The sequence below is a fragment of the Lolium perenne genome, chromosome 3 (assembly GCF_019359855.2).
Source record: "Lolium perenne isolate Kyuss_39 chromosome 3, Kyuss_2.0, whole genome shotgun sequence".
Lineage (NCBI taxonomy): Eukaryota > Viridiplantae > Streptophyta > Magnoliopsida > Poales > Poaceae > Lolium > Lolium perenne.
Genome location: NC_067246.2, coordinates 29,841,691 through 29,913,779, shown reverse-complemented (window position 1 = coordinate 29,913,779; position 72,089 = coordinate 29,841,691). Strand labels below are relative to the sequence as shown.

At 46.8% G+C, this 72,089-nt stretch overlaps 2 protein-coding genes and 1 pseudogene across 2 annotated transcripts; all 3 read right to left on the bottom strand.

Moving 5' to 3' along the window:
* Positions 1–46,184: 46,184 nt before the first annotated feature.
* Positions 46,185–48,080, bottom strand: LOC127339124 (putative serpin-Z8; annotated as a pseudogene).
* Positions 48,081–49,257: 1,177 nt separating this feature from the next.
* LOC127340870 (uncharacterized) lies at positions 49,258–54,957 on the bottom strand. The gene is made up of 9 exons (XM_051366623.2): positions 54,685–54,957; positions 53,136–53,332; positions 52,250–52,422; positions 51,274–51,558; positions 50,978–51,036; positions 50,831–50,867; positions 50,671–50,742; positions 50,029–50,332; positions 49,258–49,889 (listed from the first exon to the last, which is right to left on the bottom strand). The coding sequence occupies exons 1-9, from the start codon at positions 54,830–54,832 to the stop codon at positions 49,518–49,520; spliced, it is 1,647 nt and encodes a 548-aa protein (XP_051222583.1). The 5' UTR covers positions 54,833–54,957; the 3' UTR covers positions 49,258–49,517.
* A 4,682-nt stretch (positions 54,958–59,639) lies between these two features.
* Positions 59,640–62,242, bottom strand: LOC127340871 (uncharacterized). The gene is made up of 3 exons (XM_051366624.2): positions 60,778–62,242; positions 60,356–60,656; positions 59,640–60,239 (listed from the first exon to the last, which is right to left on the bottom strand). The coding sequence occupies exons 1-3, from the start codon at positions 61,660–61,662 to the stop codon at positions 59,986–59,988; spliced, it is 1,440 nt and encodes a 479-aa protein (XP_051222584.1). The 5' UTR covers positions 61,663–62,242; the 3' UTR covers positions 59,640–59,985.
* Positions 62,243–72,089: the final 9,847 nt, after the last annotated feature.

The window sequence follows — 72,089 nt, the reverse complement described above, 5'->3', positions numbered from 1 at the left end:
CTATTTCCATGCCCCACCAAGCTCCTTCTTGAATAATTGCTCACATGCCTGCCTTTTGCCACCGTAATGAAAATTATTATTCTCAGATCGGCGTGAAAAGACAATTTTTCCAACATCAAATTTTCTCCCTCCCAACAGTGTTTAGAACTAGGTTGTTGAATGTACTTATGCTCCTTCTCCCTCTAATGATCTTCATATTTTAGGTTATCCTTAAATGGAAATAACATCAAGAGAAACATTAGTGTATACTGCCTTTAGCTTAAAAAAATTAGGTTCTCTTAATAGATCACTGTGTGCAATAAACAGCCGGGTGGATTTTGGGAAATAAAGACAATTAAGTAGTTCGCTATATTATTGTGAGTAACTACATCAATCTATATATTCATGTCATTTTCTATCTGAAACTGTTTCGACAACGCTATTAATTTCTTGGCTTGATGTTCCTATTTAATCTCGCATCTAGGTAGACCAGGGTTTCGTGCTACCTTTTATGGGTTTGCTGCAAGGTACAAGTCTAATACTTATCTTAATGATGTTTTACCTCGGTTTTCTTGATTTCCGTATGTGTATATGCTTTCCTATTTATTGTAAGATGTTTAATTGTAACAATGTATAACTTCTCTGCCAAGGATTCTTCTGCTATTCTTCTATAGATACGGATGCTTGGAAGTGCACAATTCTTTTTGATTTATGTCACTGTTGTACCCAGTTTATTGCTTCACTGTGATATAGCCTCATAGGTCTAATTTCAGCCTTGATATTACTCATCTTTAATCTCAAATAAGAAACCTCAAATCCTTTTAAGAGTACATCAGACAGCTTCACAGTTTACATGGATCTTAACAGACATATTTGGTGGGCTGGGATAGAACTGTAGAACCAGGGTCCTTGTGGATGTTAGACATGTATATGCATGTATGTCCTCCTACATCTACTTACCGCATTATATTTTATCTCAGTCAGTATACTAAAAGGGAGTCTACAAAATATTACTGTCGGCTGAAGCAGCCAACAATTATCAAATTTCGGGTTCAAGAGAATAGAAAACCCAATTGCCAACATTATATTTCATGTCTACGTATAAATAGACTTTTTTGACAATACTAGATTTAACAGGTCCGGATGAACGGTTGCTTAAGTACCATGTATATCTATCCTGTCCGAGTGTGGTAACAGTAGATTCGTCATCTATACAACATTTAGGCTCAATTCTAGATGATGTAAATTCGAACTTTTTAACTGTAATTTCGTTAGTGCCTTTTCTGAATAAGCGCAGCCTCACAATTATTTTCTTCGAAAATAAATCATAGATTTTTGTTTCCATGAGTATACAAAATCAATTTTCTCAAGTTAGCTTCGCTCCCTTGCAACTTCAAATCTCTTTTATGTTTGTGTGGAACTATATAGTAGCAACATCAGTTACCTTGATGGGTTTTTTTTCTCATTGAAGCTCAACTGAGTTTATAAATTAAGTCATTTCTGCTCCTCTGGTTCTTGAACATTGATGCATCCTCCATCAATGCAAAGTATTTTAAAATTTGCTCAATACAACAGTAAGATTATGCTTCCCACATTAAGTTTCTACTTCACAAGTACTTTATAACCTGACAAATTGAAAATAAGTAACATGTGATCCCTACCTACCAGATGTGTATTTGCTTTTACTGTTTTTTTCTCCTTTTCCCAGCTAAGTTTTGTTGTATACCTAGCAAAACACAATTAGTGGCGCTCCTCTCTTCCTCATTCCATTTTTTTTCTCTGATCCTTTTTTCATTAGAAAAATTACCACATAAACGTTCGTTCCCAAAGAATATGTTGCAGTTCTGGTATTTGAGTTTGATTATACTTTTCGCTCATATTAAATAGGTTATCATTCACTTTTAAACTAATTTTTTCCTTACCAGAAGTAAGCAAGGTTATCAGTCTTTTTGGATCAACAATCACCGGAGTGAATTAATTTTTCCAACAACAATTGACAACTTATGTACAAATGTTGCTTGGTTGGTTCATGCTGAATGTGATGCATGATGCTGCCTCTACATACAAGCGTGAGGGTGTCGATGCAAGCAACATGGATGCTGATGTGAGCTAACAGGGTGGAGATTAGGCACAAGAGCTTTCTGGTGAATCTAAGATCACGAGCAGGTAGTGCACCACGGTGGAGGCTATTCGACAAATACCGGCACAGGAACACTACTCTTGCTGCTGGCATCACCACTGCATCCATCTCTACATAGGATTGTAGTAGGTTCCAGGGGCCAGAGCACCTTTGCACCAATTAGGTTCAAATTCATTTTGACTGTTTATGTAAATAACTTTTCTCTCCATCTCAAATATCACTTACATTTTATAAATTTCTTGCTCATACTGTTGTAAGAGGTGAAGAAGCACTATGTTGAATTGTGGCTTCAGAAAATGTATATGCCAGCAAGGTTGACAGAGGTCGTGTGTGTGGCTGCAACAACCACATCTCCGTTATATGCTATTCCTTTTGCATGCATCCTTTTATGTCTGCTACTGGTGTGATTTCTTCCTTGTGAAGTTTTTTCATACTATGCAACCATAATCTGAAAATAATTAGGCATATGGTGATTTGGATCATATTTGTTTCACTTGCAGGAATCACGTGCAATCGGTAGTCTGTCCTAGAGTCTTTTGTCATGAAACGCTTTGTTTGTACAAATGCCGTTATATAATTATCGTGTGCCCCCTTATCAAGAAACCTAAACTTCATTCAAGTAAGGATTCTTCACAAGTTAAAGAAAATGGTAGCGACTTGCAAGGCTATTTAACAGATTATGCACTTTAATTAGATGGGGCATGATGGTAGGAAAATCACTCAACTTCAATTCTTTTACTGTAGTTTGAAGTCTCTAATTATCCTAGAACAATGTTGGACTACAACTAAGAAATTAAACTCCAAAACATATTTTGACCATTGAACCTTTAATAGCTGTCAACTACGGAGAAGCATTCCTAGGAGAGAAAAATTGAAGTGATGTTTGCCTCGGCACTAACTGAAAATTTCAGTTGTTCAGCCTGAAGATTAACCTGAACTACATGCAAGTGCATTCATGGTATCCATCTTCAGTTTGAGGCACTCACCAAAAATATGGGTCAATGAAGTTGTTCATCCTGGAGATTAACCTGAACTACATGCAAGTGCATTCATGGTATCCATCTTCAGTTTGAGGCACTCACCAAAAACATGGGTCAACGAAGTTGCTTGATGCATTGAGATCACCAGAGAGGAAGACAACAAGCAGCAGTGCCTAGGGGAGCAAGGCTTGGGCACGCCAAGATGCTAGATCTTCAGCTTGGCTTGAAGGCAACAAGGATGGTGGCCTGGTCCCACTTCGTCGCCAACGGCGGTTCTGCACGATCACTTAGCAGCCTCAACAGAGTTGGGAAAGAAGAATCCTGATCTCCCTAAAGAGCTGCGTGAAAATCGAATCGATCGCATAGGAGGATCAGGAGCAGAAGGTCAAATGGTACACCGCTGTCTGGAAAGGATGAACTCACTAGATGGCTGTCGACGACGTAGAAGACGACGTTGATCACATAAGCAGCAGAACGACCCAAAGGTTGTGCATGTTAAAATTTCTTGGATGGAATGAGTGCACATGAGACAGTGAAATCTGTGGTATAACATGCAGAGCTTTATGATTTGTCTTGGATTGGATTTGGAGGTAGAAGACAATGGGGTTTGCTCTAGCCCGGGAGGGGAATGAAAAAAAGCCCTCCAGAGTGGGTCGCCTCTGACTGGTAATGGAAAACAAGAGGATGAGTTTGCTGAAAGGTAATCAGTATGTACAGACCTAAGGCTTAAGCTACAGAGAAACAAGAAAAATCCGTTCCAGAATTAGATCAACTGAACATGCTTCCAAAAGCGATATTTTAGATAGGCAAAAGTTCACAGAAGTCACCAAGTGAAGTTATAAACTGTTAATTTTTTTTAGATCAGTACATTTTGCAAGTTTACTATTTGTGTACATACTGGGCGCCATCCGCGAGTTAAAGAAAACTTTACGAGCCACACTCATCAAAATTTTCGATGGAAAGTAAGAGGGTCTTCAGTTTAGAATGTTGGCTTAACACGGGCGTTGCCAGTGACCCAATATTGATGCCGTTCAGCACACCTATGTACAATTGAGGTCAGCACAAATAAAAAGAGCGGAAATCTAATACCATTTGCTACTATCCACGATCATCACCATGACCTGCAGCCACTACTATGTCATTATCACCATTTTAACCTCCTATGCAAAAAGCAACCGATATAATCTATGTGTCTCCGTCGATTGTGCGTTCTTTTCTCTCTCTGCCTAATAAAAATGAATCCGCCACACACAATCTCTCATTTTTCTGATTTATCTATCAGTACATTTTCGATCTACCGTTGTAGATGAATAAAATTTGTCAGCCCACCTAAAAAATATCACCAGAGAGGAAGCAAAAATTACAAATCTAAGTCCAAAAGACCATTTACCAGCAGCAGAGTCACAAAGCATTCTAATTTGTGACTCCTCTAAAACATCTATGACAGCCAGCTAACTGCATACCTAGCTATGGAAGCTGGGCCAGAGAGTCTATCTTGGTAGCCACACAGATACGTCACTCTATTTTTCTCTTCAGGTGATACTTTTTCTCCACTTCTTCTGCATAGACGATGCATGTATGTTTTCATGTTCTTCACCGGTTCAAACCTGCCACCTTCTATTTTTCCCTCCTTCTCTGATTGACAACTAATTCACGCGCTATATGACAACACGTTTTGTCGCTCCCACCTAGGCTGTAGGTTACTCTTAAGTCTTAAGAGCATCTCCACTCGTCCCCCCGACGAGGCCCCCGAGCGACGTTTTTTTCATCCGGACGGCGAAATTCGGCCCAGTCGCGCCCCCGGTTCCTCGTTTTCGTCCGGATTTGGCCCTTCATCCATCCGGCGAGCCCACGCCATCCCCGGCCCCCCGGGGCGCGCTCGGGGACTCCGGACGAAAGATTTTGGCGCGAAACGTCGTGTGGACCCGCGTAGTCGGCGACTGGAAAACCAAATCCTGTCGATTTTCCCTCCAATTTGCTTGCATATCCCCATTCTCTCCCGCCGAAATTCCCCAATCTCCTCGTCTTCCAGCTCCAGTTCCCGGCGGCGTCTTCTCGTCCACCACCACTCTCCTCCTCGTCTTCTCGTCCACCACAATGCCGCCGAAGGCGCCGGCGAGGAAGATGCGGGCGAAGAAGACGAAGCCGCCGGGCATGTCGAACGCCGAGTGGGCGGCGGACGAGAAACGGCGCGAGGTGGAAACAAGCGGCAGGGCGGAGAGGGTGAAAAGAGCCGCCGCCAAGAGGGCGGCGGCGGCCCAGGACGAACAAGCGAGGATGATCAGCATGGCCATGAGCGGCGGCAGCATGTTCCCCGGCCAATGGCCGACGCAAGGTACAACCAGTTCCCCGTCGTCCTTCTCCCCTTCGCTGTACTCGCCGTCGCCGACTGCCGTGTTCCAAGAGGGCGCCTACGTCCAACCGTCCAGGTCCACGCCGTCGCCGCCCGAGCTTGACGTCGGCGGCGACCAGTTCGAGGGCACCTCGCCGGCCATGCGACGAGGGCCGCTCGCGTTCGGTGCGATGGCGGCGCCGAACGAAGAGGAGATCCACGAGATGATCACCTCCGGCTCCGCCACCGCCGCTGCGAGCCCGGGGTTTTTCATGGCCGCCGCCGCTGCGTGCCCGGGGTTCTTCACACAAGAGGAGACGAGGGCGACGGCCGCTGTGGCGGCGCGCAACGAGCATCGGGAGGATGTTGCCGACGGAAGCCAAGCCGTCGAAGAAGAAGACGAGGAAGAAGAAGAGCCAACACAAGCCGCCGCCAACCTGTCGAAGGGGAAGAAGAAGAGGAAGAAGGACTCGCCGCCTGCCGAACCGCATATCAAATGGACGCCGAAGGAAGAGGAGTGCCTCGCCGAAGCTTGGAAGACCGTGTCCACGAACGGCATAATCGGGGACAATCAGTCGTTCGACACATACTGGCTTCGAGTGAAGCAGGCGTACGAGGAGCGCAAACTCGTCGATCCCTACTTCAACAAGACGAACATGAACGTGTACCGGGGAGACAAGGCAATGGCCACCCATTGGGGGATCATGCAGACGGCGTGCAACAAATGGCACGGCATACAGGAGGAGTGCGAGAAACGGCCGATCAGCGGCCACGACTTGGAGCAAAAGGTATGCTCCGTCGACCCTGCATCGCCGAGGTACATCGTCGTTAGCTGACCCGTATCGCCGTGCTCTTTTTTCCCCAGCTGCGCCGAGCTTTGGACATGTACACGGACGACACCGGCCTGCAGTTCAAGTTCCTCAACGTCTACGCCCGCCTCGAGAACTGCGAGAAGTGGAAGGAAGTCCGCACGACCCTCTGGAAGAGCAAGACCGAGCAGTACAACCCCGACGCTCCGGCGGCTTCCGCGGCGGAAGGGCGCCCTGAACTCGGCCAGAAGAAGCTCAAAGAGCTCAAAAAGACGGGCAATCCCGCCGACAGGATGCAGGCGTCGATCGACAAGTGCTGGGCCGACTTGAGGTCGCACGCCGACGGGAGGAACGACAAGTTCGACGGCAGGTGGCGGGAGATGCTCGCCAACCAAGGCGTCCGGATCGCCCTGCTGAAGACGACGGCGGCGGCGAAGAAGAGGAACACAGACTTGGCGTTCCTCATGGGCGGCGGCGACATGGAACTGATGGACGAGGAGACGAGGAATTGGTACCAGGGCCACCGCAGCGACATCCTCCGAGCCACTCCGGCCAGTCCTTCGTCGTCTCCGCCGGCTCCTACCTCGTCTACCTCACCATCTACCTCGTCGACTGCGGCTGCTTCGACGTCCACTGCCGCTGCTTCATCGTCGGCTGCCGCAGCCGCTTTGGCCACGGCGTGTGAGGAAACTGGTCCGTCGGACACCGCCGTGCCGGCCGGGACTGCCGACGAGCCTGTCTCCGTGTAATTTCCCTCCGATCGCCGATCTGTGGCTGATCCTTTTGCTCCTTTTGCCGATCAACTGGCCGTACTTGTAGCGCGGGACGGCGATTTGTTTGAATTTAAACTCTATCCACCGAACTCCGGGTGGACGACTGGAAATACGGTACTCCTCACGACTTAATTTCGTCCAATCTGGCGGTTGTTTCGTCCGGATTTGGGCGTGGGGAGCGCCAACGAGTGGGGATGCTCTAACCTTGGATCAGGTCCCTCATACTTGAGTGTGCTTATCCAGAACAGCTTTACCTAGCTCCACGACAAATACAGGAGTGTATTTTCCGTTTTCAGAAGGGCCATTACCAAAAAAAAGCTGAACTACAGAGCACGTACGCAGACAATCTGCTCTACAACAAGCCCACCCATACAGAGTGTAGGATAACGTTGCATAGAAAACAAAAAAATTCCTACCGCGAACACGCAATCCAAGCCAAGATGCAATCTAGAAGACGGTAGCAACGAGGGGGTATCGAGTCTCACCCTTGAAGAGATTCCAAAGCCTACAAGATGAGGCTCTTGTTGCTGTGGTAGACGTTCACTTGCCGCTTGCAAAAGCGCGTAGAAGATCTTGATCACGATCGGTTCCGGCGCCACGAACGGGCAGCACCTCCGTACTCGGTCACACGTTCGGTTGTTGATGAAGACGACGTCCACCTCCCCGTTCCAGCGGGCAGCGGAAGTAGTAGCTCCTCTTGAATCCGACAGCACGACGGCGTGGTGTCGGTGGCGGTGGAGAACTCCGGCGGAGCTTCGCTAAAGCTACGCGGGAGATATGGAGGAGAGGGGGGCGGCTAGGGTTTGGGAGGGGGTGGCCGGCCTCAAGGGGGTGCGGCCAACTTGTGGCTTTGTGGTGGCCGGCCCCCTCTCCTATGCCCCTCATTATATAGGTGGAACCCCAAGTGTTGGTATCCAAGTCTTCGAATAAGACCCGAACCAGAAACCTTCCATATGGAGGGGAAACCTAGCCAAGCTAGGACTCCCACTAGAGGTGGGAGTTCCACCTCCCATATGGGGGGGTGGCCGGCCCCCTAAGGGGGAGTCCACTTGGGACTCCTCCCCCACTAGGGTTGGCCGGCCATGGAGGTGGAGTCCCATGTGGACTCCACCTTCCTTGGTGGTTTCTTCCGGACTTTTCTAGAACCTTCTAGAACCTTCCATAGAACCTTCCGCGACATTTTAATTCACATAAAATGACATCCTATATATGAATCTTATTCTCCGGACCATTCCGGAACTCCTCGTGATGTCCGGGATCTCATCCGGGACTCCGAACAAATATTCGAACTCCATTCCATATTCAAGTACTACCATTTCAACATCCAACTTTAAGTGTGTCACCCTACGGTTCGTGAACTATGCGGACATGGTTGAGTACTCACTCCGACCAATAACCAATAGCGGGATCTGGAGATCCATAATGGCTCCCACATATTCAACGATGACTTTAGTGATCGAATGAACCATTCACATACAATACCAATTCCCTTTGTCACGCGATATTTTACTTGTCCGAGGTTTGATCTTCGGTATCACTCTATACCTTGTTCAACCTCGTATCCTGACAAGTACTTTTTACTCGTACCGTGGTATGTGGTCTCTTATGAACTCATTCATATGCTTGCAAGACATTAGACGACATTCCACCGAGAGGGCCCAGAGTATATCTATCAGTCATCGGGATGGACAAATCCCACTGTTGATCCATATGCCTCAACTCATACTTTCCGGATACTTAATCCCACCTTTATAGCCACCCATTTACGCAGTGGTGTTTGGTGTAATCAAAGTACCTTTCCGGTATAAGTGATTTACATAATCTCATGGTCATAAGGACTAAGTAACTATGTATCGAAAGCTTATAGCAAATAACTTAATGACGAGATCTTATGCTAGGCTTAATTGGGTGTGTCCATTACATCATTCATATAATGATATAACCTTGTTATTAATAACATCCAATGTTCATGATTATGAAACTAATCATCCATTAATCAACAAGCTAGTTTAAGAGGCATACTAGGGACTTCTTGTTGTCTACATGTCACACATGTACTAATGTTTCGGTTAATACAATTATAGCATGATATATAAACATTTATCATAAACATAAAGATATAAATAATAACCACTTTATTATTGCCTCTAGGGCATATCTCCTTCAGTCTCCCACTTGCACTAGAGTCAATAATCTAGATTACATTGTAATATACCTAACACCCATGGCATTCTGGTGTTGGTCATGCTTTTCCCTAGGGAGAGCTTTAGTCAACGGATCTGCTACATTCAGATCAGTGTGTATTTTGCAAATCTTTACTTCTCCATCTTCGATGTACTCGCGAATCGAGTGGTAACGCAGCTTGATATGCTTCAGCCTCTTGTGTGACCTTGGCTCTTGTGCATTGGCGATGGCACCCATGTTATCACAGTAAATGATTAATGGGTCCAATGCACTAGGAACCACACCGAGCTCTACAATGAACCTCTTCATCCATACCGCTTCTGATGAAGCCTCTGAAGCCGCTATGTACTCTGATTCTGTTGAAGACTTCGCCACCGTGCACTGCTTCGAGCTTGCCCAGCTTACTACAGCACCATTCAATATAAACACGTACCCAGATTGTGATTTAGAGTCATCAGGATCAGTGTTCCAACTTGCATCGGTGTAACCACTTACAACGAGCTTTTGGTCACCTCCATAACAAAGAAACATATCCTTAGTTCTTTTCAAGTACTTCAGGATATTCTTGACCGCTGTCCAGTGTTCCATTCCTGGATCACTTTGATATCTGCTAGTCAAACTAACAGCATGTGCTATATCCGGTCTAGTACATAGCATGGCATACATGATAGAACCTACTGCCGAGGCATAGGTGATTTTACTCATCCTTTCTCTTTCTTCTGCCTTAGCCGGTCCTTGAGTCTTACTCAAGACTTTGCCTGGTAACATAGGTAAGAACCCTTTCTTACTTTCGTCCATTCTAAACTTCTTTAGAATCTTGTCCAGATATGTGCTCTGTGATAGCCCTATTAGGCGTCTTGATCTATCTCTATAAATCTTGATGCCTAATATATACGATGCTTCACCAAGGTCTTTCATTGAAAAACTATTATTCAAATAACCTTTAACACTGCTTAATAGTTCTATATCATTCCCGATCAATAATATGTCATCTACATATAATATCAGGAATGCTACAGAGCTCCCACTCACTTTCTTGTAAATACAGGCCTCTCCATGACACTGTATAAACCCGAAGTCTTTGATCACCTTATCAAAGCGTCGGTTCCAACTTCTTGATGCTTGCTTCAGTCCATAGATTGAACGCTGAAGTTTGCATACTTTGTCAGCATTTTTAGGATCGACAAAACCTTTGGGTTGTACCATATACAACTCTTCCTCAATGTCTCCATTAAGGAACGCCGTTTTGACATCCATCTGCCAAATCTCATAATCGAAAAATGCAGCTATTGCTAACAAAATCCTCACAGATTTTAGCTTCGCTACAGGTGAGAAAGTCTCATCGTAGTCAACTCCTTGAATTTGTCGGAAACCCTTTGCGACAAGTCGAGCTTTATAGACAGTAATATTACCATCTGCATCTGTTTTTCTCTTGAAGATCCATTTATTCTCGACAGCCTTTCGGCTATCAGGTAAGTCTACCAAAGTCCATACTTTGTTATCATACATGGATCCCATTTCGGATTTCATGGCTTCTTGCCATTTGTTGGAATCTGGGCTCATCATTGCTTCTTCATACGTCGCAGGGTCCTCATCATTGTTATCCACAATCATGACATTTAGACAAGGATCATACCAATCAGGAGTGGTACGTTCCCTTGTTGATCTGCGAGGTTCAGTAGTTTCCTCGTTTGAAGTTTCATGATCATTATCATTAGCTTCCTCTGTTGCCGGTGTAGGCGGTACTGGTACAACTTCCGGTACTGCGCTACTCTGATCAACGAGTATAGATTCATCAATCTCATCGAGTTCTACTTTTCTTCCAGTCACTTCTTTAGTGAGAAATTCTTTCTCAAGAAAGGTTCCGTTCTTAGCAACAAAGATTTTTGCCTTTGGATTTGTGATAGAAAGTATACCCTATAGTTTCCTTAGGGTATCCTATGAAGACGCATTTCTCCGCTTTGGGTTCTAGCTTGTCCGGTTGTAACTTCTTTACATAGGCTTCGCAACCCCAAACTTTCAGGAACGACAGCTTAGGTTTTTTATTAAACCATAATTCATACGGTGTCGTTTCTACGGATTTTGATGGTGCTCTATTTAAAGTGAATGCGGCTGTCTCTAATGCATAACTCCAAAATGATAACGGCAAATCAGTAAGAGACATCATAGAACGAACCATATCTAAGAGAGTTTGATTAGGACGTTCGGACACACTGTTTCGTTGAGGTGTTCCCGGCGGTGTCAATTGTGAAAGTATTCCGCATTTCTTTAAATGCATGCCAAACTCATAACTCAGATATTCACCTCCACGATCAGATCGTAGAAATTTGATCTTCTTGTTACGTTGATTTTCTACTTCACTTTGGAATTCCTTAAACTTCTTGAAAGTTTCGGATTTATGTTTCATGAAATAGATATACCCATATCTACTCAGATCATCTGTGAAGGTTAGAACATAACGATAACCACCGCGCGATGCTACGCTCATTGGTCCACACACATCGGTATGTATGATTTCCAATAAGTCAGTAGCTCGCTCCATCATACCAGAAAATGGAGTCTTTGTCATTTTTCCCATTAGACATGCTTCGCATCTATCAAGTGACTCAAAGTCAAGTGATTCAAGTAATCCATCAGTATGGAGTTTCTTCATGTGTTTCACTCCAATATGACCAAGGCAGCGATTACCACATATAAGTAGAATTATCATTCAATTTAATTCGCTTAGCATCAATGTTATGTATATGCGTATCACTACTATCGAGATCTAACAGAAATAAGCCATTCTTTTGTGGTGCTCGACCATAAAAGATATTATTCATAAAAATAGAACAACCATTATTCTCAGACTTGAATGAATAACCGTCTTGCATTAAACAAGATCCAGATATAATGTTCATGCTCAACGCGGGTACAAAATAACAATTATTTAGGCTTAAAACTAATCCCGAAGGTAGATGTAGAGGAAGTGTGCCGGACAATGATCACATCGACTTTGGATCCATTTCCAACGCGCATCGTCACTTCATCTTTCAGTAGTCTTCGTTTATTCTTTAGTTCCTATTTCGAGTTACAGATATGAGCAACCGAACCAGTATCAAATACCCAGGTACTAGAACGAGAACCAGTGAGATAAACATCTATAACATGTATATCAGATATACCTTCTTTCTTGTTCTTGACAAGGCCGCTCTTCAGATCAGCCAGATACTTGGAGAAATTACGCTTCCAGTGTCCCTTCTCCTTGCAGTAATAGCACTCAGCATCAGGCTTAGGGCCGTTCTTAGGTTTCATAGGAGGCGTGGCAGCTTTCTTGCCACCCTTCTTGAATTTTCCCTTAGACTTGCCCTGTTTCTTGAAACTGGTGGTCTTGTTGACCATCAACACTTGGTGCTCTTTCTTGATCTCAATCTCAGCAGCTTTTAGCATGCCAAAGAGTTCAGGTAACTCCTTGTTCATGTTCTGCATATTGTAGTTCATCACAAAGTTCTTGTAACTTGGTGGCAGTGATTGAAGGACACGATTAATCCCCAGTCTGTTAGGAATCACTATTCCCAAGTCACTGAGTTTCTTCGCATGCCCGGTCATGGCGAGCATGTGCTCACTAACGGAGCTGGCTTCTTCCATCATGCAGCTGAAGAATTGTTTCGATGCTTCATAGCATTCCACGGCCGCATGAGTCTCAAAAATAGCTTTCAGCTCTTTCATCAACTCATGAGGATCGTGGTGCTCAAAACGTTTTTGAAGATCGGATTCCAGACTGCACAGGATGGCACACTGAACTTGAGAGTACCGAATTTTCCGAGTCTCGTAAACAGCTTTTACTTCATCGGTTTCAGTTTCTGCAGGAGGGTCACCTAGCGGTGCATCAAGCACATATTGCAGATTTCTGCCAGAGAGGAAGATCCTCACATGACGGAACCAGTCGGTGAAGTTGCTACCGTTGCTCTTAAGTTTCTCTTTCTCTAGGAACTGATTAAAATTGATTGGGGACGCCATCTCTACAACATATATTTGCAAAAGTTTAGACTAAGTTTATGACAAATTGAGTTCAAATTTTAATTCAACATAATTAAAAATCTAGGTGAACTCCCACTCAAAACAATATCCCTCGCATTGTCTTAGTGATCACACGAACCAAATCCACCGCACCTATGTTCGATCATCACGAGACTAGGTGTGATTTCAATGGCGAACACTCAAAGTGTTCATCATATCAACCATATGATTCATGCTCTACCTTTCGGTATCACGTGTTCCGAGACCATGTCTGTACATGCTAGGCTCGTCAAGGCCACGTTAGTATCCGCATGTGCAAAACTGTCTTGCACCCGTTGTATGCACTTGTTGATTCTATCACACCCGATCATCACGAGATGCTTCGAAACGACAAGTCTTGGCAACGGTGCTACTAAGGATGAACACTTTATTATCTTGAGATTTTAGTGAGGGATCATCTTATAATGCTACCGTCGCGATCTAAGCAAAATAAGATGCATAAAAGGATTAACATCACATGCAGTTCATATGTGATATGATATGGCCCTTTTGTCTTTGCGCCTTTGATCTTCATCTCCAAAGCACAGACATGATCTCCATCATCTTCGGGCATGATCTCCATCATCGTCGGCGTAACGTCAAGGTCAATGGCGCCGTCTTCATGATTGTCCTCCATGTAGCAACTATTACAACTACTTTGAAATACTACTCAACATGAAATTTAAAGACAACCATAAGGCTCCTGCCGGTTGCCACAATACAATAATGATCATCTCATACATATTCATCATCACATTATGGCCATATCACATCACCAAACCCTGCAAAAACAAGTTAGACGTCTCTAATTTGGTTTGCATATTTTACGTGGTTTAGGGTTTTCGAGAGAGATCTAATCTACCTACGAACATGAACCACAACGTTGATACTAATGTTTTCAATAGAAGAGTAAATTGAATCTTCACTATAGTAGGAGAGACAGACACCCGCAAAGCCTCTTATGCAATACAAGTTGCATGTCGAACGAGGAACAAGTCTCATGAACGCGGTCATGTAAAGTTAGTCCGAGCCGCTTCATCCCACTATGCCACAAAGATGCAAAGTACTCAAACTAAAGATAACAAGAGCATCAACGCCCACAAAACCATTGTGTTCTACTCGTGCAACCAACTATGCATAGACACGGCTCTGATACCACTGTAGGATAACGTTGCATAGAAAACAAAAAATTTCCTACCGCGAACACGCAATCCAAGCCAAGATGCAATCTAGAAGACGGTAGCAACGAGGGGGTATCGAGTCTCACCCTTGAAGAGATTCCAAAGCCTACAATATGAGGCTCTTGTTGCTGCGGTAGACGTTCACTTGCCGCTTGCAAAAGCGCGTAGAAGATCTTGATCACGATCGGTTCCGGCGCCACGAACGGGCAGCACCTCCGTACTCGGTCACACGTTCGGTTGTTGATGAAGACGACGTCCACCTCCCGTTCCAGCGGGCAGCGGAAGTAGTAGCTCCTCTTGAATCCGATAGCACGACGGCGTGGTGTCGGTGGCGGTGGAGAACTCCGGCGGAGCTTCGCTAAAGCTACGCGGGAGATATGGAGGAGAGGGGGGCGGCTAGGGTTTGGGAGGGGGTGGCCGGCCTCAAGGGGGTGCGGCCAACTTGTGGCTTTGTGGTGGCCGGCCCCCTCCCCTATCCCCTCATTATATAGGTGGAACCCCAAGTGTTGGTATCCAAGTCTTCGAATAAGACCCGAACCAAAAACCTTCCATATGGAGGGGAAACCTAGCCAAGCTAGGACTCCCACTAGAGGTGGGAGTTCCACCTCCCATATGGGGGGGTGGCCGGCCCCCTAAGGGGGAGTCCACTTGGGACTCCTCCCCCACTAGGGTTGGCCGACCATGGAGGTGGAGTCCCATGTGGACTCCACCTTCCTTGGTGGTTTCTTCCGGACTTTTCTAGAACCTTCTAGAACCTTCCATAGAACCTTCCGCGACATTTTAATTCACATAAAATGACATCCTATATATGAATCTTATTCTCCGGACCATTCCGGAACTCCTCGTGATGTCCAGGATCTCATCCGGGACTCCGAACAAATATTCGAACTCCATTCCATATTCAAGTACTACCATTTCAACATCCAACTTTAAGTGTGTCACCCTACGGTTCGTGAACTATGCGGACATGGTTGAGTACTCACTCCGACCAATAACCAATAGCGGGATCTGGAGATCCATAATGGCTCCCACATATTCAACGATGACTTTAGTGATCGAACGAACCATTCACATACAATACCAATTCCCTTTGTCACGCGATATTTTACTTGTCCGAGGTTTGATCTTCGGTATCACTCTATACCTTGTTCAACCTCGTATCCTGACAAGTACTTTTTACTCGTACCGTGGTATGTGGTCTCTTATGAACTCATTCATATGCTTGCAAGACATTAGACGACATTCCATCGAGAGGGCCCAGAGTATATCTATCCGTCATCGGGATGGACAAATCCCACTGTTGATCCATATGCCTCAACTCATACTTTCCGGATACTTAATCCCACCTTTATAGCCACCCATTTACGCAGTGGTGTTTGGTGTAATCAAAGTACCTTTCCGGTATAAGTGATTTACATAATCTCATGGTCATAAGGACTAAGTAACTATGTATCGAAAGCTTATAGCAAATAACTTAATGACGAGATCTTATGCTAGGTTTAATTGGGTGTGTCCATTACATCATTCATATAATGATATAACCTTGTTATTAATAACATCCAATGTTCATGATTATGAAACTAATCATCCATTAATCAACAAGCTAGTTTAAGAGGCATACTAGGGACTTCTTGTTGTCTACATATCACACATGTACTAATGTTTCGGTTAATACAATTATAGCATGATATATAAACATTTATCATAAACATAAAGATATAAATAATAACCACTTTATTATTGCCTCTAGGGCATATCTCCTTCACAGAGACCTACAAATTTTCATGACTGTAAAAAAGGTTTCTAACCAGCTGTTCAAGCCAGAAATTTCAGCCGTTTATTCAACAATTTTTCAGATAAATCTACAGCTTACTCTGCAAGATACGGCATGAGAATAAACATGACCAATTACTCACTTTTGGCACTCAGATCTTTCTTATGATAGCTCTCTTAATAATGCTACCGTATACACTGTGCGTTTGAGTTTGCAAAGCATTTACAACAAGCGGTGCACTGAATTCAGAGATAAACCCGTATGTCCTTTCTTACCTGTTCTCCACTGTCCCAAGTCAGCAGACCATCTAGCAGATCAAACGCTTCCAAACATACTAGGCTGCTGCACACCACAGCTAGCTTGCTCTATCAATCAAGCCAAAATAGACGCAACAGTGGTTTGCCACAAAAGTGAGGCTGGCCAGAAAACAGATGCTCACCGACTACCTCTAATCCAAGCTTAATAAGATTTTCTAGAAACAAACGCCCACAGGCGCGGCGTGTCGCCGCGCCAGCGCCTGCTAGTATTGTGTAATGGGCATACAATCTGTTTAATCGGTATGTCATATTGTTTAATTTGCTGGTTTATATGCTTGTCCCTGAAAATCTAAATATATTTAATTGGCATATGATCTGCTTTGATACCTGTCACTATTCTGTTAAATGAGGAGTGTATTCTGTTTAACTTAATGTTGTTCTTTCGGGCGTGGTCCTAATTGAAACAATGGGATCACGGATGACTCGATGGCCCTCCTCGTGTCTGATCATGTATATATATAGATGGAGTACATCTTGAGTTACAAGTTAACTTGGAGCTTAATCCTAAACCCTAACCGTCGGCGGCTGGGCCAGGCCGGTCGGTTGCCTAACACGCCCCCGCAGTCTGAACTAGGAGGGGTAGCGACGTGAAAACTGGACCTAAACTCCTGGAACAAAGCTGTAGGCAGCCCCTTAGTGAAGATGTCGGCGTACTGTGAGCTGGATAGTACATGAAGGACACGAACAGCTCCAATGGCGACCTTCTCGCGAACAAAATGAATGTCAAGCTCTATGTGCTTCGTTCGTCGATGCTGCACAGGGTTAGCCGAGAGGTAGACAGCACTGACATTATCACAGTAAACAATTGTGGCAGTGTACACCGGGCGCCGCAACTCCTGCAAAAGATGACGAAGCCAACAAGTCTCAGCAACCCCAGCAGCCACCCCACGGTATTCGGCTTCAGCACTCGAGCGCGAAACAGTGGGTTGCCGGCGAGAGGACCAAGACACCAAGTTATCGCCCAAATACACACAGAACCCAGAAGTAAACCGACGTGTATCCGGGTAACCAGCCCAATCAGCATCCGAGTAGGCAACCATGGCATGAGAAGAAGTGGAGTGGAGGACAAGACCGAGATCGAGAGTGCCCTTGAGATATCGGAGGATACTTTTGATGAGTTGAAAGTGGGAGTCTCGAGGACCATGCATGTGAAGACAGACTTGTTGAGTGGCATAAGAAATTTCAGGTCGAGTGAGAGTAATGTATTGGAGAGCTCCGGCGAGGCTGCGATAATGGAAGGGATCGGAATATGGTGAACCGCTGGAGGCTGCAAGTTTGGGTTTAGTGTCTATGGGAGTGGAGGAAGGTTGGCAATCACGCATACCAGCCCTAGAAAGAATATCGAGGATATATTGACGTTGAGAGAGATGTAGAGTGGTGGGGGTACGCATCACAGAGATGCCGAGGAAATGATGAAGGGGACCGAGATCCTTCATGGCAAAGGCGGAACCGAGAGTGTGAATTATAGTACGAAGGAGATGGGTGGAAGATGCGGTGAGAATAATATCATCGACATAGAGAAGGAGATAGGCGGTTTGGTCCCCTTTGTGAAAGGTGAAGAGAGAAGCATCAGAGGTGGAAGCAACGAACCCGATGGAGCGAGCATGAGCAGCGAACCGCTGGAACCACGCCCGCGGGGCTTGTTTGAGCCCATAGAGAGATTTCTGGAGACGATACACATGAGATGGATAGCGAGGGTCGAGAAAACCGGAGGGTTGCTGGCTGTATACCTCTTCGGTTAGATCACCATGAAGGAACGCATTTTTGATGTCAAGTTGGTTAATGGGCCAGCCTTGAGATAGGGCAAGAGAAAGAACAACGCGGATGGTGGCGGGTTTGACGACATGGCTGAAGGTTTCATCGAAATCGACACCCGGCTGTTGGGTGAAACCCCGAACCACCCAACGAGCTTTGTGACGAGCGAGAGTGCCATCTGCGTTATGTTTGTGACGAAAAATCCATTTGCCAGAAACTATGTTGGCACCGGGAGGAGGAGGAACTAAGGACCAGGTGTTGTTATGCATGAGCGCGTCGTACTCCTCCTGCATAGCTTGACGCCAGGCAGGATCTCGGAGAGCAATCATATAGTTGTGGGGAATAGGGGAGGATGTGACGGCTGAAAGATTGAGTTTATCAATAGGTGGGGGAAGTCGTCATGTGGTGCTGTGTGTTCGATGAGGGGGACGATGGTGGTGGTGGTGGGGCTGGGAGGTTGTGGCGTCGAGTGTATACAAGGGTGGGTGGAGCCGCGGGAGGAGGAGAGGCCACAGTAGGGTTGCGAGCAGCCACGGCAGGAGTCGGAGATGGCGGAGGTGTGCGGGCTGCCGCGGCAGGGGAGAGGGGCACAGGGGCTATCGCGGTAGAGACGGATGGTGTAGATGCTGCCGCAGCAGAGAGAGTAGGCGGGGCCGCGGCAGAGAAAAGAGGGGTGGGTTCGGCCATGGCAGGGAGGATGGGTGCGACAGAGGGGGGTTGGAGCTGATCGAGGCAGTGTGGGAGTGGGTCGGCTGTGGATGTAGAGGCGGGAGCCTGGGGTGATGTGGAGTAGGGGAAGGTGTTTTCATCGAAGGTAACATGGCGAGAGATGATAATTTTCCGTGTTTGGAGGTCGAGGCAGCGATAACCACGGTGTTGAGATGGATAGCCGAGAAATACACATTTAGTTGCACAAGGGGAGAGTTTGTTTTTGGAGGTGGAGAATGTGTTGACGTAACAGAGGCAACCAAAGACTCGCAGGTCCTGGTAGCGAGGTGTATGGCCGAAGAGGGAGTAGTATGCTGTGGTGTGTGGGTTGGAGGAGGTTGGGCGAATGTTTATAAGATAGGTAGTTGTGTGGAGTGCCTCGGCCCAGAGTGTGGGTGGCATGGATGCTTGGAAAAGAAGAGTTCGAATGACATCATTGGTTGTGCGAATGGGGCGTTCGGCCTTGCCGTTTTGCTGAGAGGTGTAGGGGCAGGAGAAGCGGTAGAGAATGCCATTGGTGGTATAGAAGGTATTGAGATTAGAGTTGTCAAACTCTTTACCATTGTCGCATTGGAGAGAGAGAATGGAGAGCTGAAACTGTGTTTTAACGAGAGTATGAAAGGCGACAAAGGTTGCATATACTTCAGATTTTTTGCGTAAGGGAAAGCTCAAGAAATATTGAGTGAAATCATCGACTATGATAAGATAATAGGAAAAACCAGAAGTGTTGGGTACATGTGATGTCCACATATCACAATGCAAACGTTCAAACGGATGATAGGTTCTAGAACTAGAAGGATAAAATGGTTTCCTACCATTCTTCCCTAATTGGCATGCATGACACATGGACGGCCCTGTTTTATTATGGCAGGTGTGCGGTGCGAGGCGAGACATGGTGGTGTGTCCGGGGTGGCTGAGGCGACGGTGCCAGAGATCTGGGTGTTGTTGGAGGACGAAGGTTGCATGATGGAGAGCTTGACACATGGAGTATAGCGGGCCGGGGCTATTGCATCGAAGAATCACGGTCCCGGTGAGAAGATCCTTCACAGAGAAACCATAAGGATCAAATTGAACGGAACAATAATTGTCGATAGTAAATTGACGAACAGAGATAAGATTTTTGATAATGTTAGGAACGACAAGAATATTATTGAGATATAGAGGTTTGGAGGGAGAGTGGATGGTTTTGCAGCCAGTATGGGTGATGGGAATAGAGGAGCCGTTTCCGATGGTGACAAATTGAGAGGTAGAGGGTTTTAGGGAGGATAGGTTACCATGATCGGATGCCATATGGGAGGATGCGCCGGAGTCCATGTACCAGTCACCTCCAGAGAGCTGTGATGGCTACGGGTGCTTCTATTCTTGTAGACAGTGTTGGGCCTCCAAGAGCAGAGGTTTGTAGAACAGCAGCAAGTTTCCCTTAAGTGGATCACCCAATGTTTATCGATCTCAGGGAGGAAGAGGTCAAAGATATCCCTCTCATGCAACCCTGCAACCACAAAGCAAGAAGTCTCTTGTGTCCCCAACACACCTAATAGGTGCACTAGTTCGGCGAAGAGATAGTGAAATACAGGTGGTATGAATAAGTATGAGCAGTAGTAACAGCGCCAGAAAAGTGCTTTGCTGTCCAGGACTGGCGTGTAGTTGATGGTGGTAATATTGCAGGCAGTACAGATGCAGTAGAACAGTAAACAAGCAGTGATAATTGCAGTATTTAGGAACAAGGCCTAGGGATCATACTTTCACTAGTGGACACTCTCAACATTGATCACATAACAGAATAAATAGATAGATGCTAGACTCTACACCCTCTTGTTGGATGATGAACACCACTAACTGTGTAGGATTACACGAACCCTCAATGCCGGAGTTAACAAGCTCCACAATATTCGATGTTCATATTTAAATAACCTTAGAGTGCATGACAGATCAACACAACCAAACCAAGTACTAACATAGCATGCACACTGTCACCTTCACACTACGAAAGGAGGCATAGATCACATCAATACCATCATAGCAATAGTTAACTTCATAATCTACGAGAGATCACAATCATAACCTACGCCAAGTACTACACGATGCACACACTGTCACCATTACACCGTGCAGGAGGAATAGAGTACTTTAATAACATCACTAGAGTAGCACATAGATAAATAGTGATACAAAACTCATATGAATCTCAATCATGTAAGGCAGCTCATGAGATCATTGTATTGAAGTACATAGGAGAGAGATGAACCACATAGCTACCGGTACAGCCCTTAGCCTCGATGGAGAACTACTCCCTCCTCATGGGAGACAGCAACGGTGATGAAGATGGCGGTGGAGATGGCAGCGGTGTCGATGGAGAAGCCTTCCGGGGGCACTTCCCCGTCCCGACGGCGTGCCGGAACAGAGACTCCTGTCCCCCAGATCTTGGCTTCGCGATGGCGGCGGCTCTGGAAGGTTTCTCGTACCGTGGCTTTTCCGTCTCGAAGATTTAGGTCAGGGACCTTTTTATAGGCGAAGAGGCGGCGTCAGAAGGTCAACGAGGCGACGACACACTAGGGGGGCGCGGCCCCCCCCCCCCTTGGCCGCGCCAGGGTGTCATCTGGTGGCCCTGTGGCCCCTCTCTGGCGACTCTCGGGTGTTCTGGAAGCTTCGTCCAATTCTAAGACTCTGGGCGTTGATTTTGTCCAATTCTGAGAATATTTCCTTACTAGGATTTCCGAAACCAAAAACAGCAGAAAACAGGAACTGGCACTTCGACATCTCGTCAATAGGTTAGTTCCGGAAAATGCATAAATATGACATAAAGTATGCATAAAACATGTAGATATCATCAATAATGTGGCATGGAACATAAGAAATTATCGATACGTCGGAGACGTATCAGCATCCCCAAGCTTAGTTTCTGCTCGTCCCGAGCAGGTAAACGATAACAAAGATAATTTCTGGAGTGACATGCCATCATAACCTTGATCATACTATTGTAAGCATATGTAATGAATGCAGCGATCAAAATAATGTAAATGACTTGAGTAAACAAATGAATCATATAGCAAAGACTTTTCATGAATAGTACTTCAAGACAAGCATCAATAAGTCTTGCATAAGAGTTAGCTCATAAAGCAATGATTCGAAGTAAAGGTATTGAAGCAACACAAAGGAAGATTAAGTTTCAGCGGTTGCTTTCAACTTGTAACATGTATATCTCATGGATAATTGTCAATGCAAAGTAATATAACAAGTGCAATATGCAAATATGTAGGAATCAATGCACAGTTCACACAAGTGTTTGCTTCTGGAGATAGAGAGAAATGGGTAAACTGACTCAACATAAAAGTAAAAGAATGGCCCTTCGCAGAGGGAAACATCGATTGCTATATTTGTGCTAGAGCTTCGGTTTTGAAAACAAGAAACAATTTTGTCAATGGTAGTAATAAAGCATATGTATCATGTAAATTATATCCTACAAGTTGCAAGCCTCATGCATAGTATACTAATAGTGCCCGCACCTTGTCCTAATTAGCTCGGATTACCTGGATTATCATCGCAATGCATATGTTTTAACCAAGTGTCACAAAGGGGTACCTCTATGCACTTTGTACAAAGGTCTAAGGAGAAAGCTCGCATTGGATTTCTCGCTATTGATTATTCTCAACTTAGACATCCATACCGGGACAACATAGACAACAGATAATGGACTCCTCTTTTATGCATAAGCATTCAACAATAGTTAATTTTCTCATATGAGATTGAGGATATTTGTCCAAAACTGAAACTTCCACCATGGATCATGGCTTTAGTTAGCGGCCCAATGTTCTTATCTAACATTATGCATGCTCTAACCATTCTAGCGGTAAATCTCCCTTACTTCAGACAATACGGACATGCATAGCAACTCACATGATATTCAACAAAGAGTAGTTGATGGCGTCCCCAGGAACATGGTTATCGCACAACAAGCAACTTAATAAGAGATAAAGTGCATAAGTACATATTCAATACCACAATAGTTTTTAGGCTATTTGTCCCATGAGCTATATATTGCAAAGGTAGAGAATGGAAATTTTAAAGGTAGCACTCTGTTATCACCAGAATTTGACCGAGTTAGAGGTGGGCCGCGATCAAGATGGGCTTGAAGAATATACATGGAAGAATATACGTGAATCGGCCTTATATGCGGAGTTTGGGCTAGTGTGCCCGTGTATCTGTAATATAGTAGGATACGTGTCGGTTAGTTAGAGTTTGGCTCGTGCACGGTTGGGATTATTCCCACGTTAGAAAGTCTACGGACTATAAATATGTATCTAGGGTTTATGAAATAAACAACAATCACGTTCACCACAAACCAATCTAGGCGCATCGCCAACTCCCTTGTCTCGAGGGTTTCTTCCGGGTAAGCATCATGCTGCCTAGATCGCATCTTGTGATCTAGGCAGTACACGTTTATTCGCCGTTCATGCGTTGCTCGTACTGAAGCCTTTTTGATGGCGAGCAACGTAGTTATCTTAGATGTGTTAGGGTTAGCATTGTTCATCGTATCATATGCTATCATCGTGCAACCCTGAGACATCTAGCCGCCCTTACGCCTATCTTAGGTGTAGGGGCGGCACCCCGCTTGATCATTATTTAGTAGATCCAGTCCGTCATGATTGCTCCTTGTTCTTCAAGGATTAGTTTAATATCTGCATAGTTAGGCCTTACAAACGGATTGAAGGATCTAGTGGCGCGTAGGGTGTAGTTTGCTAGCCCTAGACAGGATGTTCCGGGGATCAACCTCGTGTTGGTTTTTAGGCCTTGTCTAGGGACGGTTTACGAACACCGTGCGTGGCCGCGAGGCTCAATCACGAGTAGGATGTTCCGATTATGTGGTGAAAACCCTAAATCGTAGTAGATCGTTTTAGCTTTATTTTGATCAAGCAGGACCACCATATGTTCGTACACCTCGTGCGAATCATGGGTGGATCGGCTCTTTGAGCCGATTCACAGGACAACCTGAGAGCCGATCGAGGCTCGTATTTAATGTTTACGTGTATGCCATGCAGGAAACTAAGCGAGGCATCTCCATCACCTTCCTGACCAGGTATAGGTCAGGTGGCACGCCCTTGCACCAGCATCGGACGTGCGTGCCGAGTCTTTGCGGGCCGTCGCTCGGAGGGACCAGGGCCAGCCGCAGTCCTGGGAGCCTCCCGGCTCTACTGTGTTGCCCGTCGCTGCTCGCCGGTGGGTTTCTGACCGCAACACATTCTGGCACGCCCGGTGGGACAGTCTTCGACATCAACCGCATCGCCATCTACATCTGAGATGGCGGACGGCACCCCAGTCACGTACGAGGATCTGACCGAGGAGCTCAAGAAGAAGTATGACGAGGTCAAAGCGATCCTCGAAGCCGACCTCATCGGCTCTTTTCACAGAACCCGCTCACATGGCATCAGGTGGAAATGGTTCTCACCTGAAGGCGCGCTCGATGGAGTGGACCTGTCCGCCCTGTCAGAAGAACGCACCAGGTCCCTGCGTCAGGAGATTAACTACATGGTAGCTCACTTGCTGCACCGCCATTCTGAGAGCCTGGTGAACACTTTGGAGCGTGTCGCTCTTCGGGTGATCCAGGAAATCATGAGGCATCAGTACTCTCCGTCAGGACCAGCTCTCGGGACTTACCAAGGAGAGATGCCACTCCAGTCCCGTCCACCGCTGCCATTCGCGTTGGCAGCACCAGAAGTGCCGAATTCACCGGCATACGTCGTCTACAAGATCGGTGGTGACCCTAGCGACTACCAGTTCTTGCATGAGGCGCCTAAGGAGATCCCTCACGGATACACGTGCACATACGTGCCAGACTGCAGTAACTGGGCACTCACAAACCAGACTGCAACAGCAGGGACTTCTGGAAAAACAGGAGGAACTTCAGCAACAGATCTTGAGAAGCAGACGTGGCTAGCCAAGTATGCCACTCCGACAAACCTCCAGAGCTCAGCTCCTGCAGTTGGCTCAGAGCTGGAAAAGCAAGCATGGCTGGCTAAGTATGCCACTCCGGCGAATCTTCAGAGTTCGACTCCTGCAGCCAGCACCGCGGATCAGATCAGTACCATCCTGAGAGACCAGTTCGGCATGGTGCCGAAAAGGAGGACAATCGGCTATTCCAAGCCGTACCCCAACGAGTACGAGTTGATCCCGCTACCACCCAAATATCGGCTCCCTGATTTCTCCAAGTTTAATGGATCAGATGGTTCCAGCTCCATCGAGCACGTGAGCCGATATTTGGCACAGCTGGGCACGATCTCAGCAGCAGATGAACTGCGTGTGAGGTTCTTCGCACAGTCCCTCACAGGATCGGCTTTCGGGTGGTACACATCGCTGCCACCAGACTCAATCCGGACGTGGAAGCAGTTGGAAGAGCAGTTCCACATGCAGTATCACTCAGAGGCTTCCGAGGCCGGCATTGCCGATCTAGCACAAGTACGTCAGAAGCGTGGAGAAACTGTGGCAGAATACGTCCAGCGCTTCAGACTTGTTAGGAACCGATGTTATTCGGCTCGTGTGACTGAAAAAGAAGCAGTCGAGTTGGCAGTGGTGGGCCTTGCATCACCAATCAAGGATATGGCCTCCCAGGCAGACTACCCTTCACTGGCGCACATGGTTCAGAAACTATCATTATATGAACAGCGCCACCCAGACTTGTACCAGGACAAATTCAAGCGTGCGGTAGTCCTGGTTGAGGCAGATGAAGACGAAGGCTCTGCGGGGGATCAAGAGGTAGCAGTGGCTGAATGGACTCGGGGGGCAACCCCCGTGTCCTGCAAATGGGTTAAGCCACCAGGTCCGCCCAGAGGGTTTGATTTTGACGTGACTAAAACTGAGCAAATCTTCGACCTCTTACTCAAGGAGAAGCAGCTGAAGATATCTGAAGGCCTCAAAATCCCCACGGTACAGGAGCTGAACGGAAAGCCATACTGCAAATGGCATAACTCGTTCTCCCATACCACCAACGACTGCAGGGTGTGGCGTCAGCAGATCCAATGGCGATAGAACAAGGACGTCTAATTTTCAACCAGTACGCCATGAAAGTCGACACTCACCCCTTCCCCGCCGTTAACATGGTAGAGTACACTTACCCTGGAGGGTGCCAGCCAAGATTCTCGTTCAACATCAACATGGTAGGACCTGGACACCACTCTGGTAAGGACGGAGACGAGGGCAGCCGCTCTCGTAGCAAGGACACAGAGGAAGCCGTTCCACGCGATCGGCTCCGTCACGATGGCAAGCGCTACATCACAGAGGGAGAAGTGAGGAACGTAAGATATCAGCGATCTCTCTCTGATCACCTCCTCAACAAGTATGTGAGTCAATATGACCAACGCCGACGACCCAACGACGATGATGAAAGAGATCGTCTGGCTAGGGACGCCAGGAGACGTCGTCGGCATGATCGCGACGAGGAGAGATATGAGCGCCACGCCAAGGAAAGGTTAAGGGAGCAAGACGACGAGGATAGGCACTGGGACTGTCCCTTCTTCAGACACTGCTGGGATTCAGGAATGAGCCGATTGCCTACAATCGGCAACTGCCCAGAATGTAGACAGAAGAGAAAGGATGCAGCTAACGTGTCCGTGTTCAAATGTCTAGGACCTCTCCCACCTCGGAGCAAGCACGCTGAGTCCCCTCGGGTGGAAGATCTCGAGGATTTGGAAGACGATGATGAAGAAGAAGAAGACAGGTACCACCGGCCAAGGTGGTGCCCTGATGGACTCAGCCGTTCCCAAAAGCGTAGGGTTCAGCGACTGCGTGGCTTGGAGGAAGCCGAAAGGTTATACCTGCACACGCTAAGGAAGGCGCGGCCTGATCTGGCCGCGAAAATTCAGCGAACCCTGGATGAAGAGGGTCGACCACAAAAAATGGAGTGGCGCCCCAAGCAAAGGAAAGCCGATGATGAAACATCGGCTGGCACAAACATGGTGTTCATCCTTCCGACGGAGTTTAGTGCTCCAGGATTAGACGAGGCACCCGTGGCACAACTTGACTGCGGCCCACGGCCAGTTATCTTTGAGAAGCCACGAGAAAGAAGCTACAGACATCTGAAGGCCCTGTACTTGCGAGGTTATATCAATGGGCAGCCTGTCAACAAGATGCTGGTGGACACCGGAGCGGCAGTCAATATTATGCCATACTCCATGCTACGTCGGTTGGGACGCTCTAGCTCGGATCTGATCAAGACCAACGTGACACTGAGCGATTTCAACGGCCAAGCATCTGACGCGCAAGGTGTTCTGAATGTGGATCTGACCGTAGGAAGGAAAACCATCCCTACGACGTTCTTTATTGTCGATAGCAAGAGCACCTATGCTGTCCTGCTAGGAAGAGATTGGATCCACGCCAACTGTTGCATTCCATCCACGATGCACCAATGCGTAATACAGTGGGATGGAGATGAGGTAGAGGTCGTCCATGCAGATGACTCAGCCGAGATTTCAACGGCTGGCATGAACGCTTGGGAAACAGCAGGCCAAGAGCCACTCTCAGGCATCAATTTGGACGACTGCGAGCGCATCGACGTGACAAAGGATGGGGTTAGGCTGGTCTTATCCACCGGCCTGACCGTGTAGCAAGAACGAACCGATGGGCAAACGTGGCGAGGCCGATCCTTGGGATCGGCCCCAAAGATCTATGGAGGAACATTGCAAAACCTTCATTGAGCGATTCGATCAACGTGGAGAACGATTCCAGCAATCGGCCAAAATTATCCTCACCACACATTCTGCCTGTGTTCAACGTCGATCTAATGGGCAGCGGTTTTACGTCTGCTGATGAGCTAAAAAATCAGCATTGGTCCTACTGGAGCCGACGCTCAAATACAGTGCCTTGGCTAACTATAGAGCCGATATCTGCAGTTACCTGACAGATTCGGCTCGGGGGGCACCTAATCAGATGAACATGTGTGCAATGAAATATTGGGGGCCGATAGAAAAAATCGGCCAGTAAAAAAAAAATTCTCATGGTATACAGCCGATGCACGGACATCGACTTTAGAGCTAAGAAACGAAGCCGATGCACAGCCATCGACTCTAGTACAATTACACAAGATCTACCAGCTGCGTGTTCAAGACACGGATTTCGACCAGGTCGGTTTTCAGTTCAGCTGTGAGGCCCTCTGCTTCCTTGAGGGAGTGAACAATGAGAGCTTCTTCAGCTGCAATGAGCCGATTTTGGTGCCCGAATCTTCTCTTCAAGGACTTCCAACCCTTTGCGCCAGTTCAACAGTACTGTCAGAAGTCAGTTTTGGCATGCAAGGCAGCCTTTTGCTCATTAAGCCGTTGGTGTTTCGTCTACAATATCGGCTTTCAACGGAGGAAGAGGCGATCGATGGGGGCAAGTTCGGCCGGTTCGGCATGGTGGCTGTCTCAGAATTACCTGAGTTCAAAGCTTTTTGTCTGATCTGTGCATCCTCACCAATATTCTCGCCTTGACTGAGGCTCGGGGGGCAGCTGGCCTAGTAGATGCTCTGTTTTATAAGCCGATTCGGGTGTCATCGGCTGATCCTTTGTCGCAACCTTCTTCAAAAATGGTGAATTCTTGCAGAAGAGGATCACTGGACCTGGTGGGAGGAATTTAAGGGCTCTCTTGAAGACTCCACATTATCCACCAGATCTCAAAGTCATCAGTTGAAGAATTGAAGGATGGATTGTGAAGGACCGATGCGTTGCTATCGGCTCATTAAGCATTGGCTAAGTGGACAAATCGGCAAAATCAGTATGAGGGGAAATCGGCTAAATTAGCTCAAGGGAAATCGGCAAAATCCAATTGGGGGGAAATTCTTCATTGATAAGCAGGATTTGTTACATAAAAAGAGCTGATTGCTCTCAAAAGGAAGTACTAGGGGATACATTGCCCCATCTACCATTACTGATCCTACGCTAAGGGTCCTATCTATGGGCCGTCGCTGCCCTCGTTGTCGCCGTCGTCGCCGCTGTCGGCGCTACTCCCGGCGGGCTCCTCGTCGCTGCTGTAGCGGCCGCCGACAGGACCCTCGTTGTCCTCGTCCTCTTCGTCAGCGTCATCGTCGTCGCTGTCGAAGTCGCTGAGGTTCCCCGGCCAGGGGCAGAAGCGCTTGGCCGGCGGTTCGTCGGAGGAGGTGTCGTCCTCCTCCTCCTCCTTCTCCTCCTCCTCCTCCTCCTCGGGGGAGGTGAAGTCGTCACAGGAGAAGCGATCGTCATCGCTCTCCTCCTCCGTTTCCCCGTCGGCAAGGAAGCGGAGGTCACTTTCCCCCTCAGTCGAGGACTTGTCGTCCTCAGACCAGACGGAGAAGTCGTGACTAGACTCCTCCCCGGCTTCGATGGCGCGGCGGATGTTGGCCGCGTGGGCCTCCTCCGGGTTCCACTCCGGCGTCGGCTCGCGGGAGGAGGATTGGGTGGAAAGATCCGATGAGGCAGAGGAGGAAAAAGACATGGTGGCGCAGGAGGGCTTTTGGGAGTGCTAATGCGAAGGGGATGAAGAAGCAAACTGTTTGGAGCGGTTAAATAAAAGGGGATATGGTGGAAATTCAATGCCATAGCAGTTTCCGAGGAAGTGGTGCCCAACAAAAAAAAACTGCTAGGTCACGCGGAGAAGTTGAGAAGGCAGGGCATCATGATGATGGATACTGCGACGGTTCTGCCACGACATGACCCGACGAAGAAAAACAGAGTGATTTTGGAATTATCAATTCCAAAACCAGGGGGGCATGTGTTATCACCAGAATTTGACCGAGTTAGAGGTGGGCCGCGATCAAGATGGGCTTGAAGAATATACATGGAAGAATATACGTGAATCGGCCTTATATGCGGAGTTTGGGCTAGTGTGCCCGTGTATCTGTAATATAGTAGGATACGTGTCGGTTAGTTAGAGTTTGGCTCGTGCACGGTTGGGATTATTCCCACGTTAGAAAGTCTACGGACTATAAATATGTATCTAGGGTTTATGAAATAAACAACAATCACGTTCACCACAAACCAATCTAGGCGCATCGCCAACTCCCTTGTCTCGAGGGTTTCTTCCGGGTAAGCATCATGCTGCCTAGATCGCATCTTGCGATCTAGGCAGTACACGTTTATTCGCCGTTCATGCGTTGCTCGTACTGAAGCCTTTTTGATGGCGAGCAACGTAGTTATCTTAGATGTGTTAGGGTTAGCATTGTTCATCGTATCATATGCTATCGTCGTGCAACCCTGAGACATCTAGCCGCCCTTACGCCTATCTTAGGTGTAGGGGCGGCACCCCGCTTGATCATTATTTAGTAGATCCGGTCCGTCATGATTGCTCCTTGTTCTTCAAGGATTAGTTTAATATCTGCATAGTTAGGCCTTACAAACGGATTGAAGGATCCAGTGGCGCGTAGGGTGTAGTTTGCTAGCCCTAGACAGGATGTTCCGGGGATCAACCTCGTGTTGGTTTTTAGGCCTTGTCTAGGGACGGTTTACGAACACCGTGCGTGGCCACGAGGCTCAATCACGAGTAGGATGTTCCGATTATGTGGTGAAAACCCTAAATCGTAGTAGATCGTTTTAGCTTTATTTTGATCAAGCAGGACCACGATATGTTCGTACACCTCGTGCGAATCATGGGTGGATCGGCTCTTTGAGCCGATTCACAGGACAACCTAAGAGCCGATCGAGGCTCGTATTTAATATTTACGTGTATGCCATGCAGGAAACTAAGCGAGGCATCTCCATCACCTTCCTGACCAGGTATAGGTCAGGTGGCACGCCCTTGCACCAGCATCGGACGTGCGTGCCGAGTCTTTGCGGGCCGTCGCTCGGAGGGACCAGGGCCAGCCGCAGTCCTGGGAGCCTCCCGGCTCTACTGTGTTGCCCGTCGCTGCTCGCCGGTGGGTTTCTGACCGCAACACACTCAAGAAATTTACTTTGGAATGGCGGAGGAATACCATGTAGTAGGTAGGTATGGTGGACACAAATGGCATAGTGTTTGGCTCAAGAATTTTGGATGCATGAGAAGTATTTCCTCTCGATACAAGGCTTAGGCTAGCAAGGCTATTTGAAACAAACACAAGTATGAAGCGGTACAGCAAAACTCACATAAAAGACATATTGTAAGCATTATAAGACTCTATACCGTCTTCCTTGTTGTTCGAACTCTTTACTAGAAATTATCTTGACCTTAGAGAGACCAATTATGCAAACCAAATTTTAGCAAACTCTATGTATTTCTTCATTAATAGGTGCAAAGTATTGTAGGATAACGTTGCATAGAAAACAAAAAATTTCCTACCGCGAACACGCAATCCAAGCCAAGATGCAATCTAGAAAACGGTAGCAACGAGGGGGTATCGAGTCCCACCCCTGAAGAGATTCCAAAGCCTACAAGAGGAGGCTCTTGCTGCTGCGGTAGACGTTCACTTGCCGCTTGCAAAAGCGCGTAGAAGATCTTGATCACGATCGGTTCCGGCGCCACGAACGGGCAGCACCTCCGTACTCGGTCACACGTTCGGTTGTTGATGAAGACGACGTCCACCTCCCGTTCCAGCGGGCAGCGGAAGTAGTAGCTCCTCTTGAATCCGACAGCACGACGGCGTGGTGTCGGTGGCAGTGGAGAACTCCGGCGGAGCTTCGCTAAAGCTACGCGGAAGATATGGAGGAGAGGGGGCGGCTAGGGTTTGGGAGGGGGTGGCCGGCCACTTCAAGGGGGGCGGCCAGCTTGTGGTCTTGGGGTGGCCGGCCCCCTCCCTTGGCCCCTCATTATATAGGTGGATCCCCAAGAGTTGGTCTCCAAGTCTTCGAATAAGACCCGAACCAAAAACCTTCCATATGGAGGGGAAACCTAGCCAAGCTAGGACTCCCACTAGAGGTGGGAGTTCCACCTCCCATATGGGGGGGTGGCCGGCCCCCTAAGGGGGAGTCCACTTGGGACTCCTCCCCCACTAGGGTTGGCCGGCCATGGAGGTGGAGTCCCATGTGGACTCCACCTTCCTTGGTGGTTTCTTCCGTACTCTTCTAGAACCTTCTAGAACCTTCCATAGAACCTTCCGCGACATTTTATTTCACATAAAATGACATCCTATATATGAATCTTATTCTTCGGACCATTCCGGAAGTCCTCGTGATGTCCGGGATCTTATCCGGGACTCCGAACAAATATTCGAACTCCATTCCATATTCAAGTACTACCATTTCAACATCTAACTTTAAGTGTGTCACCCTACGGTTCGTGAACTATGCGGACATGGTTGAGTACTCACTCCGACCAATAACCAATAGCGGGATCTGGAGATCCATAATGGCTCCCACATATTCAACGATGACTTTAGTGATCGAATGAACCATTCACATACAATACCAATTCCCTTTGTCACGCGATATTTTACTTGTCCGAGGTTTGATCTTCGGTATCACTCTATACCTTGTTCAACATCGTCTCCTGACAAGTACTCTTTACTCGTACCATGGTATGTGGTCTCTTATGAACTCATTCATATGCTTGCAAGACATTAGACGACATTCCACCGAGAGGGCCCAGAGTATATCTATCCGTCATCGGGATGGACAAATCCCACTGTTAATCCATATGCCTCAACTCATACTTTCCGGATACTTAATCCCACCTTTATAGCCACCCATTTACGCAGTGGTGTTTGGTGTAATCAAAGTACCTTTCCGGTATAAGTGATTTACATGATCTTATGGTCATAAGGACTAGGTAACTATGTATCGAAAGCTTATAGCAAATAACTTAATGACGAGATCTTATGCTACGCTTAATTGGGTGTGTCCATTACATCATTCATACAATGACATAACCTTGTTATTAATAACATCCAATGTTCATGATTATGAAACTAATCATCCATTAATCAACAAGCTAGTTTAAGAGGCATACTAGGGACTTCTTGTTTGTCTACATATCACACATGTACTAATGTTTCGGTTAATACAATTATAGCATGATATATAAACATTTATCATAAACATGAAGATATAAATAATAACCACTTTATTATTGCCTCTAGGGCATATCTCCTTCAGTCTCCCACTTGCACTAGAGTCAATAATCTAGATTACATTGTAATATACCTAACACCCATGGCATTCTGGTGTTGGTCATGCTTTGCCCTAGGGAGAGCTTTAGTCAACGGATCTGCTACATTCAGATCAGTGTGTACTTTGCAAATCTTTACTTCTCCATCTTCGATGTACTCGCGAATCGAGTGGTAACGCAGCTTGATATGCTTCAGCCTCTTGTGTGACCTTGGCTCTTGTGCATTGGCGATGGCACCCATGTTATCACAGTAAATGATTAATGGGTCCAATGCACTAGGAACCACACAGAGCTCTACAATGAACCCCTTCATCCATACCGCTTCTGATGAAGCCTCTGAAGCCGCTATGTACTCTGATTCTGTTGAAGACTTCGCCATCGTGCACTGCTTCGAGCTTGCCCAGCTTACTGCAGCACCATTCAATATAAACACGTACCCAGATTGTGACTTAGAGTCATCAGGATCAGTGTTCCAACTTGCATCGGTGTAACCACTTACAACGAGCTCTTGGTCACCTCCATAACAAAGAAACATATCCTTAGTTCTTTTCAAGTACTTCAGGATATTCTTGACCGCTGTCCAGTGTTCCATTCCTGGATCACTTTGATATCTGCTAGTCAAACTAACAGCATGTGCTATATCCGGTCTAGTACATAGCATGGCATACATGATAGATCCTACTGCCGAGGCATAGGGGATTTTACTCATCCTTTCTCTTTCTTCTGCCGTAGCCGGTCCTTGAGTCTTACTCAAGACTTTGCACAGTAACATAGGTAAGAACCCTTTCTTACTTTCGTCCATTCTAAACTTCTTTAGAATCTTGTCCAGATATGTACTCTGTGATAGCCCTATTAGGCGTCTTGATCTATCTCTATAAATCTTGATGCCTAATATATACGATGCTTCACCAAGGTCTTTCATTGAAAAACTATTATTCAAATAACCTTTAACACTGCTTAATAGTTCTATATCATTCCCGATCAATAATATGTCATCTACATATAATATCAGGAATGCTACAGAGCTCCCACTCATTTTCTTGTAAATACAGGCCTCTCCATGACACTGTATAAACCCAAAGTCTTTGATCACCTTATCAAAGCGTCGGTTCCAACTTCTCGATGCTTGCTTCAGTCCATAGATTGAACGCTGAAGTTTGCATACTTTGTCAGCATTTTTAGGATCGACAAAACCTTTGGGTTGTACCATATACAACTCTTCCTCAATGTCTCCATTAAGGAACGCCGTTTTGACATCCATCTGCCAAATCTCATAATTGAAAAATGCAGCTATTGCTAACAAAATCCTCACAGATTTTAGCTTCGCTACAGGTGAGAAAGTCTCATCGTAGTCAACTCCTTGAATTTGTCGGAAACCCTTTGCGACAAGTCGAGCTTTATAGACAGTAATATTACCATCAGCATCTGTTTTTCTCTTGAAGATCCATTTATTCTCGACAGCCTTTCGGCTATCAGGTAAGTCTACCAAAGTCCATACTTTGTTATCATACATGGATCCCATTTCGGATTTCATGGCTTCTTGCCATTTGTTGGAATCTGGGCTCATCATCGCTTCTTCATACGTCGCAGGGTCCTCATCATTGTTATCCACAATCATGACATTTAGACAAGGATCATACCAATCAGGAGTGGTACGTTCCCTTGTCGATCTGCGAGGTTCAGTAGTTTCCTCGTTCAAAGTTTCATGATCATTATCATTAGCTTCCTCTGTTGCCGGTATAGGCGGTACAGGTACAACTTCCGGTACTGCGCTACTCTGATCAATGAGTATAGATTCATCAATCTCATCGAGTTCTACTTTTCTTCCAGTCACTTCTTTAGTGAGAAATTCTTTCTCAAGAAAAGTTCCGTTCTTAGCAACAAAGATTTTGCCTTCGGATATGTGATAGAAAGTGTACCCTATAGTCTCCTTAGGGTATCCTATGAAGACGCATTTCTCCGCTTTGGGTTCTAGCTTGTCCGGTTGTAACTTTTTTACATAGGCTTCGCAACCCCAAACTTTCAGGAATGACAGCTTAGGTTTCTTATTAAACCATAGTTCATACGGTGTCGTTTCTACGGATTTTGATGGTGCTCTATTTAAAGTGAATGCGGCTGTCTCTAATGCATAACTCCAAAATGATAACGGCAAATCAGTAAGAGACATCATAGAACGAACCATATCTAAGAGAGTTCGATTACGACGTTCGGACACACCGTTACGTTGAGGTGTTCCCGGCGGTGTCAATTGTGAAAGTATTCCGCATTTTTTTAAATGCATGCCAAACTCATAACTCAGATATTCACCTCCACGATCAGATCGTAGAAATTTAATCTTCTTGTTACGTTGATTTTCTACTTCACTTTGAAATTCCTTAAACTTCTCGAAAGTTTCGGATTTATGTTTCATGAAATAGATATACCCATATCTACTCAGATCATCTGTGAAGGTTAGAACATAACGATAACCACCGCGCGATGCTACGCTCATTGGTCCGCATACATTGGTATGTATAATTTCCAATAAGTCAGTAGCTCGCTCCATCATACCAGAAAATGGAGTCTTAGTCATTTTTCCCATTAGACATGCTTCGCATCTATCAAGTGACTCAAAGTCAAGTGATTCAAGTAATCCATCAGTATGGAGTTTCTTCATGCGTTTCACTCCAATATGACCAAGACGACAGTGCCACATATAAGTAGAATTATCATTCAATTTAATTCGTTTAGCATTAACGTTATGTATATGTGTATCACTACTATCGAGATCTAACAGAAATAAGCCATTCTTTTGTGGTGCTCGACCATAAAAGATATTATTCATAAAAATAGAACAACCATTATTCTCAGACTTGAATGAATAACCGTCTTGCATTAAACAAGATCCAGATATAATGTTCATGCTCAACGCAGGTACATAATAACAATTATTTAGGCTTAAAACTAATCCCGAAGGTAGATGTAGAGGAAGTGTGCCGACTGCGAGCACATTGACCTTGGATCTGTTTCCAACGCGCATCGTCACTTCATCTTTCAGCAGTTGTCGTTTATTCTTTAGTTCCTGTTTCGAGTTACAAATATGAGCAACCGAACCAGTATCAAATACCCAGGTACTAGAACGAGAACCAGTGAAATGAACATCTATAACATGTATATCAGATATACCTTCTTTCTTCTTCTTGACAAGGCCGCTCTTCAGATCAGCCAGATACTTGGAGCAATTACGCTTCCAGTGTCCCTTCTCCTTGCAGTAATAGCACTCAGCATCAGGCTTAGGGCCGTTCTTAGGTTTCACAGGAGGCGTGGCAGCTTTCTTGCCACCCTTCTTGAATTTTCCCTTAGACTTGCCCTGTTTCTTGAAACTGGTGGTCTTGTTGACCATCAACACTTGGTGCTCTTTCTTGATCTCAATCTCAGCAGCTTTTAGCATGCCAAAGAGTTCAGGTAACTCCTTGTTCATGTTCTGCATATTGTAGTTCATCACGAAGTTCTTGTAACTTGGTGGCAGTGATTGAAGGACACGATTAATCCCCAGTCTGTTAGGAATCACTATTCCCAAGTCACTGAGTTTCTTCGCATGCCGGTCATGGCGAGAATGTGCTCACTAACGGAGCTGCCTTCTTCCATCATGCAGCTGAAGAATTGTTTCGATGCTTCATAGCATTCCACGACCGCATGAGTCTCAAAAATAGCTTTCAGCTCTTTCATCAACTCATGAGGATCGTGGTGCTCAAAACGTTTTTGAAGATCGGATTCCAGACTGCATAGGATGGCACACTGAACTTGAGAGTACCGTATTTTCCGAGTCTCGTAAACAGCTTTTACTTCATCGGTTTCTGTTTGCAGAGGGTCACCTAGCGGTGCATCAAGCACATATTGCAGATTTCCGCCAGAGAGGAAGATCCTCACATGACGGAACCAGTCGGTGAAGTTGCTACCGTTGCTCTTAAGTTTCTCTTTCTCTAGGAACTGATTAAAATTGATTGGGGACGCCATCTCTACAACATATATTTGCAAAAGTTTAGACTAAGTTTATGACAAATTGAGTTCAAATTTTAATTCAACATAATTAAAAATCTAGGTGAACTCCCACTCAAAACAATATCCCTCGCATTGTCTTAGTGATCACACGAACCAAATCCACCGCACCTAAACCCGATCATCACGAGAAAAGGTGTGATTTCAATGGCGAACACTCAAAGTGTTCATCATATCAACCATATGATTCGTGCTCTACCTTTCGGTATCACGTGTTCCGAGACCATGTCTGTACATGCTAGGCTCGTCAAGGCCACCTTAGTATCCGCATGTGCAAAACTGTCTTGCACCCGTTGTATGTACTTATTGAATCTATCACACCCGATCATCACGAGATGCTTCAAAACGACAAGACTTGGTAACGGTGCTACTAAGGATGAACACTTTATTATCTTGAGATTTTAGTGAGTGATCATCTTATAATGCTACCGTCGCGATCTAAGCAAAATAAGATGCATAAAAGGATTAACATCACATGCAGTTCATATGTGATATGATATGGCCCTTTTGTCTTTGCGCCTTTGATCTTCATCTCCAAAGCACGGACATGATCTCCATCATCTTCGGGCATGATCTCCATCAACGTCGGCGTAGCGTCAAGGTCAATGGCGCCGTCTTCATGATTGTCCTCCATGTAGCAACTATTACAACTACTTTGAAATACTACTCAACATGAAATTTAAAGACAACCATAAGGCTCCTACCGTTTGCCACAATACAATAATGATCATCTCATACATATTCATCATCACATTATGGCCATATCACATCACCAAACCCTGCAAAAACAAGTTAGACGTCTCTAATTTGGTTTGCATATTTTACGTGGTTTAGGGTTTTCGAGAGAGATCTAATCTACCTACGAACATGAACCACAACGTTGATACTAATATTTTCAATAGAAGAGTAAATTGAATCTTCACTATAGTAGGAGAGACAGACACCCGCAAAGCCTCTTATGCAATACAAGTTGCATGTCGAACGAGGAACAAGTCTCATGAACGCGGTCATGTAAAGTTAGTCCGAGCCGCTTCATCCCACTATGCCACAAAGATGCAAAGTACTCAAACTAAAGATAACAAGAGCATCAACGCCCACAAAACCATTGTGTTCTACTCGTGCAACCATCTATGCATAGACACGGCTCTGATACCACTGTAGGATAACGTTGCATAGAAAACAAAAAATTTCCTACCGCGAACACGCAATCCAAGCCAAGATGCAATCTAGAAGACGGTAGCAACGAGGGGGTATCGAGTCTCACCCTTGAAGAGATTCCAAAGCCTACAAGAGGAGGCTCTTGTTGCTGCGGTAGACGTTCACTTGCCGCTTGCAAAAGCGCGTAGAAGATCTTGATCACGATCGGTTCCGGCGCCACGAACGGGCAGCACCTCCGTACTCGGTCACACGTTCGGTTGTTGATGAAGATGACGTCCACCTCCCGTTCCAGCGGGCAGTGGAAGTAGTAGCTCCTCTTGAATCCGACAGCATGACGGCGTGGTGTCGGTGGCGGTGGAGAACTCCGGCGGAGCTTCGCTAAAGCTACGCGGAAGATATGGAGGAGAGGGGCGGCTAGGGTTTGGGAGGGGGTGGCCGGCCACTTCAAGGGGGGCGGCCAGCTTGTGGTCTTGGGGTGGCCGGCCCCCTCCCTTGGCCCCTCATTATATAGGTGGATCCCCAAGAGTTGGTCTCCAAGTCTTCGAATAAGTCCCGAACCAAAAACCTTCCATATGGAGGGGAAACCTAGCCAAGCTAGGACTCCCACTAGAGGTGGGAATTCCACCTCCCATATGGGGGGGTGGCCGGCCCCCTAAGGGGGAGTCCACTTGGGACTCCTCCCCCACTAGGGTTGGCCGGCCATGGAGGTGGAGTCCCATGTGGACTCCACCTTCCTTGGTGGTTTCTTCCGGACTTTTCTAGAACCTTCTAGAACCTTCCATAGAACCTTCCACGACATTTTATTTCACATAAAATGACATCCTATATATGAATCTTATTCTCCGGACCATTCCAGAACTCCTCGTGATGTCCGGGATCTTATCCGGGACTCCGAACAAATATTCGAACTCCATTCCATATTCAAGTACTACCATTTCAACATCCAACTTTAAGTGTGTCACCCTACGGTTCGTGAACTATGCGGACATGGTTGAGTACTCACTCCGACCAATAACCAATAGCGGGATCTGGAGATCCATAATGGCTCCCACATATTCAACGATGACTTTAGTGATCGAATGAACCATTCACATACAATACCAATTCCCTTTGTCACGCGATATTTTACTTGTCCGAGGTTTGATCTTCGGTATCACTCTATACCTTGTTCAACCTCGTCTCCTGACAAGTACTCTTTACTCGTACCGTGGTATGTGGTCTCTTATGAACTCATTCATATGCTTGCAAGACATTAGACGACATTCCACCGAGAGGGCCCAGAGTATATCTATCCGTCATCGGGATGGACAAATCCCACTGTTGATCCATATGCCTCAACTCATACTTTCCGGATACTTAATCCCACCTTTATAGCCACCCATTTACGCAGTGGTGTTTGGCGTAATCAAAGTACCTTTCCGGTATAAGTGATTTACATGATCTCATGGTCATAAGGACTAGGTAACTATGTATCGAAAGCTTATAGCAAATAACTTAATGACGAGATCTTATGCTACGCTTAATTGGGTGTGTCCATTACATCATTCATACAATGACATAACCTTGTTATTAATAACATCCAATGTTCATGATTATGAAACTAATCATCCATTAATCAACAAGCTAGTTTAAGAGGCATACTAGGGACTTCTTGTTTGTCTACATATCACACATGTACTAATATTTCGGTTAATACAATTATAGCATGATATATAAACATTTATCATAAACATGAAGATATAAATAATAACCACTTTATTATTGCCTCTAGGGCATATCTCCTTCAAGTATATGATGCAAGAGCTTAAACATGAGCACAACAATTGCCAAGTATCACATTAATCCAAGACATCATACCAATTACTACATGTAGCATTTTCTGTTTCCAACCATATAACAGTTAACGAAGCAGTTTCAACCTTCGCCATGAAAATTAAAAGCTAAGAACACATGTGTTCATATGAACCAGCGGAGCGTGTCTCTCTCCCACACAAGCATTTATTCAAACAAAAACAAAAACAAAAACAAACAGACGCTCCAAGTAAAGTACATATATATGATGTGACCGAATAAAAATATAGTTTCAAGAGAAGGAACCTGATAATTTGTCGATGAAGAAGGGGATGCCTTGGGCATCCCCAAGCTTAGATGCTTGAGTCTTCTTGAAATATGCAGGGATGAACCACCGGGGCATCCCCAAGCTTAGAGCTTTCACTCTTCTTGATCATATTGTATCATCCTCCTCTCTTGACCCTTGAAAACTTCCTCCACACCAAACTCGAAACAAACTCATTAGAGGGTTAGTGCATAATCAAAAACTCACATGTTCAGAGGTGACACAATCATTCTTAACACTTCTGGACATTGCTCAAAGCTACTGGAAGTTAATGGAATAAAGAAATCCATCCAACATAGCAAAACAGGCAATGCGAAATAAAAGGCAGAATCTGTCAAAACAGAACAGTTCGTAAAGACGAATTTCTAAGAGGCACCAGACTTGCTCAAATGAAAATGCTCAAATTGAATGAAAGTTGCGTACATATCTGAGGATCACTCACGCAAATTGGCATAATTTTGTGAGTTACCTACAGAGAATTAGACCCAGATTCGTGACAACAAGAAATCTGTTTCTGCGCAGTAATCTAAATCTAGTATGAACCTTACTATCAAAGACTTTACTTGGCACAACAATGCAACAAAACTAAGATAAGGAGAGGTTGCTACAGTAGTAACAACTTCCAAGACTCAAATATAAAACAAAATTACTGTAGCAAAATAAACACATGGGTTATCTCCCAAGAAGTTCTTTCTTTATAGCCATTAAGATGGGCTCAGCAGTTTTAATGATGCACTCGCAAGAAATAGTAGTTGAAGCAAAAGAGAGCATCAAGAAGCAAATTCAAAACACATTCAAGTCTAACATGCTTCCTATGAAAAGGAATCTTGTAAATAAACAAGTTCATGAAGAGCAAAGTGACAAGCATAGGAAGATAAAACAAGTATAGCTTCAAAAAATTCAGCACATAGAGAGGTGTTTTAGTGACATGAAAATTTCTACAACCATATTTTCCTCTCTCATAATAATGTCCAGTAGCATCATGAGAAAACTCAACAATATAACTATCACATAAAGCATTCTTATCATGAGTCTCATGCATAAAATTATTACTCTCCACATAAGCATAATCAATTTTATTAGTTGTAGTGGGAGCAAATTCAACAAAGTAGCTATCATTATTATTATCATCATCAAATACAGGAGGCATATTGTAATCATAATCAAATTTATCCTCCATAACAGGTGGAACCAAAAGACCACTATCATTATAATCATCATAAATAGGAGGCAAAGTATCATCAAAGTAAATTTTCTCCTCAATGCTTGGGGGACTAAAAAGATCATGCTCATCGAAGCCAGCTTCCCCAAGCTTAGAATTTTCCATAGCATTAGCAACAATAGTGTTCAAAGCATTCATATTAATAACATTCCCATTAGTATGCATATAAAGTTCCATGGGTTTTTTAATTCTCTCTTCAAACACATCATGTCCTAATTCAAGATAAAGTTCATAAAGATCTCTCATATTTTTGTTGTTTTCCATTATGCCTAACTAGTGTAAACAAGAAACAAAAAGATGCAATTGCAGGATCTAAAGGAAATAGCTTCGAGCACACACACAATGGCGCCAGAAAAGTACTTAGTTACCTGGAACCGGAGTATGAGTGCCTTTTACCTTTCCTCCCTGGCAACGGCGCCAGAAAAGTGCTTGATGTCTACGGGTGCTTCTATTCTTGTAGACAGTGTTGGGCCTCCAAGAGCAGAGGTTTGTAGAACAGCAGCAAGTTTCCCTTAAGTGGATCACCCAAGGTTTATCGATCTCAGGGAGGAAGAGGTCAAAGATATACCTCTCATGCAACCCTGCAACCACAAAGCAAGAAGTCTCTTGTGTCCCCAACACACCTAATAGGTGCACTAGTTCGGCGAATAGATAGTGAAATACAGGTGGTATGAATAAGTATGAGCAGTAGTAACAGCGCCAGAAAAGTGCTTTGCTGTCCAGGACTGGCGTGTAGTTGATGGTGGTAATATTGCAGGCAGTACAGATGCAGTAGAACAGTAAACAAGCAGCGATAATTGCAGTATTTAGGAACAAGGCCTAGGGATCATACTTTCACTAGTGGACACTCTCAACATTGATCACATAACAGAATAAATAGATAGATGCTAGACTCTACACCCTCTTGTTGGATGATGAACACCACTAACTGTGTAGGATTACACGAACCCTCAATGCCGGAGTTAACAAGCTCCACAATATTCGATGTTCATATTTAAATAACCTTAGAGTGCATGACAGATCAACACAACCAAACCAAGTACTAACATAGCATGCACACTGTCACCTTCACGCTACGAAAGGAGGCATAGATCACATCAATACCATCATAGCAATAGTTAACTTCATAATCTACGAGAGATCACAATCATAACCTACGCCAAGTACTACACGATGCACACACTGTCACCATTACACCGTGCAGGAGGAATAGAGTACTTTAATAACATCACTAGAGTAGCACATAGATAAATAGTGATACAAAACTCATATGAATCTCAATCATGTAAGGCAGCTCATGAGATCATTGTATTGAAGTACATAGGAGAGAGATGAACCACATAGCTACCGGTACAGCCCTTAGCCTCGATGGAGAACTACTCCCTCCTCATGGGAGACAGCAACGGTGATGAAGATGGCGGTGGAGATGGCAGCGGTGTCGATGGAGAAGCCTTCCAGGGGCACTTCCCCGTCCCGGCGGCGTGCCGGAACAGAGACTCCTGTCCCCCAGATCTTGGCTTCGCGATGGCGGCGGCTCTGGAAGGTTTCTCGTACCGTGGCTTTTCCGTCTCGAAGATTTAGGTCAGGGACCTTTTTATAGGCGAAGAGGCGGCGTCAGAAGGTCAACGAGGCGACGACACACTAGGGGGGCGCGGGCCCCCCCTTGGCCGCGCCAGGGTGTCATCTGGTGGCCCTGTGGCCCCTCTCTGGCGACTCTCGGGTGTTCTGGAAGCTTCGTCCAATTCTAAGACTCTGGGCGTTGATTTCGTCCAATTCCGAGAATATTTCCTTACTAGGATTTCTGAAACCAAAAACAGCAGAAAACAGGAACTGGCACTTCGGCATCTCGTCAATAGGTTAGTTCCGGAAAATGCATAAATATGACATAAAGTATGCATAAAACATGTAGATATCATCAATAATGTGGCATGGAACATAAGAAATTATCGATACGTCGGAGACGTATCAAGCTGCATGTTGTTCAGGGCGTTGACGAGGGCCGGGTCCAGTGCCGGCTGGTTGTACAGTGGCGGTGTCGGAGTCGTGGTGCTGGAGGCATGGTGGCCGTATGCAGTGTAGGCCTGGGGCAGAGCGTAGCCGGGGCGTGGTCCGAGAACGCCAGGTGTCGGTGTTGCCCATGGCCGATGCGCCCATGGCGTAGCAGGCTGCCAAGGGGCCGACTGCTGCTGCTGAAGGTATGCACGTGTGGGGGCGCCTGTCCACGGATTGAACTGCCAGGGGGAGTCGCTGTGGGTGCGTCCACGGCCACCACATCCACCGCCGCGACCGCCACGGTAGAAGGTGGCGGTGATCTGGCCGTTGCAGCGGCCAGCGCCCCCGGAAGATGATGGTGGTGGTGGCGGAGGTCGGGGGCCACCAGTGGGGGGCTGCACGCTCTGGCCGCAGGCCCATAGTGCCGTGCCGGCGGCGTTCTTCACATCCACCTTCTTTTGTGTCTCTTCGAGGATGAGGGCGGAGCGCGTCTCCAGGAACGTGGGAAAGGGCACCTGAAACGGAAGAAACGAGCGGAGGTGCGCATAATTCTCGTTAAGACCACGAAGAAGGGTGAGGACGAGGGTCTCGTCGGAGATGGGCTGGCCGATGTCGCCGAGGGAGTTGGCGAGGGCCTTCAGCTTGGCGCAGTAGTCACTGATGGAGAGATCCCCCTGGGGGGGGGTGTTGCGGAAGTCGGCCTCCAGCTGAATGGCGCGGTGCTTCTTGTTGTCGCGGAAGAGGTTCTCAATGGCGTCCCAGATGATGCGCGTTGTGGCTCCCGGGCGCATGACGATGCCGAGGAGGTCGATGGAGACGGAGCCATATATCCAGGAGAGGACGGTGTAGTCGTCGCGGCCCCAGGGGAGTTCGGGCCGGTGTCGGAGGGGGTGCTCTCGTCGATGACGTGGGCGGTGAGGCCATAGCGGCCGAGGGCGACGAGAAAGAGCTCGCGCCAGCTGGTGTAGTTTCCGTCGTCGAGGCTGAGGGTGCTTGGGACGTGGAGTTTGATGGACGTGGCATAGGTGTTGGGGTTGGAGCTGTTGGTGGTGGTGGGAGGGATGGCGTCGATGGTGGTGGTGAGGTTGAGATTGGCGGCGGGTGGAGGTTGAGTGGTGGTGGGCGCAGGCTGGGTCAGGGAGGCTTCGCATGCGTCAAGGGCGCGGGCGCGCTCCTCGAGCTCGCGTTCTTTGGCTGCGATCTCTTATGGTGTCATGGTGGAGGTAGGAGGGGATTTAGGGTTTTGGGAGGGAGGGAGATGCGGCGGCTAGGAGGGAGAGGAGTTGGAGAGGAGGGATATGCGACGGCTAGGTCAGGGTGACCTGCTCTGATACCATGAAACAATGAGATCACGGGTGACTCGATGGCCCTCCTCGTGTCTGATCATGTATATATATAGATGGAGTACATCTTGAGTTACAAGTTAACTTGGAGCTTAATCCTAAACCCTAACCGCCGGTGGCTGGGCTGGGCCAGGCCGGTCGGTTGCCTAACACTAATCTACTGTCATCCATTTCCTGATACTTCTACCAGATCTCCGTGGCCAGAAGTTTATGAGGGAGCTCGCCAGACAAGAACTCATTGACTGCGGGATGCCGGACGACTTGATGTAACACTTATGCGGTTAGCGAGGATCTAGGACGGAACCATGATCCCCATTAAGTGTGACAGTGCTTTCAACGCTTCAGCGGACCCCGATGCTTTTTTGGGGTAACATGTATGATTGTACCGTGTGTTGAGTATTATCAAATGGTTGGAATGCTATACCTAGAATCCTAGTAGGAGTTGAGACTGTGAGCTATCAGCCTAGCAGTACTTGTGGCCTGTAATAACTTTGCTTTGTTCGTGGAACAGATATGAATACTCCTCGCTCGAATGTTTTTAGAGTGGTGCAGTTGAGACGCGTTGTGTTTTGGAATGATGCTTCGGAATGGTGTGGCTGAGATTCATGTTCCATTCCTTTTTGCATGTAACCTGGTTGCTCCAAGCTGAAATATTACTTTTATCGTCGTGTAGATTTGATGTTCTAAGTTTGAGGACAATGGTTCAGTTGACTGAAGTTGCGACCTGGCAAGAGTGAGAAACACTCTGTTCTTACTCTGATCTAGATTCATGCTTGTCATCAACTACATCAATTTTGCAGATCAGCTCTAGATCACGAATGTGCAAGAGATAAACATCCGGAAGGTAAAACTTCATGTACTTCGTAGCATATTGATACTCCGGATAGCTGTATCTGTCGCATATAATCTACATCGACTTCACGTCAAGTCGCTGCAGCGGCAGGCATGCAAGTGCGAGAGGAGCGAAATCTCAACTGACGGAGGAGGGCAAGTTCAACGGCGCGCACTTCATCCCCCAAGAAGATACGATCATTTTCCTTTTCGAAATGGAGAAGAAGCATTGCCACAAATCCAACATAAGTTAGGAGAGGTGTTATATTTATAGCCAATTATTTTCTTCCAACGTTTATCTTCAGTAGTGAAGAACTTCTAAACCAAGAGCCAAGTAAATACGAAAATGCTTAACGGAACCTGGGTACACGCTATACATGCATAATTTCTCTTCAAACTAAATTGAACAGAAGTGGAAAGTCGATGTCTGGTAAAAAAAAACATAGCAAGAAAATATTACTGTTTCTACAGGTATCCAAATGAAAACAAAATCACGAGTTCAAGACGACCTAGTTCTCCCTAGACGGGTCTAGGACGTGCCCCACAAAGACTACTGCACCGGCCGCCTCCTCCACTATGAAGTACGCAAAGGGATGATCAGCTACAAAATCGACACGAGGAGGTTGACGAGACGGTGTCTGCGAAGATCCCTCAAATATTCTCATCATGGTGAAAGCCACAGCTTTGGTGCCTTCCTCGTTTACCTCGATGACCGCTTTGTGGATGACATCGCTCAGGACCATTGGCAAGCCAGATTCAGCATGCTCTACATGTGCGAGAAGTCGGCTTGATCACCGAAGGACAATTCAAGCCCAAGCTTCTTTAGAATGGTGACAATGATGCTTTCAAAGGACAGCTTGAACTTGGGCACCCGGAACTTGTTCACGCGGATCATCGTCTTTGGCATGTGCTCGTGCAGGAAGCCAGGCCTTGACGATATCATGCCAGCCAGGTTCGGCAAGCCATCATGGGCATCTGGAAGGAAGATGCACATAGAGACTGTGTTCGCATAAAGGACACCTTGGTACGCTTGTTACGATCAGAGGACACCTTCGCATAGTCTGTCAACAACAGGAACGATCATCATAGGAGGATCAATCTCAAAATAATTGTATCGGTAGAACAGAATCAAATGATGAACGCGTAATGTAGCCGACGGATTACCTTGCGCTTGTGCCATCTGGTACCGGAGTTTGAGCACCTTGAACCCCTTGTGCACGGCGATGAATTGGGGGTCCCAACTTTGCATGAAGGGCACTTCAACGGTGCGGCCATCCAGCTTGTGGAAAAGCTTTGTTCCGGGTGTCCTTCTTGTCGAAGGGCTCTACCCACTTGCCCTTGAAGTACATGGCGTTGCCAAGCACGACGCGGGTGAGCGGTGTGATTGATCCCGGACCAAAGATGGAGCCGATCAGATTGCTCGTGGCCTGCGCGATCCACTCGTTGATCTGGCCCCGTGCTGCCTCGGCGTCGTTGATGAAGTCCACGGTACTGGCCTCGGCCTTGTACTTGCCGACGACGGCCTCGCGGAAGCCTGCTTTCAGCGGCTGCGTCAGGTCGCTCCAGATGCCGCTCGCGAACGCGACGCGCGGACCGCCGGAGTCGGATCGGTCCTCGAGTGCGCCCGTCGTCATATGCGCGACAATCTCCTCGAGCTCGACTCGTGATCGGGCGCCGACGACGCGGAGGATCTCATCTAGGGTGTCTCCCCGCGCGCCGGCGGCCAGGAGGGCGAGCGCCGCATAGATAGATAACGGTGAGAATACCAGGTTGCTGCCAGCGTTCTCCTCGGCCAGGTACCTCGCGAGGCCGGCAGAGAGCGCCGCTAGGCCGACAGAGTCGGCTTGCAACGTCTTGTTCCTCATCACTTCCATCGCTATCTCTCGACAGTGGAGACTAGAGACAGAGAGGAAATCTCGTCGAGAACGATGGTCGGTTCTTTCCCTTGAGACATGCTAACAAGAACCGATTTTATGCACGGTGATTGCAAGACCTAGGTCGGCTCTTATTCCTTGGCTTTTCTTTTCGTTTGTACACCTAGTATTTTTGTCTCACGGTATATTATTGTCGGTTGCAGTTAGAGTGGCAACGCGCGTCCACAAACAGCTATCCTGCAAATAAAAAACTAGAGTAAATCTAAATAGAGGTAGGGATTGGAGGAGATTCGTCTAAAAGAGATTGGAGGACATTCATCTCAAAAAAAGGGGGATTGTAGCAGTGCTAGTGCCAATAGCTAAGCCGCTTGACAGCCTAGTTGCAGTCCATGGTCGGTTGTGTAGGTTCCATCTTACATACAATGCAACCTACAAATAATACTTTTTAAAATAATATTTCAAAAATAATACGCATTTTTATTTTTTAAAAAAATACAGCTTTGGCCTGCCTTGTCGGCATAGCCGAAGCCGGACAGGCTTGTTGCCCAAGAGCACAACCCAGTCAATGGACTTGTCGTCGTGATTGATGGTCGTTCTAGTCGAAGCCGACCAGTCCTGCTTTCTAGCATATGATAACTAGAAAATAATTATGTCACAAGTTAATAAGTTATATGATACATCTTATGTTATGTTTCTTATTGTGCGCACACTCGTGTTCGTATTAACACAGACACACATTACACATAGGGACTTTTTTTTTTGAAGGTCTTGAATCTTTAACATTTTCCGACACTTAGTAGCATTACTCATCATGTCTCAGAATCAACACATATCCCCAATTTGGTAGCCGTGTTAAGACAAATACAACTCTCGGAGAAATTAAACAGGCGAGAAAATAGGAAAGGACGTCGAAGCAGAAGCTAATGTATGCCGCTGTGAGTCCATGTGACTATATCAATCTAAATTGTGGCGCAAGGTTAAGTTTAGTGTTTGGTTCATTCTTGCTCACGATTAATCAATATAAAAATGTTTAAATTAATGAATAGAATGTATATGGGGATGTAGCTCAAATGGTAGAGCGCTAAATAATGCATATTAGAGGCAGGGGGATCGATACCTCCCATCTCCAACTCTATTTTTTTGTTTGTTTATCGATGGCTTGTTTTTTCTCCTGCAGAAACGAGACCAGCGAGAAGTAAAAAAACGACACTGCGTGGGCTTCTACTTGGGCCCTTAATTGGGCTGTCGCTTAGGTCCTGGTCCTTAATTGTGCACATTGGAAACAAAGACGAAAGAAACTCGTCGCGTCCCTGCGCATGCATCATGAAGAAATCTGATGCCAGTGCCCGTGTCCCTGTGTTGTTTCCGCATTACCGAGTGAATGCATCTTGACGAAACGCAATCTGTCAAAAATTAACCTGATGGCAACAACCAAGTATGTCAGAGGGTGGTCAAATCATATCAAACCATCCGCTTGCTGTACGTTGGTTCCAAGTTACTCAAAGAGTAATTGCACCGTTTATATCAGGAATGTTTTAGCCAGACAATGACACATCTTCATGAACTTGGCCGATCAGTTCAAGATTACTACTCCCTCCGTCCTACCAAAAGTGTCTACAAATACATCTAAATTTTGATAAAATTAAGACATTTTTGGTGGAACAGGAGGAGTACTACCAATGTGCAAGAGATAAAACTTCCAGAAGGTAAAATTTCATATACTAGCATAAATGGGGCTCTGAACCCGGCTGACCTGACCACCGTTTGTACAAACTATATCTCCTGAAGCACAGCATATACATCACATTCCATGGAAGGAAGCACTCAAAGCACCAAACTCCTCACTGCAAAATGGGGGACTTCTGCATCTGCCCCGGTGCTCAGGCCTTCTTCCTTTTCCTAACTAGTTTGCTATAACGAATTCGATAGCCACGGGAACTTGTGCTTTCTTTGTATGTCATGGGGAGCAGTCTACAGGCGTGACCCTGAACCCTGAAGGCGACTCGGACACCTCCTCCCAGTTTCGGGGGCGGTCCGTAAAGAGTAGCAGGAGGAGGCCGAGGACGAGGCCGGAGGCGAGGAGGGATAGGCCCGCGGAGACAAGCCTGAGGTCGCGCTCGAGGGGCGGGCAGTATTGTGAGGCGATGGAGCTGAACGCGTCACGCACGAACCTGCAGTCCTGGAAGTTGAGCATCAACGGGGCGTAGTGGTGAAGGGCGTAGCTCGCGTTCGCGGCCGAGACGAGCTGGCCGTAGACCTCCGGAGTCACGGTCATCGGGCCAGAGCACGCTTCCGCGTCGGGAGCGTTGCATGTGTAGTCCTGCCATGCCTGAAAGGTAGAAATTACAGATTACTTCATTTGAGTAGTGCAGTGCAGCCAGATAAAATGTGAACAAGAATAACAGACTGCAAGGAATGAAACTGGGAGATGCTGACAAGATCCTAAGTAACAGAAAAATAGCACTTACTGTTGTTGCATTGTCAAATGTCACCTCCCTAGATAAGCACTGCCGATCATTCAGCTTTGAATCGTAGGGAGTACAGAGGGAAGGCATCAACTGCCCAGGATGCAAGTGATACGGCTTTCGATTTGAGAGAACAGATATAGCTTTATTGACTAGGCTCACGAGTTGCACCACGACGTATTTGCTCTGGTACAAGGTTCGGTTGGTGGTGCTCTCATCAACACACGGAAGGATGTTGCTGAGAGCGGTTTCTGCTCGAGGGTGTTGTGCCCATTCGTCCATTGCTTGGCATGTATCCTTTGCAGAACTGAAACAAAAGAACATTGTAATACAGTTATTAATACTAAACAATGGATTGCATCTACTTTATAACAACAGAACTGCTTGCAAGTTCGGCAGGTAAAGCAATCGATGCTAATTGGTAACATCAATAAACAGGGCATATGTCAATCAACAAACAAATTCCTTGTACTACATACTGGAGCCGTATATAGATGTTCCAATCTGTTGCATAACCAAAGAAGGAACTGGGGTTCAACAAGAAGATCATGCTTATTAGCAGGCTAGTAGATACAGAAGTCTTAGCACCCCTAAATATAATATGAAACAGAATATAGAAGACAGTGTGCAAGGTAAAAGCAATACCTGCTTACTATCGAAAGAATCCCTATAAGAATGAAGAGAGCTGCCACTATAATCCAACATAAGGTAGCAAATCTGCAAAGTTCAAGTACGAAGGTCTCAAAATTACCGCAAAACATGCAGTTCAATACATAATACTTGGCAAATAGGTCAGAAAGTTTACGTGTAAATTGTATATCTTGGTCCGTAAAGCTCCAGCACTGAGAGAGAAAAGCGGGTTCTGAAGTGAGTGTTAACACACCACAGTAAAAAACGAAAATAGAGAAAAAAAATACGCATGTAAATTAGTTTAAGATAGCCAACAGCATACCATAACCAAGGATTGCAAGAACAGGCATCAACACGGCTATACAGATCAACGCAACAGACCTGCAGTAAAATAGGAATTTCATTTCTCAACTGCAAGCATACCGTATGAAATACCGTAACACAAATAATAATTCCATAAGTCATTCTGGCATGTGATCAAGTGTCTCACCAACATAGTGGCTTCACTAGCTAGGAAAATTTAAGCCCACTCTAAGTATAGGCACATCCACACTATTTCTCAGTCGATTCCGATGATCAAAAAAATGACAAGTAAACAAGGACAGCATCAAAACGTACACATTATGGAGAACTGTTCTGATCCTTTTGTAGTTCTCTGTCGTCTTCAGAGATATTGTATCAGACGCTTTATTTAAGTCCACCTTCAAATTGTTAATTTGATCTTGAACATCTGGTGGAAGATAGAGTGCTGCAATATTGATCGTCACTGCAAACGACAAGTAATCTGTAACATTCTTCAGTGTTTGGATAGTGAAATCAGATTGGTTGACAACAAAATCCAGAGTTTTAGTAGCTTCTTCATGGAATTCACCCTGACCACATGAAAGGACAATGCATCCAGCACTGGCATAAAGAGAATCATGGAAGATATTAGACCAACTGGTTACTTAAGGGGGAAGAAAATAGAACAAGTGGTTGCCAGATAAAATTTGAGCAAGGACATGGGCACACCTCTTCAATTCCTCTATCCATATTCTTTATAATAACTCAAATATTAAGTGCTACTCAGATCCAACCAAACCCCCGTTCCAAAATATAAGCCTTTTTAGAAAGCTAACTTAGCTTTCTAAAAAAGGCTTATATTTCGGAAAGGAGGTAATAGTATTTAAGTGGACAGGAAAAAAGTGTACTGTTTGATATTTATAAATATTTCACGTTATAAATCAGCCCATTTTATCTAACTGGGAACTTGCAAGGTAACATGATGCAAAAAAATGATAAATAAAGTTTGCAGTGTGAATAAAGAAATGTAAGTTTTGTTTGTATACATAATATTTATATTGTTTCATCTACCAGATTCATGCATCGCTTAATACAGTTCTAAGTTCTAATGTTCTAATGTTCTAACAATTATTCTCATCATCTGCTAGAGTACAGAAATGGAATCATCTAATGTTCAAGATTTAATCTAATAACAAGGTTACCCATGGACAGTGCTCGAGCATGAAAATCAACTAGACTTACACAAAATGATATCCCAAATTAACAAATAAACAACAGAAGAAACAAATGGTAAAGAGATTTAGTGTATTACATTAAAGCAAGCACAACAACCACAAGCAACACTGGTCGTGCTACATCTGCATGAGAAACCTTTCCTTGACCCGTTCTTGATTTACAAAAGCAGAATGAAGCTGCAGTAATCCCGAATGAAATAAACCACAGCGCAGCAAGAAGAAATCCAGCAACTCCTGTGAATGATACAGACTGAAACATACTGATTCAGATACATAGCAGTAGAATACATAATGTAAAGAAAGTAATATCAGTTCCCATAGTAACTAAACATCTTGAAGGATGATGCTCAAACTGGACACATTAACAGGTCCCGTCATTGTAGCTAGCAAACAAACCGTAGGCAAAGAATATTAACCTTGAATCTGGGCTATCACATTACATTTGGAAGCTGCTTTCCTTTTGTTTTCCATAAGTTCAAAGTCGATGTTTGCTCTTAGTTAGTCTAACAAAGCTGTCTATTATTCAACATGGTTCTATAAAGTAAAAAACTCTAACCCACTGTGGTAACTTCATAACTTTTCTATATCTGTGCACACTCCTGGTAAATGTCTACAGACTTTGTCCATCAAGTGTGAGGAAAATGCAATTAACCAACTAAAAGGGGATGGCATAAGCTCTAGCACACAGAGTGGTTCCTCACATGGGAAGAAAGGAATCAAGCTTTCCCATCACAATGCAATGGTGATCTTATTTACTTCTGATTATCTAGATCCCTGAAAGTATCAGTATTCAATATGCAACAGACTGAACCTCTAGTGCACATACAGCCTGTACTACTCCAACCTAACCTGATTCAACAACCCACATAAATAGTGCATGCATATAGTGCCATCTCTAACAAATTAGAGCTTTATGCCCACAAAAGGATTTTCCTAAAAATGAGTTCAAACAACGACACATACCGCCCAGTAGTGCTTGTTGGTGATGTTCCAACCACCTCCATACATCTTGAGATGGCGGAGGACATCCGGCCGCCGCGTCCTATCCTCCGCCAGAACCAGCGGGTACTTCGCGACAGGGCCCATCGCCGTTGGCCCTGCGGCCCCATCCGGCATCCCGTTCAGCAGCCCCTTGGCAAGTGGTCCCAAGCTCTTGACCTCTAAAGTGCCAGGCAGGTTTGCACAAAAATACAACCATTTAGTACCAGCACCGCTTATTATTAGTATTAGTATTAGTAAACCGCAACTACTGTCGAAGTCTAAAGTGTCACAACACAAAAATACTAAGTACAACCTTTTAGTACCAGCACAGGTTATTATTAGTATTAGTATTAGTAAACCGCAACTACTGTCGAAGTCTAAAGTGTCACAACACAAAAATACTAAGTAGAACCTTTTAGTACCAGCACGGCCGATATACTAGTAAACTCTAACCACAATCAAAGGTCCACCTGCTTCTAATACAAGGCTGAAAGCAAACAGAAAGGACCACTTGCTTGTGTAGTAAGGAAAACATCTAAGTGCGCCGTCCTACATCCCATGCAGAGCTTAACTAGGAAGTTGCGAAATTCAGCTGCAACTAGCCAAGCAGAACCAAAGTTTAAAGCACCAGAACACAAAAATGCATACACCATTTCAGTACCAGCATGGCTGATACTAGTATACTACTAGTGGTAAAGTGCAAACCACAATCACAGTTCCACCTGCTTCCAATAGAAGCCTAATAAGAGGGAAATAGAAAGGTCCACTTGCTTCTGTATTAAGAAAAGCAGCAGAGTGCGGCTTCCTAGTCCTACTCCTCCGTAAGCATAATTAAACTAGGGAGATGGTCAAATTCCTGTCACATGGCAGTTGTGGCTCCTAGGAGGGAGGAACTTGTCAACGAGGGTGTAGCAGATCACAGCACCGACATGGATCCTAGTACTGCTGAATATACATGAGCCAACAGCTGGTGGTGTTGACTGGTTCTAACTTCTAACCGAGGCAGCAGCAGAAGCAGCAGGATTAAAATACGGGTTGCTAAAATTAGCACCCCTCAGGCGTACCTAATGGTGGGATATAAAATCGGGATCGAGTGTCAGAGAAGATCTACCTATAGCGGCCGCGAATAAATTACTGGGAACAGTCAAGCATACGTATGCGGGATTAAATTAGGGCGTGATGAATTCTCCGATCCTGGACACGCGAATGGGCTTGAATTCGGTGGGATCCGGCTGATGCCGACGTTTGTACCGACGCCGACGGGACTTGCTGAGCGGAAAACTGCGCACGTTTCGGGCAGGACAAACGATCGTAATCGCTCCAGTTTCGCGAGCTCTGAAATAAAACTGGAGCGTGACGGCCACCGGAATCAGGCTGAGAGGCCCCATCAGAGATCAAGCCATCACTGCGCCCGCGCGGAAATGGATCGAACCCGCCGATGGGACTCTGGACACGCGAACCCGATCCCCCTCGCTCGCTGATCGATCACACCACACGGAGAAATCACAGGCGTGTGCGAGCGCGTACGTACCTGGCGCGGCGTCGATCCCCGCGGCGGCGCCCCCGGCGAGTCCCGCGAGCGAGTCCCCCTCCGAAGCGGCGCCGACCGCCGCCGCCACCAACGCGAACGCGACGGCCAGTACCGCGGCGGAGTAGCCGGCTCGTCGTCGTCGTCCCATCCCGATCGGCGCCGGCGTAGTTCACTCTCGCTCACGGCAGCCCAGTCCTGGTCCCCCAGCGCCGCCGCATCCAGGCTGGTTCCGCGCGGGCGGCGCGCGAGACACGCGGGCGGCGGGAGTGGGGAGAATGGCGGAAAGGTGGAGTGTGCGCGAGCGAGTGGACGACACCGGCGCTAGTCGACAGCACTCGCATTACTACTGCCCGCGTCCCACTCGCGCCACGCGACGGAATCACATGGTGGCAGCACGGGCCCGTGTACGACCGCCCGGGTCACCCCAGCGCCGCGACCCCGGGTGACGTGTCCCCGCCGCGTCACACGCGGTGCCGCTGCAACGGCACACGTGAGGCGGTGGCCCCACGGCGCAGCGAGAGGGTGCTCCCGTCGGTGTGGCCGCGTCGGGTGCGCGTAGCGGAGCGGGCTTCTGACAGGCGCGTAGCAGTAGTGACGGGCTGGTGGGGCCCGGACGAGTCGGCGCCGGATCTACTACTACGTGCTCCGCCTACCACCACTACCGGTGCTGGCAAAGACGATCCCACCCCTTGCCTTTCCTTGAGGGTTTGAGGCAGGGCTGCTGTCTGCGCAAGGGTAGTTCGGGGATTTTGAGTGGCCTGCCTGGCTGCGTGTGCGTGTGTACGGCGGTGCTGTGCCGGGGAGGAGATTGACGTGTCCCGACGTGGAACGGACGGGCGTAGTAGCTTTTCGCAGCCCCACCTGCATGCGTCTGCGTCGGGTAGATATTTCGGGACCCCGACGTGTTCGGTAGTGCGCAACTACTTTCCGTTTCCACGTTCCAAGAAAATGACTTTTATACGAGTGGGGTTTGTGTTATTTTAGAACTTCCGAAAATCACATTTCTAATTTTTTTTAAAGAAGAAGGTAAATTTGGATGTAGTTAATGATGGAGTAGGAGATTTCACACACGTGAAAATATTGATTGCAGATACTTTTGTATTATGAGCTACATAATAAAAAAATAACAAAATTACGGATCCTAGTATGCATATCTTCAAATCTCCAAGGCTTATCAAATTTATTACTGCATTATTTTGTAGCCCAAAATACGAAGAATTTGGAACTGGGATTTTGCATGACATCATTTACTATGTTCGGATTTCTATTTATATTATTTTAGTTTATAAATATGATTTTGAATTTTTATTGCAGCACTGGTGATTGAGATATCACAAAGGCACTTTCCGCTTTCATATGATTTTATTTTCTTTCCGTCCGCCGGAGTCAACAAAGGGGGAGGCGGTAACGATTCTTAGGCAGCCAAATGGGCGGAAAGCTTTAAAAGTCGCGTGCTTTGATTCATGCTTTTAGCTTGCTTTTGTGATCGTGTGGTCAATTAGGAGAGATCCGGGGATCTGCTTGTTGTCGAAGGAACCATGAGATGGGCTCAGCATGAGAAAAGGGCACAAGCATGTGTCTTGCCTGCACAGATCGTGGGAGTAGTAGCCACCTTCGCTTCTCCATGTTCACTACCCAGCTAGTCACGTTCCCTTGCTCGGTATAAGACCATCTCCATCAGTAGCCCCTAAATAGGCGTCGGTAGGGACGTTGGAACAGCATCCTCTATTTGAGGATGCTGCTCCCACATCGGCACCCCCAAAACGGCGGTCCCGATAGATTTAGAATTTTAAAATGAAATTTAAAAATTGAAATTCATAGAAATTCATACGAAGTTCATACAAAGGTAGCTCGAATTTAAACATAAACTAAAACTTAATCCTATCTACTGGCCGCCGTCGGTTGGGCCGCTCGACGGCCCTGCCTCGTCGTCGTTCTTCACCGTTGGCGCCTGCGACCGTGCCCGCTTCTCCTCCCTTGCTTCGCGCATTTGGCGGTGCAGCATGGCGGCCGACGTCGCAGGGGCTTACCGGTGGCGTTGTCCCCGCGCTTCCATCCTTTCCCGAAAAGCGGCGATCTCGGCGCGCCGAGCCACCTGGCGAGCGAAGGCCTCGTAGTGCCGATGGGCGTTGAGTTCTGCGAGCCTCTGTCGCTCCGCCGCCATGAGGCGGCGTCCCGCCTCCTCTGTTGCCGCTCGCTGGCGCGAGATCTCGAGGCCGTGCTGGAGGTTCACGTCGTTGACGAACTCGTCCTCCTCCTCCATCAACCGCTTGTACCGTTGCGCCTTCAGCGACGCGAGGATCGCCGCCTGATCCGGGTGGGCAGGAGCTTGCGGTAGCTGCCCCAACTGCGCTGCCTCCTCCACCGCCTCTTCTTCCCGGCTGCGACGTAGACCTCGTCCCACACCGCGAACTGTGGGTATGCGTCCTCGTTGGTGCTGTTGTCGTCGTCGGCCTGCGGCTCGGGCTCGGGCTCCGGCTGCGGTGGTGGCGGAGGCAGCGCGCGGCCGTTGAGGCCAAGCATGGAGTGAGTGGTCTTCAGACGGCGAGGCATTTTGGTGTGGAGAGGAGAGAATGGAGTGGCGGTGGTGGAAAGGAGAGAACGGAGCAGCGGTGGTGGACGGCGTACGAACTATATAGCGGTGGCAACTACCCACATTTACGCTGACTGGACGTCGCGTGGCCAGTCGCTGCTCTCGTGGCCGCCTCGGTTTCCGCGCGGGAGGCCATTAAACGCCGACAACCAACCTTCCCGCGTCGCGGCCGATGCGAACCGTCGCGTCCTCTCGGTGACAAGGCGCCCCCACCCGCGAAAACCATCATTCCGCGAGGCGCCGGCGCGCCCGATTCGCGCTCTTGGCGAAGGGGCCGGCACGGGGATGCCGGTGATTCTATTGGGCTCGAAAAATGACCGGCGCCGTTTGGGGCGCGCCGGTGCAAGCCCAAAAATGACGTCGGCCCCCAAATCGCTATCGGGGCACCTATCGGGGCCGTCCGTGGAGATGCTCTAAGCTTCGCATTGGTCGATCGGGACCATCGCCCCCGCACTGTCAGTTTTCGGGGCGCTCCCGCTTTCACTTGTGTTTCTCGAACCTGTGGCTAAACAGAGGGTATGTTTGGTAATTTTGACTAAATTTGTGCGTGACTGCCCTAGGGAGAAGAACTTCTCATCGTGTTTTAGACGGACCATGAGCCAAAAACACCACGTTATTTGGTAGCCCGTCAAGCTATATTCTACGTCGGAGAGAGAAGACAACCCCTACTGTTTGGTTGCTCGCATGCTTCCAGGCCTCACCTATATAGCAACATGGTGATGTTACCTCACCCATCACAAGCATCGGCGCATCGTCGACCACGAAGCCAGCCACCACCATGGCACCGCTCACAAGCATCATCACGTCGCCGACCATGAAGAACACCACCATGACACCGCCAATCACGCCCGTCACAAGCATCACCATGTCGCCCACCACGAAGACGAAAACCACCATGACTCCGCCGGTCACGCCAGTCACAAGCATCACCACGTCGCCAAACACGAAGACGAACACCACCATGACACCGCCGGTCACGCCAGTCACAAGCATCACCACGTCGTTGACCACGAAGACGAACACCACCATGACACCGTCGGTCATGTCAGGCACAAGCATCACCACATCGCCGACCACAAAGATGAACATCACCATGCCGCCACCACCATGGATTAACACCTCTCGCTTGTCACCTATCATGACCATGTCGCCATCCATGAAGATGGCAAGTGAGAAGTTGAGAAAAAGTATTCAAACTATACTCACACATGTGTAGAAATTACAGTATACTAGCGAGTCATTTATCTATCCGTCTATGTCCACCAAAACAAAAACATTTGAACATAAAAATCATGCGGAATGGTGAGGTAAACCTACTCCTCAAAGGAATTTCAAACGGTTGAGCGTGTCCGACGAATTTGGCAAAATCCGCTCAAAACCTCATACACGAAATTGACGATTTACGGTTGACAAAACTCGAAACCGATTGTCGAAATTTATTCATATCATCGACACACATATTTTTCACATACAACTTATTTTGATTTAAATTATTGTTGTGTTAATTTGAAGAGAAAGTGTGTAGAGTAGTTTAAGGGAGAATGAGCCTAAGTCCACCTGAGTGAAGACAACGAGACAGGTCTGCCGGAAACACCTTATTCAGACGTTCCTCCAGATGCACGCAAAACGCTGCTTTAAGAAGCGTGCGATGCAACAACGTGGAGGAGCCCAGAAAACCAAACGGTTACGCTTCCCATGCAAGCCAAGGAGCCTCCAGACTACTAACCAGGCCCAAAGTTTTCCAACGAAACATTGTTCTTGGAAACAGTGAATGTTTGTTTCAAACATGGTGAAAGTTGTTCTTGAGGAATAGATGAATCATCATGTAAAATATATTTTTCTTACGAGTTGCGTGGCAATGCAAAAAATTAAAGTTAGATGATTCATTTGCCTAAATTTTCAGTATTGTGAAGGAATTGGTTTTTCTTTGTTGACACACAAAACACACCTTTAGTGGGATATGAATCAAATATTTTGGTGCACAAAAATTCATTTTTGTAAATTTCTAATTTGTAAGGTTAGTAGTGAAATTATTACATATAGTAATAGAATTGATTGTAAATTTTCTTTCTAACAGAAATATAAATTCTAGCAGGAGATTAGATAAATCCTAGCAGCAGGTTGTACACACACAAAAATTTAAAAAGAAATCCAAGAATGAAAGAAATGGAATGGTGGACACATAAAGATTGAAGTTATTTTTAGAACGGGGTGTAGGGTGTATGAAGCAGAAGAGTTTGCATTATCAGATGCAAATGCCAATCATTTTCAAAAAAAAAAGGTAATCATGTATGGTATAAGGGTCCGTTTGGTTCCCAGCCACACTTTGCCAAGCCTAACTTTGGCAAGTGTGGCAACCACAAAAGTGTGGCTAGGATTTTGGAAGCCACAAAGTGTGGCAAAAGTTGGCAACAAATTCACTCTATGACAAGTGGGCCATATGGATAGTGAAGTGTGGCAGCTCTAAAGTGTGGCAAGAACCAAACACATACCAAATTGCCAAACTTTGGCTTGGCAAAGTGTGGCTGGGAACCAAACATGCCCTAAGTGTATACTCCTCGGTTACAACAACTAATTTGAAAACCGCATGCTTGAGTTTCATCTCGAACTTGAATAAAAACCCTAGGGCAAAAACATTTGCACAAATGATATCTTCGCTGAAATCTGCATCTTCGTTACAGGATAGCATCGTATGGACAGTCCCGATCTCATGAAAAACATGGAAACCGACAATCTATGATGCCGTCCGCACGGTCGTTTTGGACCTTTGCGAAATGACAATCCGTTGGGTCATCACAGTAGATCAACTCTGAATCTATGATGCCGTCCGCACGAGAAGATAATTCTTTTGAACTTGTAGCACGTCGTGTACTTCCAAAATTTGTATACACCGCCCCACTGTGCAAACCAAAAGGCGGATGCACAATCTTACTTATGCCGCTCTCGCAAATGCCGCATCGTCCTACATTATGAAAAAAAGGAGATTAAGCCAATTTTGGAACATAAGGAGATATATTTCTGCCAATACTTGCATTTATGAGAAATAGCAAAGGACGGAGAATTAATAGATGCACTTACCAAGATATGCGTCGTTTGTGTTGTAGTAGGGCAGAGGGAAGCAGAAACATACTTCTGATTCGCTGTCCTTGTAATTAGGAGCAACACCCATGCTAGAAAATCTTCGAGGTCCACCGAGATAATGAGGAGCCATGCTACGAAATTCCGGCTCCCAAACTTGAGCAAAGAACAACATTTGTGGGGCGTTTGGTGCGCTTCCATCGGATACAACAGCCAGGAAATTGATGTGATAGCAACCACAATATATATGATCCCTACCTTTCTCGAAGCCACATATAGTTTGTAGCTTATATAGTGGTTCCTACAATCAAAAAAACAAACCATATCAAGTTAGCAAAGAGGGCTGAAAACATGCATGCACCCGTGGAGTATCAAATTCCATATTGTTAATAATATTGATTAAATTCAAATATGCATTTTACCCATGGATGCTGATCGGCGTAGCAGTGGAGCAGTTCTTGCAGCTCCTTTCGTAGGAAACTCTGCCTCTTCTCCAACGACTGCTTCTTTGATTGAAGACTATCTAAGTCGGCCTCATGATTTTGTGTTGGTACTGGGATGACGGAGCTGTACCGGTCTCCCAAAATACCGCGTAACTGTGTAATGGTTTCATCGGAAAGCAGATCTGCTTCTGTCGGGCGTAGCAGCGAGGTCAAAATGTCCAGCAATGACGTGTTATCGTCTGATGAAGCCAAGGATGCAAGGAATGACGAATGGTGCTCTTCCAGGGGGTGCTTGGCGGCCTCGCTTGCAAGACGCAGAGCTCCGCCACGTGTCTCCGGCGCCGCCCTACGCAGTAGCGTATCAGCGATGTCGCATCGGCTGGCGCAGAGATACTCCACGGCCCTGTGCTCCCCGAAGCCGGTGGCCGCGCGAACGATAGCGAGGAGGCCATCGAGCGAGCGGACCTCGAGACGAAGCAGCGCCGCGACGCCGAGGATGTCTGGCTCGCTGCAACGTTCGGAACGCAGCGGGGGCGCCACGACGCTGTACCAGACGGCGTGGACGATGATGTTGGACACGGGGTCCATGGGGCCGTAGCAGTGGCCGGCGACCAGGACGCCGCGGAGAAGGTGCCGGAGCGCGGCGCGAGGCAGCCTCGCGAGCGCCTTCATGTAGAAGGCGTGGATGGTGTCCAGGAGCCCCGCCTTGAGGAGCTCAATGTGCTCGCATGTCGGGGACGCGTCAGCGACCTCTACGGGCGTGTGGGGAGTATATTGGGGGATGGATGCGAGGCAGGAATCAGGATTGGAGTTTGCGACGTATGGTATCGGGAGAACGTAGGTTGGCCAGGTTGAACGGCGCATGACGCTGAGAGGTGCAGGTCGCCGCGACAACGCCTCCTCCTCCTTCGCCACCGTTGGCACCGTTGAAGCTGTAGTGCAAGATCTCGCCGGAGCCACGATGAGAGCGCGGGACGGTGAGTTTCAGCTGGGCGGAGATTTTGCGGTGATGCGATTGCAGAACACCGAGGATGGTCTCGACGTCGTCTATCGTAAGGCGCCGTCCTTCCTCCAAGGTAGCGAGCACGGCTCTCATGTCCTCGCATGGTTCTTGGAGCGCGGGCTGGCAGAGAAGCGCGACATCCTCGGGCATAGGGTGCTCTGCCGTAACAGCCGCGACCTTGAGGGCGAACCGGACCCTGTCGCGGAACAGATCCGGATGGCAGCCGGTTATGTTACTAGCATCTTCCTGATTGACGGCGGCGGAGTGCTCAAGCTCGGCGATCCGGATGGCGACGACGAGGTCCCCGCCGGAGAGGTGGATGTAGCGCTGGGCCTGCTCCTCGGTTGCGTGTCGGAAGTAGGCCCGGATGCAGGCGACGATGCCCATGTAGGAGCAGAAAGCGGGGACCGACCAGGCGTGCCTGCGGTGAGCGTTGCGCGGCAGGATTGTTGGGGGCTGCAATCTCGCAGCCCCATCTTCTTCTTCTACCTCTGAACTCTCTCTCTCTCTCTTGTCTCTCTCAAGAACACACACTTGGGAGAACTCCACACAAACGCACACACCAAGGAAGAAGAAGAACATAGACTTTGCCTGTGCGGCTCTCTCCCTTGGCACACACAATGGCTACATTTTCACTCTTTTTCTCTATACATAAACAATCGGCTTACAACTTCTTAAATAGACTACCACACATGCAGCCGGAGCATCACACTCCTGATTTTGTGCCACTCACGCCACTAACTAATGCTCACCACTTCTACCTCCTAGAATAGCTCTAGGAACATCACGACCCGGCCATACAGACTAAACCATGCATGCAACTAACTGACTCACTCCATGCGGCAGCTAACCTGCTAACTTGCCGAATCACTCGGCTACACATGCACTTGCTGATCACAACCAGGAATTGCTCAGCAGCATCTCGCCGCCCTTGGCATCTCGCCATGCTCGCCGCGTCACGCGGCGCTCCAAACAGCTCACCTTGCATGTAACGCCTTGCTGATCTTCAAAGTAACTACATCTAGAACTAAAATCATGCAGATACAACGAAAATCAAGATTAAGAGCTAACAATCTCCCCCTAATCTTGATTCACTAATCTCCAGCGCGGAAATACGGATCACCCGCAACCACTTGCCGCACGCAGCTTCTACTTGTCATGGATGACGCCATCGCAACACCTTCACCACACCGTCTTCTCGTAGCTTCACGCCACATAGTTTGTTGGCTTCTCACCAACTCTTCATGATGGCGATGGCATCGCATCACCGTCGACCCTCCTCGAGATGACGGCATCGCACCGTCGTCGCCGTGCAATGGCATCACACCATCGCCGCCGATGACACAGGGCAGCGTCGCGCCACCGCCGCCGTCTCGTACGTGGAGGCATCACACCTCGGCTCCTTCTCGCAGCTTCGCACCGCGCTGGGCTGCTAGCGGCATCACACCGCCAGCGACCTTCACCTCCTAGCGGCATCACGCCGCGACCAGCTGCTAGTGGCATCGCACCGCCAACAGCCTCCTTCTTGCGCCCTCGGCCTCCACCCACCTCGCATGAAGCCCGCCGAGCCGCCGCCACCGCCTCGGATCTTGAGGCTCTGATACCAAATGTTGGGGGCTGCAATCTCGCAGCCCCATCTTCTTCTTCTACCTCTGAACTCTCTCTCTCTCTCTTGTCTCTCTCAAGAACACACACTTGGGAGAACTCCACACAAACGCACACACCAAGGAAGAAGAAGAACATAGACTTTGCCTGTGCGGCTCTCTCCCTTGGCACACACAATGGCTACATTTTCACTCTTTTTCTCTATACATAAACAATCGGATTACAACTTCTTAAATAGACTACCACACATGCAGCCGGAGCATCACACTCCTGATTTTGTGCCACTCACGCCACTAACTAATGCTCACCACTTCTACCTCCTAGAATAGCTCTAGGAACATCACGACCCGGCCATACAGACTAAACCATGCATGCAACTAACTGACTCACTCCATGCGGCAGCTAACCTGCTAACTTGCCGAATCACTCGGCTACACATGCACTTGCTGATCACAACCAGGAATTGCTCAGCAGCATCTCGCCGCCCTTGGCATCTCGCCATGCTCGCCGCGTCACGCGGCGCTCCAAACAGCTCACCTTGCATGTAACGCCTTGCTGATCTTCAAAGTAACTACATCTAGAACTAAAATCATGCAGATACAACGAAAATCAAGATTAAGAGCTAACAAGGATCACGTCGGCGGGCGGCGAGTAGGTGCCGCTGCGGCGGCGGCAGAGGAGGTTGAGGCTGTTGAGAACGACGTTGGAGACGGGGTCGAGGAGGCCCAAGCAGTGCCCGCCGAGGCTGAGGCACTCGACCAGGTCCGGCATGTCGTCGACGGGGAGACGGCGCACTGCCTCCGCGTACGCGGCCTCGATGGGCACGTCCGTCGCCGCCGCCGCCGCCGCCCACTTGTCGCGGCCCTTGTCGCCGTGGAAACAGGACAGCCGCACCACGGGCACGGCGCCTGCAGCTTCGCCGATCATGGCCGCGGACGACACTGCTTGTCTACTACCAGTATTGGTCGATTGTTGATTATATAGCCTAAATAATCTAGCTCGCTCGATCGGCAAGGAATCTGATTTGACGTCCTAGCTCGATAAGAAATCCGACTCCTCCTCGCTTTCGTTCCCTGTCCGAATAGTTGCACGAGCTCTCTGGCACGCTAGAATATATAGCACCGTAAAAAAGCGGAAACTACAAAGAGAGGCCGGGTTACATCTAGCTCTTTATCTTTAAAAATTCGAAATCAAAATCTTAAGTTTCAAAAAAATCTTAAATAATTCTGAATATAGCAATGATAAAATCTACAAACGTGCAAAATCTCATTGTAAAATTCTTTATATTGTAGACTACACAAGAACACAAAATCTATAGCTTTTACAGTTTTGAAAATTGTGCAATATTCAATATTCTCAGATCCACATATTTATCATTTTTGTGTAGCCTAAAGTATTAAGAATTTTAAATTGAGATTTTGCATGTTTATACATTCCACCAGTAGCTACATCTAGAATTTTTTTCGGAAATTATTAATAGTTAAAATATGATTTCTGTTTTTTTAATAAAGATCTACATGTAGCTTAGCCTCCATTTGTTCACTCTTTGTAAAAAAAACACTACTTGGCACTCGAGCGGGACAATATTGGCGGGCTGCTCGGTGAGCGAGGCCAGAATAGAGCTTGGTTCCGGGAGATGCTATATGCCGAGCAGGTCAGCAGCCAGAAAGCGCCGCACACCCCAGGCGAGGTGCTAGGCTGGCCCATTAACTTTTCTCTCTTGTTTTTTCTTTTCCTTCTGTTGTTTCACTTATTATTTTTTTTCTAAAAATATGAACATTTTGAATAATTTTTTAATTTAAAAAAATTTCAAATCTGAAAAATCAATAATTTTTAAATCTGAATATTTTAAACAATTTTCGAATTTCAACAATTTTGAAATTTGAGCAAAGTTCTAATCTAAACAATTTCCGAATTGCAACAATTTTTATTCTTAATATTTTGAATAATTTTAGAAATTTGAACAAATTTCCAATGTAGTTTTTTTGAATTTCAAAAAAATTAATCTTAGCATTTTGAGCTATTTTAAAATTTCCAAAAAATCGAATATGAACAATTTTCGAATCTAATTTTTTTCAAATTTAATCTTGATATTTTGATCAATTTTTAAAATTTGATCAATTTTGGAATATGAATAATTTGCAAAATTTGAACAATTTTGAATCTGATAACTTTCAAAAATTTGAGCATTTTTAAAAAATATAAATATTTTTGAAAGAATAAAAGAAGAAAAACAGATCAAAAAACGAAAACCGGATAGAAAATCCAAATAGAAAAACGGAACAGAAGAAGAAAATGCAACGCAATGGACCTGGCCCAAATAGAAGTGTGCAGCGTACGGTCGGCACCGACCAGTGCGGTGTATAGGTCCTATACACCGCACTGGTCGGTGCCGACCGGACACCGCACATCCCTATTTGGGCCAGGCCCATTACGGCGCTGGGTTTTGCTTCATCTGGTTTTTCCTTTTTCTGTGCGTTTTTTCAACCTGGTTTTCGTTTTTTGACCGGTTTTCTTCTTTTATTCTTTCAAAATATATTTATATTTTTGGAAAATGTTCAAATTCTAAAATTGTTCAGATTCAAAATTTGTTTCAATTTTGAATATTGTTCGGAATCGAAAATTGTTCAAATTTTGAAAAAAAAATTAGTTTCGAAAATTATTCAAATTTCAAAAATTGTTCAGATTCAAAAATTGTTCAGATTCGAAAACTGTTCAAATTTCAAAAAAAAATCAGATTCGAAAATTGTTCAAATTTCAGAAATTGTTGAGATTCAAAAATTGTTCAGATTCGAAAATTGTTTAAATTTCGAAAATTGTTCAGATTCGAAAATTGTTCAGATTTCGAAAATTGTTCAAAATATTAAGCTCAAAAAATTGTTGAATTGGAAAATTGCTTAGATTCGAAAAATGTTCATAATATTCAGATTAAGAAAATTAAGTGGGCCGGCCCAGAAAAAACAAACTAAGTGAAACAGCGAAGGAGAAGAAGAAAGAAGAGAAAACTAGTGGGCCGGTCGTGCGGCACCTTCTTCGCTGCCGACCTGCTCGGCGTATAGCATCTCCCCTTCCAGGCTTCTAGCTATCGATACTATGGCAAATCTCGCAACGCAAGTAGGCCCGAACAGGGCCTTCCAGTTTTCTGGATATTTGGCTCGTAAGGCTGGTGATTATAGCCCATTAGAGTACTACTTAATATAACTCTTATGGGCTTTGCATTTATAAAGACCAAACGAGCCCATTAGAGTGAACTGACGGAATTCTGATGGGCTTCAGCTCCTCGTGTCGAAAGCGCGCAGTTTTCAGGTCAAGATTATTCTCAACAGAAAAAAAAGGGCTCCAAGATTGTACTGAATCTTTTTTTTTTCTTTATGCCACTGCCCGCCCTGGTGCAGCGCACTCCACTCTAAAGAGTCAACTGTCCAGCTGAGCTAGCGCCCGAGCAAAGCAGATTAGTTTCAGTTTGACAACGGAGTAGCCAGTACTAGTACCAGTATCGGTGGATTGTTGATAGGGAGAGGAAGCTTATTTTACCTAGCTGTATGATTAAATTTAGTTAGGTCCAGCGGATTAACACCACTTGCGAGTAGGAGCAGATGAGCAGCATTACGGGCACGGCACGCACGGCCGATGGAACGCAATGTCAAAGGGGCTGGCATCATCAATCCGATAACAACGTCGACGGAAAGGAGGCTGCATACTGGTCTCCCTGGCTTGCACGTCAAAAAGAGCTCATTTTTTAACGGTAAGCAGGAGTGTTATCTAATGAGAAGATTATGTCACGATAATTTTAGTGCGGCTGGTTACTGATCTCGTACGTTCTCACGAGTGAGTGTACTACGACCGAAGATGGTTTTGGTTCCTTCTCACCGACGAATAGAGCCGGATCCGGAGGAGTGCTAAAACTGTTGCGAGGTTAAGACGGTAAATTTACATCGAGGTTTCGGGAAGCATGCAGCGGGTACGAGCATCTAGTAGCAGGAGTACAGTGGATGGTGCAGGTGCTAGGCTGGAGAAGTTATTTCGTCAATGGAATCATGTCTGCATGTGTGTCTCGGTCTCTGTGCGCACTGACGACGTGACGAGACGGTGCCAATGCACTCCACCTTTCAGTAGGGTCGCTAGGATGCAGATCTTTCTCGAGACGTTGCATTTCTCAGCTCAAAAATGTTTAGAGCATTCCCTAAAGTCTCCCCAAAGGGATTTGGGGCGCGCCGGATAGGAAAACCGTTACAGCCGTGTCCTCCAAAGCCTATTTTTATCCGGCGCGCCCCCATACGGTGTCCGGCGCCCTTGCCCGTCCACGTCCCATAGGGGACGTACCGGGCACGCCGGACACAACGAAAAGCGAGACGGGGAGTAGCGGGGCCGACCCATCAGCGGCAGCCTCACCGTGGCGTAGGCGTGGGCGCTGTACCACGCCCGGTATCCAGTCCCGCCGGACATGCGGCTGCCAAGCAGCGGCGGCTGGAAGATGGCCGTGAACGGCATAGGCATCCCGCCGCCGCCGAAGCCGGACACGGATCAATGGAGGGACGCCATCAAGGCCCGGCGGGCTCAACTCACCGCCGAGGAGAGCAGGCAGATCCGACATGGGCGGCCAAGGGCAACGACGCCTGGTGGGCCACGTACTTCAAGGCCAAGTACGACGTCGAGATGCACAACACCGAGAACCTCGTCGGCGGCCCCAACAGCTGAAACAAGGACGGCCGCGCCCTGTTCTGAGACGTTCCGGGGAGCACCCTCGACAACGTCATCCGCGGCATCCGCAACGGCGCTCCAAGGCTAGAGATGTCGTCGTCGCCGCCGTCGTCTCCTCAATGGCAGCCGCCTCGCACTCTTCTTCCTCAGGACCGGCGCGATCGACGCTGTCCTCGTCTTACCGGTCGGCGCCGTACACCGTTCCCAAACGGGAGGTGAAGGAGGAGCCGGCGACGCCCGTCAACACGAGGCGTGGCGGCAGCGGCGGCGGCGGCGGCAAGAAGGGAGGCGCGGCGGCGCCTCCTCATCCCGGCCGGAGGTGAACGAGGAGCCGAGGAACGTCGCAGCGGCGCCGCTGCCGGAGTATGAGCGGCAGCGGCGCTCATCGCCAGCCGACGACCCCAAGGATCGCACAGTCCGCGGGAGGCGTTCTTGGCGTCCATGAACGACAAGGACGCTGGAGGGCGACCTCGACGCGGCGATCGCCTTGTCCATCCGCGACTCCGGCAAGCCGGCGGTGGACCTCACCGACGACGGCGAGGCAGACCAAGCGGCGCGGTGAAGGACGAGCCCGTCGACGAGCCCGTCGGCGAGCGCGTCAAGCGGAGGTCGTCACCGACGACATGTACAACTTCCAAGAAGATTACGACGCCTCCGGCCACCGCAAGTGGTTCTAGATTAGGTTTAGTTTAAATTTAGTCAAATTTCGTTCGAATCTTGTAAGTTTGGACGAATCTTAGTCGAATCTCGTTTAGTTTAAAATTTTCGAATTTTTGTTTGGGGGACGCGACTGGGGAGCGACGTCCCCCAAAGGCGACACGAACGAAACACGTCCCCCAAACGCTCAATCCGGCGCGGTTTGGGGACGCTTTGGGGGACGCGGCTGGAGATGCTCTTATACTCCATCCTTGTAAAATTACGTCTCAAATTTGCTAAAATATGTATATATTAAACCATAATTTAATAGGGAAAAAGATTAAATATGTATAATTTAATAGCAGAAATATATGCGGTCGTGTCCATAGTCGGGTAAACCAAGAGGCCCAATTCTTTTATAATAATTATATATATATATATATATATATATATATATATATATATATATATATATATATATATATAAACATAATTTGATAGGGAAAAGATTAAAAACAAATAAATGTAAACTTAAACCCTAGCTACTATCTAGACCATATACTACCTCCGTTTCAAGGAAGTATTCCAAGACGAACTTTGACCATAAAAATTGAGCAACCAAATCTTGATTATATTATATGTAATTAGTATCGTTGGATTCGTATTGAAAAGAACTTTCAAATAATATTAATTTCATACAAACAATTTTTATCTATTTAAAGTAATTCTTGGTCAAACAAAAAACACGTAAAACGAGAACGCCTTATTCTTTGAAATAGAGGTAGTATGCATCTACCTCGCGGTCTTCGCAGACCAAAACAAACTGTCAGACGGAATGATAAACCATATTCGGAGCAAACTATTTTTCAAAAATGATTTTCTTCAGAAATCTCACCATATTGCAATTCTATGAAAAATGATGTGCATGCATTTTTTTCATGCGATAGGAAAAAAGTCTCCAATTTTCAGGAGAACCGAAGCAAGCATGAGGTATTAAACTAAGCGAATATTACATCACTCTCTCTATCACTCAGAAGTTACTAGCTCGTGCACTTGGAAAATCCTAGTCGCTGGCACATTTTCAAAAATACAGTCCAGCGAGTAGCGCTGCTGCCCTGGGCTGCTGCTGGAGGCTGCAGGAGCATCTTTTTAGATGCCTATCTAGAGATTCCACGCGAGAGAGAGGTGAACGCATGGGTTCAATGCTTCCCAAGTTACGAGATGACGAAGGAGTGGTGAGAGGGAGAGAGAGTGGGCAGGCAGCCAAGGCAGAGTCACGTCGCACTCCGCCAACCTGTCTGCCACACCACACCGTGACCCGGGCGCGGCCCGGCTCCCGAGGCCGACATGCATCGCACTACGCGCGTCCTTTGACCGGTCAAGATCCCGACGGGCCCGGCCCAGATCTACTAGCACACAGGACTGATACAGATGCTACTGCTCGAGTGACTGGTAGCTGCCTACGAGTACGTGTATGGTCCAACAGGCACGGGCGGAAAGATGAAATGATACTACGTACTAGGTACGTATTTCTTTTCTGATACTACGTACGTATATGTGTGTATGTATGGTCGAAATTTAAAAGTCTAATTATTTTCGATATGGAATCCTCTCATGCACGGGTGATTCTGGCCACGGTGAGTCTCCTCCGACGTGGGGCCATGACCCATAGTCGGTGCTGCGGTCAGGGAGGATACTGAGGCACCGGCGACGTTCTCATATTGTGCCCATGGGTGGCTGTAGAGCATCTCCACCGGTGCGTTCTAAATAGGCGGCGTCGGTATAGCATTCTTCATTTGAGGAGCTGCTCCCACACCAGCACCTCTAAAATAGGTGGTTTGACAGATAATTTGAATTTGAAAATCTCAAACACAACAATAGAGAAATTCGAATAAGTCTACGAATATGAAGTTTGGGCCAACACACGGCCACCAAATACGAATAGGTTTTGAAATAAGAAGTTTGGGCCAACACACGGCCACCAGATCGCCGTTTCCGGCGCAAAAAAAGGGCTTTCGAAGCCAGATGATCACATGATCACACGAAGGAGGTCACAGGCGGCGCAACCTCGACAGCTTCCTAATCGGCGGTCGGCGGCAGCTCCGTCGCTGCAACAGGGTCCACGATCGCCAGGGGAGGCATGAACGTCGACGGTGTCGTGGGAGACATGAACGCGGACGGTGCCGGTGTACCCCGCGTAGTAACCGGGCGACGACGGGAGCTCGAGATGCTGTTCAGGCCGCCGCCCAAGCTCAACCACGCTTCCGCAGAGGCCACTGACAAGGTATCGACTTGTCAATGCCTAAGGGTTATAGGCTAGGGTTTAGTTGGAAGTAGAGGGCAAGTAGATCTCGAAGGTTTCAGCCGAAAAGTACTCGACGATTATGAGAACTAGGGTTTGTAACAATGATTCGATTACCTCTTCGTCCCTCGACTCCCCCTTTATATAGGAGGCGGAGCCGAGGGTTTCGTTTTGTACAAGTTACAGAGTCCGGGACGATTTCTAACTCATCCCGCCAAATTACAAATAATACTTCCTATTACAACTCTAACTTTCCTTAATATATCTTGGGCTCTCGCATCTTCTTATTCTCCGGGTATTGGGCCTTCAGTAAACCCCAGGCACTATCTTCGGCAGGCCCATTTGGGATGCCTATGTCAGTAGCCCCCGAGATTTTGCTTGAATCGTAGAGTTAGGGAAAATCTCTACTGTTTATTTTTATTCGAGAGCTTTCACTTTTTTATATTTCTTCACATAAAATTCTATATTGTACAGGGATACTGCTAATTGGGGCTAGTTCATCTGACGGATCAGGTACTAGTTAACTGCTCTAGTGGCAATCCGCAAAAACCTGCTTCAAGACCACGTCCCTGGACATGATCTCGGGATACTGGTGTAAACTTCGACAGGTGCCGCTTAAGGTCTTACCATTCTGTCGAGTCCCAGTCAAATTTATCGAGTACCTAACGCGTCCGTTAGGATTTTTCTTCGTATATGTTGATACGGATAAAAGTAGCAGAGCGCAGTCTTCGGCGATGCCACGCCCAGCAGAACGGATCTGGGGTCTTACCTTCGCATATTTGCGGCATTCAGAAATTGATCGCAACTTTGGCGTTCTGAGAATATATTGTCGAGTGCTTTTCCGGCTGTTGGAATGGCACATTTTATCGAGTCAAATATGACTTATATTGCTCTCCCGATGGGAGTATATGTAGAGTTAATTAAAACTCGAAATATACTCTCTTGCTTTTCTATCTTTTTTTATCTTTTTTAATTTCATCGGGCACGCGAACAGCGTTCCCGATGGGAGTAGCCCCCGAGGCTACAGCCAAGAACTTGTGCTTG

What these genes read in the sequence shown, in the direction of transcription:
- LOC127340871 (XM_051366624.2), bottom strand. Translation starts at nt 61,662, where the DNA reads ATGCGCCGTTCAACCTGGCCAACCTACGTTCTCCCGATACCATACGTC. An exon ending in ACGCCGATCAGCATCCATGG is followed by an intron (nt 60,657 to 60,777) that starts GTAAAATGCATA and finishes TTTTGATTGTAG; the next exon opens with GAACCACTATATAAGCTACA. An exon ending in CACAAACGACGCATATCTTG is followed by an intron (nt 60,240 to 60,355) that starts GTAAGTGCATCT and finishes TTCATAATGTAG; the next exon opens with GACGATGCGGCATTTGCGAG.
- LOC127340870 (XM_051366623.2), bottom strand. Translation starts at nt 54,832, where the DNA reads ATGGGACGACGACGACGAGCCGGCTACTCCGCCGCGGTACTGGCCGTC. An exon ending in GGGGATCGACGCCGCGCCAG is followed by an intron (nt 53,333 to 54,684) that starts GTACGTACGCGC and finishes CTGGCACTTTAG; the next exon opens with AGGTCAAGAGCTTGGGACCA. An exon ending in CATTTGACAATGCAACAACA is followed by an intron (nt 49,890 to 50,028) that starts GTAAGTGCTATT and finishes TCTACCTTTCAG; the next exon opens with GCATGGCAGGACTACACATG.